This window comes from Bacillus rossius, chromosome 3 (assembly GCF_032445375.1).
Source record: "Bacillus rossius redtenbacheri isolate Brsri chromosome 3, Brsri_v3, whole genome shotgun sequence".
Classification (NCBI taxonomy): Eukaryota; Metazoa; Arthropoda; class Insecta; order Phasmatodea; family Bacillidae; genus Bacillus; species Bacillus rossius.
Window position 1 is genome coordinate 42,635,371 of NC_086332.1, and position 62,589 is coordinate 42,697,959.

General features: G+C 40.9%; 1 protein-coding gene across 2 annotated transcripts; it reads right to left on the reverse strand.

The window, feature by feature from the left end:
* Positions 1-26,459: 26,459 nt before the first annotated feature.
* Positions 26,460-56,026, reverse strand: LOC134531431 (venom carboxylesterase-6-like). 2 transcript variants are annotated; one of them, XM_063367134.1, is made up of 10 exons: positions 55,839-56,026; positions 49,831-49,980; positions 46,334-46,484; positions 44,862-45,047; positions 43,714-43,904; positions 42,156-42,321; positions 40,290-40,474; positions 36,148-36,298; positions 30,634-30,760; positions 26,460-26,732 (listed from the first exon to the last, which is right to left on the reverse strand). In XM_063367134.1, exons 1-10 carry the CDS (start codon positions 56,016-56,018, stop codon positions 26,543-26,545), a joined length of 1,677 nt encoding a protein of 558 aa, XP_063223204.1. In that variant the 5' UTR covers positions 56,019-56,026; the 3' UTR covers positions 26,460-26,542. The 2 variants fall into 2 exon arrangements, with proteins under 2 accessions (XP_063223204.1, XP_063223203.1); XM_063367133.1 differs by having other exon boundaries at positions 49,831-50,001.
* Between the last annotated feature and the right edge of the window lie 6,563 nt (positions 56,027-62,589).

Below are 62,589 nucleotides of genomic sequence, written 5' to 3' on the forward strand. Positions count from 1 at the left end.
TACCAGCTTTTTAATTTTATTATAATATAGGAAATGTTGACTTAACATTTTGAAGAGAAACTCTTAGGCCTAGCTTTCATCGACACTTAAAATTGTTTTGCTGCGGAAGCCGCCTTATTAGTCGAGGCAACAAAAGTAAAATAAATGAAAAAAATACTAATAGACCCATTGGTCGGTGGTGAATGGGAGGTGGTAGGGCTGTTTAAAGGTACAATTCATCGCTTTTGCTTAAGTATTTTCCAAACCATGGGTTTTAGCAACAAAAAAAAAACATTTTGATACAAAATTAAAAAGCATAAAATTTCCTACAAAAGAGATACGTTAAACCGCTTAAATAGCACCAATTTGCACCTTAAAATCAAATTTTTCCGGGGGAGGACCCCCGGACCCCCCACCTTAATAGGGGGTGATAGTGAACATACTTGGTTCCCCCACTTTGAAATTCACCCTTCGCCACTGAAAGAGATTATAACACACTATAGAACAGAACCAAAAGCGATAATAGCGGCGAGTTTATGGAGCGTCTCGCGACCGCGCCTAGCCTCGAAAGTGGCTCGCACGGGACTGGAGACCAGGACGCCGGGGCACTGCTCTCGCGCACACGGAGCGGAAGTGACGTCATTCCCAAAGCCGCGGTGTTGTGCGGACAGGGCTGTGATCCGGGCTTTAACCCAGAGGCACGGTGGTACGACGTCAAGCTGATTAAACAAATGAAAAATGAACTATAATAATAAATCGTATGCACAAAATTTGACCGCCATGTTTTCGAACCTACTGATTCACAATAGAGCATAGGGTGGTCATGTGCACGGTCATGTAGATAAGTCATTATCCGTCGACTTAGGGAAGCTCGCGGTGGCCTGAGAACTAACGGCGCAGTTGTATGTTCATTAACATTAGATTAAATGGGAGTTTCATATAAAAGTAGGTATATTTTAAGAAAAATGTTTCGTTTTAAACATAGGGCAAAGTTTTAGTTTAGGGTTTTTAATTTATTTGGAAGCTGTGAGGGTTTGAATACATAGCAATAATTTGTAACTTTGCCACAGTTGTCATTTTAAGTTTTAATCCAACAGAAATACTATTTAAGCAATATTTTATTCTTTATTTGTGAAGTCAATGGTATAGTATAGTGGAAAAATGTATGGACTGATAATACTGTGGGTTTGATACCCATTATGGTATTTTTTCTTCACTTTTTATTTTAATATTTCACGCAAAATTAAACTATAAAATACAGAAATTACGTATATTTGAACTTTTAAATTACATAATCAGGTGAGATTTCGAATAGACTAAACATTTACGAAAAATTCTAGCAAGTAATTATTTACTCTGATTTTTATTTATCAGAAGGTAACATTAACTTTTTCCGTTTTACAATAAAATAATGTTTTTTTTTTTAAAAACTGATTGAAGGTATTTTCTTTTTGTTGGCATTAATGGTGGGAGGTCAGTCTGCAAGTGGCTTCCATGAAGGAAGGATCCATCGCAATTTTTAATCGAATGAGTTCGTTGGGTTCAAGCCCAGAACTGTTTTATAATTTTTATTATATAATTATTTTTATAAATTTTAGAATATTTTCCATCAAACTTGGATAATAATTACGGATTTTCAAGTTTTTTTTCGTAACAAAAATTGCAACAGTGACGACCTACACAGCCAAGATGGTGACTGTAATGAAAAGTGCAGCATTCTAGGATCCAAGATCGTGGGTGTAACAAAAAGTGTAATGTTCTAGAATCCAAGATGGCTGGCTTAACAAAAATTGCAACCTTTGAAGTAAACAATTTTTTTTAAAAAATATTTGGAAAAATTTTGGAATTTTTTTGGTTGAAAATTAACAAATTTAAATTTTACAATCAGGGTCAAGGTTATGACATAGGCGGCGTAGTACGGCTATACGACATGGAATGTAAGCTAGTATGAGAATTTTTTCGTTTTTTCTAAGGCAAAAGTCTTTTGAGGCATTTCGAATTTCGAATTTTTTATTTTTGAGAAATAAAACGGGAGATATTCTCTCAAAACGGAAGTTTTCACTCGAAACAGCTATGTTATGAATTTTAATGTATTTTGTGTAATTTCTGAGGAATTTTGAGTCCAAGATAGCCACCATCATTTTGAGGTTGGCCTATCATTGACCACGCCTCATACATTCGACCTGGACCTAGTGCCCGGAAATCTTAATATATATAAATCTCGTGTCACAATGTTTGTCCTCAATGGACTCCTAAACCACTTAACCGATTATAATAAAATTCGCACACCATGTGCAGTTCGATCCAACTTGAGAGATAGGATAGTTTAAATCTCAAATTATAGTCGCAATTTTAATTTATTGCGATTTATAAAAGCGAAATACCACTCACTGACTCACTCATCACGGGATCTCTAAAACTATAAACCCAATTGACTTGAAATTTAGCATAATTATTCATTTTGTGATGTAGACGCTCACTAAGAACGGATTCTGCGGAAATCCGATCCCAAGGGGAGTTTCGGAGGGGGGAGGGGGGGGGGGGGTAATATATCAAAATTTCCATTTTTGGTAGGAAATCACCATGGCAACGGCTGTTGCTTTGTTGATGCTTCATTCGTCTCTATGACAACGACTATTTCATTGTTAGTGCAGTCCTCATCACCGTTGAAATTTAGCTGGTATCTAAATATCAAAAATTACCCTTTTTTTTTCAAGTATTTATATTTTACAGACTTGAAACTTCACAGTAATGTTCCTTATGTTACGCAGGATGACATTTTCCGAAAATTAGATCCCATGGGTGGTTAAAACAAGGCAACAGGATTTTGCATTGTTCATGCCTTCTGCGTCTCCATGGCAACGGGCATCGCGCGGCAGTGGCGTACCCACAAGGAGGGGCAAGTATAATGAGCGGCGCAAGCGTGATCTGCCTGTAGACTGCCGTAGCGAAGTACGGGTACATCAGTTGTACGTTGCGTGCACGAGTCGGGAAACCATCAGTGCTATTCATTTTCTCTCCGGTACATTATACAGCATTGTAATAAATTTTCACTGATTTTTTTATTATTTACCATTACTGTAAATGGGTGATGTGGCTTAATTTTTTTCCATTAGTATAGCCGAGCGAAGCCGGGTCGGGCAGCTAGTTGTATTATATACTACTAACTGAGCAAGGAAAAGCATAGATGTTAAATCAGGGAATAAAAAAAATACAATAAAATTACTAGAGCGAAATAACATTAGAAGCTATTAAACAAAGCGTGCGCATGTGTAACTCAATAGTTATACAAAATAAGCATCGAATACAACTGCTCATTTCCCAAATACAAAATAGTGAATAGGTAAACACCCTGTATGCATATTTTATTTAGTAACAAATATTGCAACTGTTTCAGAGTTTTGTTTAATTGATGAATTCCTGTTATCAAATTAAAACTTAAACATTTTGTGCGTCCAAAGGTGCGTCCTTTTTTGTGAATGTGCGTCGTTTTTGTTAAATGTTTTTATTCAAGTTTGTAGTCGGGACTGAATATCTAATGGAACAAAAACTCTTGGTCTTGTAGTAAGCGTAAAACATTTTTCAGATCTTCTTCCTAAAATCAGCGTAAAACAAGCTAGGTTTGCCTTTTTTTAGATTTTTTTTCTATATGATCGTTGTATTCATGTATCCTTGCAGTCTTGTAACCTCGTAACCAGTTTGTCAAGTTCAAATCCGATTGGTTAATCTTCAATGTATAGACAACTAGCTTATAACCCACGGATTCGCTTGTGACAACTTCAGTATATTGCTGATATTGCACTACTGTCGGACTTTTTGTGAATAATTACAATATTTTAACTATATGAGGTTGAAATTTGTAATGCTGTAAAAAGTACCTCGAGAATCGACACATCTGTAGTGTCCCGCCTGAGAAAGGGTCTACATAAATGGAATGGGGCTGAATTTATAGGAGTCGGCTGCCCTATACTAGGAAGAATGCATGAGGGGAGATGGGATGGGGTGTGAATTGTGCGGGAAACGGGAGAACCCCGAGAAAACCTACATGGCATCGTCCGCCACATTTCCCACTTTCGAAAATCCGGGTTCGACTCCGCCGGAAATCGAACCACAGGTCTTCTTTGAGGGGGGGGGGGGGGGAAGGGGGATTTTCTAACCACTTAACCATCACACCTCTTAATGTTGTGAAAAGTAATATTAATTTTAAATATGGTTTAAGTATGCTGATTTTATAATTCTTGTTTTAGTGTGTTCGGATATATATTTCTGTGATGATATCACACTTATATCTTTTTTTTTAATTTTATGAGATAAAATATTTAAAAATTTATGAAATACACGCGTATTTAACTTTAATTTTGCATCTCTGACATTTCCACTTTAATTTATTTAATTTGATTTATAAGCACAGCATGATTAAAAATTAACTTTCTCCTTGTCACTTCATTACAGACACATACCTGTACATTATTCTAAGATTTTTGAAACAATTGTATCTTAATTTGAAATGTATAATAAGTAGGGAGAGCGTGCCGACTCTGGAACATAGGCGAGGGGGGAGCGGGGTAATCCGGGGATTATCCCATTTTTATGGTTTTTTATGCATTTTTTATGGTTTTTTATGTGCAAATCCAGTTTTTTATGCGCTAATCCAGTGGCTAATCCGCTAATCCAGTGGCTAATCCGGAGATCCGCAAATTCGCAAATCCGCAAATTCACAAATCCGCAAATCCGCTAATCCGCAAATCTCAAATTCGCAAATCTCAAATTCGCAAATCTCAAATTCGCAAATCCGCCATTTTGTATTTCTAGAAATTTCCACCAACTTCGAATCGTGACGTCATGATTCTGTGTCGTCTGCTGGAGGCCGCCATCTTGATTTCTTCTGGCCGCCATCTTGTTTCGTCTGCTGGAGGCCGCCATCTTGATTTCTTCTGGCCGCCATCTTGTTTCGTCTGCTGGAGGCCGCCATCTTGATTTTTCCTGGTCGCCATCTTGTTTCGGCTGCTGGAGGCTGCCATCTTGTGTGACGTCATATAGTTCTGTTGGTCGCCACCAGGTAGCAGCAGGTATTATTTTATTTTAACTAAAATATTTTCAGTGCCGAGGCTGGGATTCGATCCATGGGACGTGAAAACGTCCAGGAGGTCGTGGTTACGAGGCGGATGCCTTGACCACTAGACCACGAGACCAATTGGAATATGGTGGAATAAATAATCTATATATGCTACGTACTGACGGCAAGTTTATGATAAATGGGGGAGGGTGTTTTTGCCTTCCTTAATGCATACCTAAGGCGCCACATTTGAAATTAAAATTATTATACAGCCGCCATCTTTAATTCCAGCACAGACTACCAGATGGCGCCAAATTCAAAAATTAGTTGCCAGAGGCGCCGCCATCTTGGTTCTCAAGTTGGCTGGTAGATGTCGCTAGTATCGCGCGCCAAATTCAAAAATTAGTTGTCAGAGGTGCCGCCATCTTGGTTCTCAAGTTGGCTGGTAGATGTCGCTAGTATCGCGCGCCAAATTCAAAAATTAGTTGTCAGAGGCGCCGCCATCTTGGTTCTCAAGTTGGCTGGTAGATGTCGCTAGTATCGCGCGGCAAATTCAAAAATTAGTTGTCAGAGGCGCCGCCATCTTGATTCTCAAGTTGGCTACCAGAGTGTGCCACCGTCGCCATCTTTATTTCATATTTCAGCTGCCAGGGCGCAGCACCATTCGATAGGTCGAATGCTAATCGATATATTTACTTTTATTTCATATTTCAGCTGCCAGGGCGCAGCACCATTCGATAGGTCGAAAGCTAATCGATATATTTACTTTTATTTCATATTTCAGCTGCCAGGGCGCAGCACCATTCGATAGGTAAAATGCTAATCGATATATTTAGTTACAAGTGTTGCTACCAGAGGGCGCGATATTTAAATTTAAAAAATATTACAACCTTTAAACAATTCTCCGCCATCTTGGATTCAACAGCCCCACCATCTTGGAAGCACATGATACACCCAAGGACTCGTTCCAATACATGCACAGAGTGCACCGAAAAGATTGTTCCCTTACATGCACAGAGTGCACCATATTGAATGATCATGATATGTGTTCCTTTATATGCATCAGAAGCAGGCATAAGAAATTTTTTCTTATAGGCATACTTTAGTGTTAGCTTTCCTGTAATGCATTTAATAATAGTGTAAGCTCATTATTATTATTTAGTGATAGTGAATTTATAACTATGATGTGTAGTCTCATTCTCTTCGTCTCGACGTGGCGGAAGATTCTCTGGAGTGTAAGCTGAAAATAAAAAAAACTTGTGTTTGAATTTATAGTGGTATGCTGCTTTCCACATCACCTTAGAGACTATGTCTCAGGAGGTACAGCATTAGATGCGTTAACTCCTTTTTTTTATACATGGCGAGTTTCCCCGAGAGGCCTATTTTCCATGTTTAACAAGGGCGCAAGCATTATGCTTCACCGTCACTCTCTCCGAAGCCGCTGTCCACTCCATCATCTGGCTCCACTTGCTCTTGAGCCTCCATTACAGCTTCAAAGCATGCTATAATACCGTTGTAAAGGTATGTTAGAAACTCGTATTCCTCTGGAAATGCAGCGAACAAATTGATCGTGGAGACCTCTAGATGGTGTACTATCGCATCTATATTCATGCCGATGCAAGCATGAAGCGCATATTCAATGCAATCGCGCATTTCCTCAAAAGCAGCCATGTTCATTATGGAATTGTCAGAGACAGAATGAAGACTATAGTTGACCTGGTCTTGACGGAAAGATGACATGCAACCCCGATGTCGCGCTACACATTCCAATGAGGCGCCCAGCGCGGGCTGACGTCACAGCTTGTTGATCCCAAGCTGCAGAGTGCTGGGTCGTGTTCAGGAAGTAGTCCACACATTATAAATACATTGCAGGAATAGAATCTCAACAACAGCCCACACAAACGATTCCATAGAATATGCTTCGATTGAGAACAAGCAATAAGGTAAAATAAAATGTGTATATGTAATCTTAAACTCCCATATCCTTTCTCTTTACCCATGTCCTCACGGTATCGGGAAACCCCTTCCAAGACACCTGGAATCTTTCACCACGCTTTCGATGAATTTTATTTACCAAGTATGTATTAGGGTATTTTGTAATTTGAATTTCTGAAGCATAAAAAACACCTTGTATTTTATTTCCATCCATATCACTCAAGTTATACACACGCGGAAAGCTGGACCTCATAGCTGTTACTTTAAACACTTCGTGAGACCAATTCGGTGTAAACCCCTTTTCAAAAACTTTCTTGTTTCGTGACACGCGTACATGATCCCCCACACGAGCCTTAGGTTTTCTAGGGTCAATTGTCTTTACATATTTGTAAACACTTTGTAGCAAAGAGTCATCCTTCACTTGATTCGGAGCCATGCCAATGGTGCGGTGGAATCTGTTATTGTAGACACGTAGAACTTGTGGTAAAATTTTAAGCCACTTATAATTTCCTTGAGCTGAAAACTCGCGAAAAAGCAGCGATTTTAGAGATCTATTAAACCGCTCTACCACACTTGCTTTAATCTCACTGTGAGTGGAATAATGATTAATATTTTTTCTTTTCATAAGAGCTCTGAAAGTTGAGTTATAAAATTCTGTTCCCGCATCACTTTGAATACTTTTAAAACTTCCTGCTTCTTTCAAAATACTTCTCATGGCAGCAGTAACCATCACACCTGTCTTTTGTTTAACTGGAACTGCATAAGCACGTTTGCTGTACACATCTATGGCAGTCAGGATGTACTTGTAACCACTGTTCACTTTACTGTATGGTATCATTTCTACCAAATCAATCTGTAGTAAATCATGGAGTCCATATGTTAAAACCCTTCTGCGAGGAAATATAATACGTTTGCCTCGGTGAAGCTCGTATGCAATCCCACGCTGTGCGTCGCTCATTTTGCAATGTATCCTGATTCTTGTAACTCTTCAAGTATCGAAAGGATTTCGTTATTGTGTCCGGTGTGGCCAGAAGCCTGCGAGGCCATTAACAACCTGAGTCGATCTACTATCTCATTCGGATCATTCCAATAAATGAACTCTCGTTTACGACCTAAATCCAATGTTTTATGTAACAATCCACTTCCTCGTTGCTGCGAACCAATATGTGGAAACAGTTGCTTAATGATATCAAATTTCGCATGTGACGTGCTTTTATAGAGATTTGTTGCAGGATCATTCTTTTTAAAATAAGCATTTGTAAGCTCTAGTAGATTACCATATTGTTTAAGGGCCGATTCCGAGTACGTATGCGGCTCTCTGCGAAATAAAAGTTCAAATAAACCAGGTTCATCTTTAACGCGAATCATATTGTTATCGTGAAAAAATACTTCCGTGTCCCCTAAAAACCAGCGGTTATGTCGTTTAGATACACCATAGGTTCCATCACCAGAGCGAAGGTTGTAGCTCTGCAAATAAGACTGCACTCCACCTAAAGAATCATCATATGGAACACCGTGATGTTTTAAAGGAATAGCGTTCGAGTCATCACTGTCGCTTGATTCTAAATATTGTTTCACAGTAGCTTCTTCCGCAGAATCCTGCTTCACAGTATCGATAGACTGTGCGAGCGATGTAGTAGGTCCAAGTTTATCCAAACGCGAATTAACAGACTTGAATATTTCTTCATTAATTGCATCCCTCTCCAAACGAGCTCGTTTGGCAAGTAGATACTTTGCACGAACATTTTCTATGACGCGCTCCAACTTACTAGCCTCAAGAGCCATGACTGCAGAGTTAGCGATAGCATATCACCCTTTTATATACAACTAACATCAATACGTGAGTGATCTAGGCATGTCTAGAGCTTGATGGTTTTGGAGGTGCTGGTTTTGGAGGTGCTGGTTTTGGAGGTGTTGGTTTTGGAGGTGCTGGTTTTGAAGATGCTGTTTTTGCAGGTGCTGGTTTTGGAGGTGAAGGTTTCTTAGACAACACACCGCGAGAATATTCATCAGGAGTAATCGTCAAAACACCAACAGTGCGATTCATTTGTGAAAGCTGTTGTACAATTCCAGCATTAATTTTCAATACCATCTCAACCATGTTAGCATTTAGTGCTTCATTTAGTTCCTCTATAAATGTTTGTGCGAATAAATCTAACCTGCTCTCCAACGAGGTGCACATATCACCCAACTTTGTCGACACACCTGAAAGACTTTCATTTAATTGAGCAATTAAATGCTGTTCTTTAGCCTCCATATTGCGCAAGAACTCCATAATCCCCACTTGCACATCTCTTGTTACAGTAAGTGATCTGTTGATATCTGTAACTTGTCGTGTCATACCATCAGTCATCGAATGCAAAGCATGTGTAAAAGCCCCGCTTACTGCGTCAACATACTTCTTATTAGCAGCATCACCATCTTGTTTAGGATCACCAACTCTCTTCAAATGTTTCCAGCTTAAGTCGCAGTCCCCTTCACGAGTAAACGTCATGCATGAGTCGTGCGATCGTTTAAGACCACCACCACCGAACTTTGACATCATGATTCATGAACCTATCACAATAAACTGATCAAAACCACATCTGTAACGCCCTTTATGTAGAGGAAAATCTTTAGCTATCACAATGAAACCATGCTCATTAGGACTGTTCCAACAGTGACCGCAAAGAGTTTTAAATCTCTCAAAGCTCATATCTGTACCGACATGGTTGGAAAACACATGTTTTAGATTAAGATCGTCCATTTTAAACAAAATTATTAGATTACAATTATCTCGCACTAATTGCTTTCGGGTTTGGGTATAAGTTTGTACCAAGTAGAAACAGTCGATCTTGTGGTGTCGCCCCATAGAATAATACTTTTGAACAATGCTTTGTTTATCACAAGCAACATCATCGAAGATTAGCACAGAGTTGGGGAGGGCTTGACTGGGGTCTAAAACATCAGCATTTTCTCGAAATTTAAAAAATTTCACTCCCCCGACATTTTCCAGCACATGGGCTAAACGTTGATATTTTGGTTGTTCTAGGGACTTGCTATATAAATACACATTCTCAAAACGTATCCCATTGGGGTGTTCTAGAAGTGAAAGAATAAGACAAGTTTTGCCAGAATTCGAAGGACCTGACACTATACACCGTATGGTATTTGGTAACAGAGATCCATGACGTTCTTCAGTTTTACTAAACACATCATCATCAATTAGTGAAATTGGTAAAGCGAGCTGTTGTTGAACAACCTCCATTCTTAATACTAAACCTAAACACTATAAAACAGTCATCCTTATAGTGAAACCACTCAGTGTCTTGATATGTCTTGTATGAGACGGAAGAGAGGTTCAGGCTTAGTTAATTCTGTTATAAATAAGCTACCATTCGAGGCACATCTTCCGGGCTACAATTTCTGTGGACCTGGCACGAGACTAGCCGAGAGACTAGCAAGAGGTGATCGTGGTGTGAATGCACTAGACGAGGCGTGTCGTCTTCACGATATTGCGTATGCGAATAGTAATAACTTGTCTGAAAGACATAAAGCGGATAAAATATTAGCTGACACGGCCGAGAAGATTAGAAAGTCTCCCGAAACTAAATTTGGACAGAGAGTATCCGCGTGGACCGTTAACAAGATTATGAGAGTGAAACGTAAGCTTGGTGCAGGTTTAAGATTTTCATCATCAAAGAAGAGAAACCGTAAATCTGTCAGGAAAGCCCTGGGGAAGAAGGGTGGTCTATTACCATTTATATTTCCAGCACTCGCTGCATTAGGCAGCTTAATTGGTGGAGCTGCGGGTGTTGCTAAAACTGTTTCCGATGTCCGGAGTCAGGCACGTATGCAAGCGATAGCACGTGCAGCAAAAAACGGTTCAGGACTTTATTTACGCCCCTATCCACAGTCGGGTGGTGGGGGAAAGCGAAGAGGAAGAAGAAGAAAGAAAAATCGCGGGAGCAGGAAGCGATAATCAAAAACTTACCAAAGCGAGCTCTTACAAACCTCGAGTTAATGAAGGCGATAAAAGAATTGAAAATACCATACTTTAGACAAATATACATGCGCGATTCGCTACCTAAGAAACCATTGCGTAATGAAAGTGCTATTTTGAATCTAGACTCATCCAAAGGACCGGGAACGCATTGGACTGCTTATGTCAAGACCGGTCCTAACGTTGAATATTACGATAGCTTCGGAGACTTGCCTCCACCAGTGGAACTGATACGATATTTAAACAAGTGCAACATAACCTATAATTATGACAGACAACAAAAGTTGCATTCATGGAATTGCGGTCACTTATGCTTAAGATTTTTAGTATCAATATATAAGAAGCATTAGTGTTATCATAAGCCACATATGCGACAGAGTGTTTATAGAGAGACCACACACAACGCGAGACGCAGTGTAAACTAGACAAAATGTCAATAACATTAATTTTAACTGGGAAGAGCTCGATTATGAGAACCTACTACTTCCCTCCCTTGCAATTGGATGGAGAGTGGACAATGGCATTGATCGATCTGACAACATATAACTCGATACCGAACATTGATGAAAATAATCAAGTTTTTCGATACATCGCAAACAATGAACATCATGAAATGAAATTACCAACAGGTGCATATGAAATAAGTGACATGGAAGCTTACATAAAACAGAACCTACCTGCAGATTCAACATTTCTATTACGAGGCAACCCCAACACCTTACAGTGCATAATGTTCAGCAACAATATACATGTGGATTTTAGTGGAAAAAATACATTAGGTGAAATGCTTGGATTTTCTTCTCAAGTATACAAAGCAGGTGAGCTGCATGAATCGACAAATCCTGTAAATATATTCCCCGTGAATGTTATACGAATTACAAGCAATGCTGTGGGACACACATACTTGAATGGTAAATTAAACAATACTATTCATGAATTTTCCCCCATAGTACCTCCGGGATATAAGATAAATGAACGACCTACCACGCTCATTTATGTCCCAGTTACCGTTCAATCGATATCGGAGCTCGACATTCAAATAGTCGATCAGGAAGGACGCTTAGTTAACCTAAGAAAGGAAGAAATAACTCTAAGACTGCATTTTAAAAAACAATGGGAGTGAAATATTTTTCTAAGCATAAATGGAGCGGTTCAGGTGTGTCCTTATCCAGTAGACGACGAGACATCAAGCGGCTAACATCTGTTAACGTGAGATTCCTTAAAAAACTTGGATTTAGAGTTTATCCTCATGGAGAACACCGTTCTTGAAGTCGAGCAAGCACCACAATTTGAGGATTCTATTTCAAAAACTGAACTGCATATTTACAAACCATACTTAAATGGACCCTATGCCCCCAACTCTGAAATCCATATAGTGATTCAAAATCATGATGCATACACAAACATCTCAAAATCCTTTTTGCGTATACGTGGAAAACTCGTAAAGGCAGACGGACGGAAACCGGACCATGCAAAGATTATAAACAATGGTGTATTACATATGATCAATCGGATAGGATTTGAACTGAACGGCGTTCTTATAGACCAGACCAGATCACTAGGAGTGGTATCTACAGTGAAGAATTATCTTTCACGAACTCGTGATGAATACGCCATCAGCAAAATGGAGGGATGGTGTCTCGAGGAAAACTATAGCTTGCCTCTAACAGCCGATGGTATTTTCGAAATCTGTGTTCCGCTAAGCCATCTCCTCGGCTTTGCTGAGGATTATCACCGTATACTTCTAAACTCCAAACAAGAGTTAATTATAGTTTTAGAAAATACGTACATTAACTCGATCGTAGATGCGAGTGCGCAGCCTCAAGCAGTTAATTTAACCATAAACTCTATCGATTGGGCCGTACCACACATCCAAGTGTCTCCAGCGGAACGCACGCGACTGCTTAAGCTTGTGGAGAAAAGCAGAAATATAGATATAGCATTTAGATCTTGGTCTGTTGAAACATATCCCAGCATGCCACAAGCACAAAATGTCAGCTGGTCAGTAAAGACAAGCTTCTCGATGGAAAAACCACGATACATAATAGTCGGCTTTCAATCGGCTAAACATAATGTAATGGCTGCCGATAAATCGAGGTTTGACCACTGCAACATAAAGAATATAAAACTATTCTTGAATTCAGAAAGTTATCCGTACACGGATTTGGACATAAACTTCGACAATGGATTTTACTTAATCGCATATGATATGTATTCAAATTTTCAAGAGTCTTACTATGGAAAGCAGAATGCACCTTTGCTTGACCCTCATCAGTTTAAGGAACTGGCTACGTTATTCATGTTTGATGTAAGCCGTCAAGCTGAGAAAATACCTTCGAATATCATAGATTGCAAGTTGGAGATCACAAGCTCAGACAACCTACCGATCTTAACACAAGCATTTGCAATAATATTGCACGACAGACTTATCTCCTATAATCCACGAGACAAAGCTGTTAAAATACTGAGTTAAGCATAGTAGAGGCTCAGTCGTGTCTCAGCCACCATGAAGTATGTTAATCTGCAAGGATTTTTCTCTCAGTATGGCTTTATTACCAAGGAACTTAGCATTGCTGACTCTGAGGGGAACATAATTACGCGAAAATTCAAACCGCCGTTTGAGTGGAGAGACATTAGTCGTAAATACCGGAGAAGTAATGCGTGGCTCACTAAAAATTTTCATAGTTTAAAATGGGAACACGGATTGTTTCCCTACAACAGTCTTTCCACCATCTTGACAACTCACTTGAGTGGAACTGTAATAGTTGCTGGAAGCGAACAGAAAAGATGGTTGGGTAAACACTGTCTCAAACACATGCACATAGTGGATGCACAAGAGGAATATGGCTGCCCGGCTTTCAAAAAATTAGACATAATGTATGCTCAAAATCGTGACAGCATAAGACCTGTATCGTCTCGCCGTAACGTCGCATTGCTTAGGGCTTGGATACTAGAACACAGCGATCCTGGAATGTTGGATGATGCGCTCGAAATGGAATCAACAACAAGCGAAGCAACGGTAAACATGTCTGGACTGGAGGCGCTATAAATTGAGGTCATCGTCCCGGGGTACGACAGTCAGCGTACAGTTCGCGGTCGTGCGGGCGTAGACTCACTATATATTCAAGAAAAATGACGTTCGATCCATCGGCACGCTACGCAGACGTGTCACCCGGCTTTCGTCGTGTGGCATACCTTACCGGAGATGGAGAGTTCCACCTCATAGTCTGCAACTTCAATCATCACTGGAGCACCGATTGCGATCTGGAGGCTCCGGACTTTATTGAGACGCCCTGCAATCAGGTAGATTGTGTTGTGCACTACTTGAGACCCGACAGTAAATTTCCTACTACCTTAGAAGAACTTAAGGCAGCAGCCGCTACTGAAACTATAACCTCAGAACCAGATTATTCTGCAGTAAGGTGTGATTTGAGACGCAGCACGAACCCAGAGACAGTTGTGCATTGGGAGGAGCAGTGTGACGGTCATGTTCACAACACAACTTATGAAAACAGTGTTTGCTACGAGACATGTAGTTTCCTTCAGTGTAAACTTTATCGATTCACCCCATTCGCTTAAGTTTGAGAGCTAAGACAATACCTATGTCAGTCATGTTATCACCGCGATTCCATGATATAACTCAAAGCCAAGAAGATGCCGTAATAGATGAATTGTGGGCACCGAGCATCTTAACATGGGATGAAGCGACAAGATATTTTAATTATCCTCCTGATCCACGATCTAAAGAAATGAAGCCTTCGACTTTGTTTGACAATACCGAAAATAGATATCTTTACAAACGTGCAAGTCTGAACTGTGTTGAATTTCATGTAGAGTTCTATGAATTTGATATTGGATTGAGTAGTCTTCGATACGTTTATTTCGAACTTTGTCGCGAAAATACTCATTTCCGACTGAGGTGACACGCTGATAGACCATACAAGTCCGTGACTCTCTTGACTGTTTTCGACTGTCAGCATAAAGACTGTGTAATAAATCTTAGTCATCCAATGGCAAAGTTTCCCTGTACTATTGATGAGCTCAAGACATCCCGTGACAGAGACTATGAAAGTACTTTCTCCGAATGGTGTACCGGAATTAAACACTATCGCCATAATCCCGCTACATGCATGTGGAACCCACCTCACGACACGCCTTGCAGTAATCATTTGTGTTCCTTGTCGAGAGGTCGTTTATTACGAGAAAACAAATTCTCGGTGTCGACGCATCTAAGCAAGCAACTATGGGGATATAGATAATGGACTGTTCTACGAGATGCTCTACTCTATGGAATTTCGTAATCAATTTATTCATTCGGATGGGCAATATATTTTTAAATAGGATCGCCGCTTCCTGGGTCGACAGTCGAGCTGAAACTGTGTCGGTGTGAGGATCTGTGCCAAGCAAGATGTCTAACTTTCATTCAAGCAAGAAATACGTGAGTGTAAATCCTGGTCTAGGCAGTGTTGATTACAGCGAGTGGAGTCAAGACAATTTAAAACACATATCGGAAAGCTGTGATCGCATGTTTCACTCGAAACAAATACTCGACCCAGGACCTCAAGACATGCCATTTGAATTAATTAACTGCTCGGGTTATGGACAATGTATTGTTAACATGCTTCGACACGATACAGTGCTGCCTGCCACGAGTGAAGACGTCTACGCACACGCATTCAACCAGACAGCTACCCAATCGGTTCAGGTTATCCCTGAATGCATTCAAATCAGCCCTGATTCGCCAACATCCATCATACCTGTAGCTGAGCCAATCACCGAGGCGACACCGAAGTCCACCAGACGACAGCGAAAGCCTGCTGCCTCTCGCAAGAGTCGAACCAGAGATCTCAGTCATTTAGGACCGGTGAGTCAAGATGTCGGAGTTCAAACAGAGTCTAGTGCTTCCATACAAAGAACTGACGAGATGGCCCGGGTAGCAGTGCGCTCATTACTTCTAGAATTATTAAGCAAAGTATAATTGAATTTTTGTCACTTTGTGTATGTAAATGTTTCAGCTGAATACGTAAATATAATATTCTTTGTGTGTAAGGAAATGTTCAAGTTAGCATTCAAATCTTTTTTTTATCGTCACTTTAATACTCTTTGTATGTAAATGTTCAGGTTTGTATGCAAACATTATGTGTGATTTTCTTGTAATATTTCAGTTTTGCATAAAGTTTTAAAATAAATTGTTAAAAGCATAATGCATATTTTATTACCGAAACTGTTTGCAACTTAAGTAAAGAACGTGTAGGTTACTGTATTTTTTATTAATACTCTTTTCAATTATATAATTTTCTGGTTTAGTATAATTTAAAAAAAAATGTATTCAAATTATCCATCAGTCTCTGCGCCCGCACGTTCACGAAATGTATGTTGACTACAATAAAACTAATGTGTAACCTCTGATTTATTGTTATGATTTAAGTATTCCTCTGATATAAAATAAAAGCTAGCATTGAAACGTCCTGCCTTCCTGGGCCGACCAGCGGGTTGACGTGCGAGAGCCCGTGGATGAAGCTCTCTATTTTCAGAGAAAGGAATTTGTTTTTCCAGACAACTGTCGTCGCACCTAAGAGGTGTCTATATGCTGTCACAGACTTGGTTGACAGTTTCTGCAATCGTTGTAATGCATTACAACGATTGCAGAAAAATGTTTTCAGTAAGCTATAATAAAAAAAACATTAATTAAATTTTAATTCTGAAAAAAGTGAATGGTAGAAAATCTACTTTCTAAAACAAAAAACATATAGTTTAACTAGTTTTCCATGATCACCATATTATTAAATGATTTTACCAAATATAATCTACTCAACTTTCTTAAATTAATAATTTTCAGTTTATAACTGTCATCTAAAGCCGACACACAGAGTAGGCGATTCCGCGAGAATTCAGGTCATCGCCCGACGCAGATTTATATATATATACACCTGCCACAGAGGTCGGAAACCTCATTTGATCGCAGCCAGCCCTCGTCAGCCCTCGATACCTCCTCCGCAGAGAGACGTTCTTCTCCAGATAAGGTATGTGTTCTGTCAGTTCTGACTGACAACACGAGATGGAGTACATTCGTTTCGTTAAAACACGTTCGCGCACTGTGTTTACAGTTCTTATTTAACAATATGTCCACTATTTTAAATAAATAAACACGTTAAAACGGTCGAATTAAGCAATAACTAAATCCATGTATTTATATTACTTAAATTGTGTATTATCACGGAAAAATTACTAAACTCTATTTTTTTTGTTGCGATTATATTACTTTGAATATTATTCCTGTTTTCGCTTATTTATTAATGATTGAGAATCAACTTGTTTTCATAATTATTTTTACAACGGGATGCGTGTATTTAATATTTCTTTAATACATCTTTCATTCTGTTACTGAACGCTATGCGCGATTTATAAAAACAACAACCATTCAGAGCTCGTTCTTTGCTTGCAAACAGTTAAATAAATTTTGTCAAACTTTAAACAATATTAAGCGTGATATGAAGTTGATATACATTTGTTTTAAATACAGTATGTTCCATGTAAATAATAATTCTCTACATTCTCAGAATATACCGACATATAATTAATTTCTTGCACATTGTTTACATGTCTTAAACATTTTATATTTCTACATTATTTACAACTTGAAATACTTCACAAATAAATATTACAAGAAGTTTTCTCATGACATACAATTATTTAATATTTACACTTATTTTTTCAATACAAATTTTTACACATATTATGGAAAATAATAAGTGCTGATACAGCTGTTGGTTTCAGTATATTAGAGCAAGCATCTTTTATTTATTTTTCAGGTTCTAACTTGTTGAGCGTATCCTTCTTTATTTTTTTTAAATTCCTTTTATAATAATGTCTTCTCCATACTCTAATAAGCGTGCTAGATTTGAGGAAAGCGAGCCTTCGATGTCTGAGCTCGATGAATCATCTATTGATTCATTGATTTCATCTTCATCATCATTTGAGTCAGTGATTTTATCGTCGGCTGATGATTCATCCAACCTAGAGATCGAAGACACGCCACCTCCCTCTTTGCCTAGCCTGAAGCCCGTCGCTTTAGATTCCACATTCCAGGGTCGACTTGTTGATTCCAGAATCGCGAATGATATTCCCCAGCCCGACCCCAACATTAATAGATTTCTCTCCAGGTGCAGGGAACCCTTTCTGGACGTAGTGGGTGGCGTTCTCCGCCCATTCAAAATTTATCTTACATTGGCCGCGGTATCCCTGTTTTGTTAAGTGAGGACCTAGCAGAAATTTTCAGTTTCACATTAGTTTCTGTGCTTATGGAGCATGTAAGTGAGTTTGCTTTGCGCGGGTCTGGATGGATGTTGAGTCACGTAAAACATCTCGACATGCATGTCTCTGCATACCGACCATTCACGGTGGGGGCCGCGCATACAAAGTTGCCTGCATTTTTGTCTAACCGCAAAGCTTGTGTAAACATCGAGACTGACCGTGAGATGTGCTTTCTGTATGCCGTTATGGCAGGTGTGACGCCGGCGGCTGGGATGGTTACTCGTACTGGATCGTATCCTAATCCTCTCGAGGTTTTTGATACGACCGGTATGACGTTCCCCATGACACTGAATCAGGTTAAGATCTTTGAGAGTCTCAATAATATTTCCGTGAACATTTATTCTTGCGTGAGTGATCAGGGAACGATTATTGACGAGGATTTTAACAAACCCACTGATGCAAGTATCCAGCCGATTTGCATTACCTCTATGCGATGTGATCGCCATGTGAATATTTTGGCTATTCGTGCGTCTGGTGCTCCCGCTCATCTCCATTTCGTGACTATTAAGAATTTGTCCCGCTTGCTTTCTTCTCAACTCTCGCGTGATCAACATACAAAGTGGGTTTGCGACCGCTGTCTTCAGTATTTCCATACTGCGGACAAGTTGAACTCCCACACTGATTTGTGCAGCCAACACACGGCCGTTCGGTCAGTATTCCCGACTGAGGAGACCAAATGGCTCGAGTTCACAAATGTATCCAAGAAGGAACGTATGGGCTTTGTCGCTTATTGCGATACAGAGACCTACTTGAAACCGATGTCCACCTGTTTACCGGAGACCGATGCCTCCAGCACCACGACGGTGAACGAGCACGTGCCTTATGCATGTAGCATTTTATTAGTTTGTTCGTACGATGCTTCGCTTACCAGATATGCGCACTTTGAAGGGGAGAATTGTGTTGCCGACATGGTCTCTACCTTGATTGATATGACTAAGTGGGTGTGCGCGATTTATGCTAAGACCGTTCCCATGAAAGCCCAGACTCCTGCTGTTGCTGCGCGGTTGGCGAGTCAGACACATTGCCATATATGTAATAAGACACTAGGTGACAAGTCAGTGTTGGACCATGACCACCTGACCGGTGAGATTCGTGGCTATGCGCATTCTAAGTGTAATCTTGCATTTAGACTGCAGAAGAACCAACTGGTGGCTATTTTCCACAATCTTCAGAATTATGACGCCCACTTTTTGATGAGACCATTAGTCTCACGTCATATTGCACAACCTGACGGTTCCTCCATTTTGGAGAACCCCGGGGAGGTCAGGGTTATAGGCACGTCTCTTGAAAGTTACAAGAGCATAACAAAGTACATACCAATTACCGGTAATGATGCGAGAGGAGGTACTCGAACAGTGCGTTTAAGATTCATTGACTCCCTTAACTTCCTAACTTCATCTCTGGATACTCTGGCAGGTAATCTCTCGCCTGCTCAGCTGAGCCTCACTCGTGTCCAGTTTCCAGAAGACGCACAGTTTGATCTAGCTCGTAGGAAAGGGGTGTTCCCATACGATTTCGTCACTAGTATGGCAGAACTGCAGACGACCTCACTACCCCCTAGGGAAGCATTTCATAATGCTCTTAGTGGGACTGACGTGAGTGACGGGGACTATGCTCACGCTAGATCTGCGTGGAATGTTTTCCGCTGTAAGACTTTGAACGATTACGCGTTGCAGTATTTGAAGGTGGATACGTGTTTGTTGGCTGACGTGTTCGAGAATTTCCGTTCAGTTTGTTGCCAGTCCTATGGCTTGGATCCGGCGCACTACATTACGGCCCCATCACTTGCGTGGGACGGTTTGTTGAGCAAGTCTGAGGTGTGTCTGGAATTAGTCACCGATCCAGATATCTATCTTTTCTTGGAGAATGCTGTTCGGGGTGGGATCACCAACGTTAGTCGGCGCTATGCGAAGGCTAACAATGTTTACATGAGCGATTATGACTCCAGCCTGCCGTCTTCCTACATCTGTTATTTCGATGTAAATTCTCTCTATGGTCATACGATGCTTGGTAAGCTTCCGGTGGGCAACTTCCAGTGGGTGCAGGAACTCGAATATGCAAACTGGAACTTTAGCACCATGGACACCGATGGTGACTGCTCATGTTTTATAGAGGTGGATCTATCCTTTCCGCGTGAATGTCATGACCGGCTATCAGACCTGCCGCTTGCACCCGTGAATGGCGTACCGGTGAACGGCAATATGTCAAAGCTCTTATTGTCACTTGAACCGCGAAAGAACTATGTTTTACACGCAAAAACACTGCAGCACTACCTTACGTACGGGGCTGTTCTTGACAATGTTCATCGTGTTTTGCGCTTTGAACAAAAATCCTGGATGGCGTCGTACGTACGGTATAATCTGAATTGCCGTGCTCAGGCAGCGAACCCCTTTGAGAAATCCTTCTATAAATTAATGAATAATTCCGTTTTTGGCAAATCTTTGCAGTCGCCGCGTAGGGAGCGTGACATACGTGTGGTTTCGCGGTACGATACCATATATGGTGCGGCAGAGTTGATAGGTCGTCCGTCATTTAAGGCAAGGCGGATCGTCGATGAGAATCTGGTCCTCATTGAGTTAGCCAAAGCTTCGGTAACCTTCAACAAACCCCTTTACACTGGTGTGGCCATCTTAGATTTATCCAAATTGCATCTCTATGATTTCCACTATAACTATATGCAGGTTAAGTTTCCCTTTCCATCTCTGCACCTGCTTTACTCAGATACCGATTCTCTTCTGTACCACATCGAGTGTCGCGATGTGTATTCTTCGATTCTCCCCGATTTGGCTTCTCGATTCGACACTTCGAATTATGCTCCAGATAATGCTCAAAGGTTTCCATCAGTCAACCACGGCATGACTGGTGTCATGAAGGATGAAGCCGCTGGACGCATCATTACTGAGTATGTTGGTCTTCGCCCCAAACTTTATGCATACAAGATGGACGACGGTGCTTTTACGCTTAAAGCCAAGGGTGTGAAGGCCAGTGTACTCAGCTCGCTACTTTTTGAGCAATATCTGGATTGCTTGCAAACAAATTCACGGGTTTGGGGGACTCAATATCATTTTCGTTCACGAAATCACATTGTTTGTACTGAACGCGTGACTAAGGTGGCGTTGTCATCAGGTGACGACAAGCGGAGCATTTCCGATGATGGAATTAGCACGCTTCCATGGGGACATTACCGTCTAGATCCCTGAACCTGAGTTCCCCACATAATAAGAGATTCTAACTTTTTTTTTTATTTTATAATTTTCCAGTTTATTTTTTTTTGTACTATCCTCATACCTTGGTACGCTCAATAAGCATTGCTGCTCCGAGTCGAGTTGTAGGAAAACAACAGCACTCCAAACTCCTCCTCCGCTCGGAGTGGTCAACTGGGTAGATGGCAACCAACTTCGATTCATTGCCTCCCCCATAAAACATTAAGAATGTTGGACAGAACTCATGCACTACTGTACTGCGCATGTGGAGATAAAACCATCGGTATGTTTAACATGTAGAGATTGCACTCATCTTATTTACACGGTTCAGATAGTGAATCTGATAGTTTTCTTTAAATGCTAGTCTGTTTAATAATTTAAAGTAAATTTCAGTCTATCCTGATTTTAAATGCTAATGTGGTTAAACTTTGTTGCATGTCATCTTTCCGTCAAGACCAGGTCAACTATAGTCTTCATTCTGTCTCTGACAATTCCATAATGAACATGGCTGCTTTTGAGGAAATGCGCGATTGCATTGAATATGCGCTTCATGCTTGCATCGGCATGAATATAGATGCGATAGTACACCATCTAGAGGTCTCCGCGATCAATTTGTTCGCTGCATTTCCAGAGGAATACGAGTTTCTAACATACCTTTACAACGGTATTATAGCATGCTTTGAAGCTGTAATGGAGGCTCAAGAGCAAGTGGAGCCAGATGATGGAGTGGACAGCGGCTTCGGAGAGAGTGACGGTGAAGCATAATGCTTGCGCCCTTGTTAAACATGGAAAATAGGCCTCTCGGGGAAACTCGCCATGTATAAAAAAAAGGAGTTAATGCATCTAATGCTGTACCTCCTGAGACATAGTCTCTAAGGTGATGTGGAAAGCAGCATACCACTATAAATTCAAACACAAGTTTTTTTTATTTTCAGCTTACACTCCAGAGAATCTTCCGCCACGTCGAGACGAAGAGAATGAGACTACACATCATAGTTATAAATTCACTATCACTAAATAATAATAATGAGCTTACACTATTATTAAATGCATTACAGGAAAGCTAACACTAAAGTATGCCTATAAGAAAATATTTATTATGCCTGCTTCTGATGCATATAAAGGAACACATATCATGATCATTCAATATGGTACACTCTGTGCATGTAAGGGAACAATCTTTTCGGTGCACTCTGTGCATGTATTGGAACGAGTCCTTGGGTGTATCATGTGCTTCCAAGATGGTGGGGCTGTTGGATCCAAGATGGCGGAGAATTGTTTAAAGGTTGTAATATTTTTTAAATTTAAATATCGCGCCCTCTGGTAGCAACACTTGTAACTAAATATATCGATTAGCATTTTACCTATCGAATGGTGCTGCGCCCTGGCAGCTGAAATATGAAATAAAAGTAAATATATCGATTAGCTTTCGACCTATCGAATGGTGCTGCGCCCTGGCAGCTGAAATATGAAATAAAAGTAAATATATCGATTAGCATTCGACCTATCGAATGGTGCTGCGCCCTGGCAGCTGAAATATGAAATAAAGATGGCGACGGTGGCACACTCTGGTAGCCAACTTGAGAATCAAGATGGCGGCGCCTCTGACAACTAATTTTTGAATTTGCCGCGCGATACTAGCGACATCTACCAGCCAACTTGAGAACCAAGATGGCGGCGCCTCTGACAACTAATTTTTGAATTTGGCGCGCGATACTAGCGACATCTACCAGCCAACTTGAGAACCAAGATGGCGGCGCCTCTGGAAACTAATTTTTGAATTTGGCGCCATCTGGTAGTCTGTGCTGGAATTAAAGATGGCGGCTGTATAATGATTTTTAATTTCAAATGTGGCGCCTTAGGTATGCATTAAGGAAGGCAAAAACACCCTCCCCCATTTATCATAAACTTGCCGTCAGTACGTAGCATATATAGATTATTTATTCCACCATATTCCAATTGGTCTCGTGGTCTAGTGGTCAAGGCGTCCGCCTCGTAACCACGACATCCTGGACGTTTTCACGTCCCATGGATCGAATCCCAGCCTCGGCACTGAAAATATTTTAGTTAAAATAAAATAATACCTGCTGCTACCTGGTGGCTACCAACAGAACTATATGACGTCACACAAGATGGCGGCCTCCAGCAGCCGAAACAAGATGGCGACCAGGAAAAATCAAGATGGCGGCCTCCAGCAGACGAAACAAGATGGCGACCAGGAAAAATCAAGATGGCGGCCTCCAGCAGACGAAACAAGATGGCGGCCAGAAGAAATCAAGATGGCGGCCTCCAGCAGACGACACAGAATCATGACGTCACGATTCGAAGTTGGTGGAAATTTCTAGAAATACAAAATGGCGGATTTGCGGATTTGCGGATTTGCGAATTTGCGGATTTGTGATTTTGAGATTTGCGGATTTGCGAATTTGCGGATTTGCGGATTTGCGGATTAGCGGATTAGCGGATTTGCGGATTTGCGGATTAGCCACTGGATTAGCGCATAAAAAACTGGATTTGCACATAAAAAACCATAAAAAATGGGATAATCCCCGGATTACCCCGCTCCCCCCCTCGCCTATGTTCCAGAACAAGATGGCGGCCAGAAGAAATCAAGGTGGCAGCCTCCAGCAGACGAAACAAGATGGCGACCAGGAAAAATCAAGATGGCGGATTTGCGGATTTGCGATTTGCGGATTTGCGGATTTGTGAATTTGCGGATTTGTGAATTTGCGGATTTGTGGATTTGCGGATTTGCGGATTTGCGGATTTGCGGATCTCCGGATTAGCAGATTTGCGAATTTACGAATTTGCGGATTTGCGGATTTGAGATTTGCGGATTTGAGATTTGCGGATTTGCGAATTTCAGATTTGCGAATTTGAGATTTGCGGATTTGCGGATTTGCGGATTAGCGGATTAGCCACTGGATTAGCGCATAAAAAACTGGATTTGCACATAAAAAACCATAAAAAATGCATAAAAAACCATAAAAAATGGGATAATCCCCGGATTACCCCGCTCCCCCCTCGTCTATGTTCCAGAGTCGGCACGCTCTCCCTACTATAATACAGGTATCAATTTTTCTTATTATAGTGTAAGTAGATTAATAGTTATGCTTAGTATTAACAGTCAAATTTCCCACTTGATTAGATTCGTTTATATGATATTTTTACAAACAAAAAATTTTTCACCCTCGTTTGAATGTTATTCTTTCTCCGTTCTACATTATTAGCCCTTGGTTTATTACAATCCACTTGATTTGCTTCTGAGTTTAGATTTTTTTTTATTAAACCAAATTTATTCGATTTAGTTGCAAAATGCAAAATGCGAAATTCAAAAATAAAAAATTAATAAAAAAACTTTTTTTCTCAAAATGAGTTCTTTTCGTATATTTATCAACCGCGGGATTATTTTAAATAATTATATGTTAAAATTTCGTATTATAAGTTTATTTGTAACACGAAAACACATGAATCCGCTCTTTACCTTGGTTTGATCATTTCACATCACTGACGAGTATTGAAAGAATCCCTTACATATTTTTTTTTCTTTATTTGCGGTATTTTATAATTGTATCTTACGTTACAACATTAGCAATTATCCAATTATATTCAGTCACAATGAAAACAATCGAGGGCCAATGGTCAACATTCAATGAATTTCGTAATCTCATAGTTTTTGTTTTTGCAAAGTTTTCACTGTTTTCAGTTCTAAGTGATATGTGTCGAAAAAAACCATTGCTACTACGGCCGGCCTTGTTGGGAAAATGATGGGGAAAGGGGGAGAGAGAGAATCAACCCCATACCCCCACACCATAATATAGGGAATCCGCAGTTTTCATTGCGAAGTCTCAAACATCACGCTGCATTCAAGCTTGATATAACATTAGATTTGAACATTAAGGCTAATACTTTCTTTCTGAAAGCTTGCAGAAGGCTTGAATCTGGCTGGTTGTCTGCATCTAGTTACAGTGAAAAGCTTTCTGGGGGATTGCCTTGGCAGACTTGCTGCAATAATTTCTCTTTGCTGTATGATTTTGATCCTTGTGATTTACTGTGCTTAAAATCAATACCGTATAAGTTATTTCATAAGTAGCAAGTTGTAATACTGTTAAAAGTGCCACAGCATGATAAATTATAAATATATCAAAATTTAAAATATATTTTACCCATACAAAAAAAATATATTCTTTTGTGTACAGTAACTTAAAACTGGGTTTGTTAAAATACAGAAAATATGTAAAAAGCATTAAAGTTTTCAGTGCTCAATATCACATTTAACAGGGTAATTGATAGATAATATTGCGTATTTGCTGTTTGATTATTCTATGGATTCGATGCTACCAAGAAGAGAAGAGAAGTAGAAGAAACTATAATTAAGAAATTTAAGCTAACATGAATCGTAGATGTCACGCTGGAGCACCATGGTCTCCATACAGCTTGCAACATTTTGGAATCATTTCAGAAATGTTTGAAAATATTGTCATGTTTATTGCGACGTCACACAAAATGCTTTGTTATTACAGTGTTTTTTACTCCGTCAAGTGCAGTGTAGTCACAGGTGTGGCTTAAAATGAAATTAAAGGGAACGTGTTTAGGTCAGTGGCGTAGCCAGGATTTGTGTATGGGGGGTGTTAAGAAGCATAAACAACCCCCCTCCCCCGTATTAAAGCGGGGGGTCCGGGGGTCCTCCCACGGGAAAATTTGGATTTTAAGGTGTAAAATAGTGCTATTTTAGCAGTTTTCGGTACTTAAATTTAAATATTGTAATGGTAAAATTTTTTATTAATTTTAATATGAAATTTGTTTGAGTGATGAATAAGAAATTAATTAAAGATTTGGTGCTAAGGGGGGGGGGGTTTGAACCCCTAACCCCCCGCCCCTGACTACGCCCCTGGTTTAGGTACACAAAATATGGCTCCTTTTTTTTTTTTTTTGATGGTGAACTGAATTTGGCAATACACTGTGTCCGTTATGTGTAATATTCAATATGTACAAGAAATGCATTTATTTGTATACAATGTTGAACACACGTCTGCGACGTGTTGAAAAGGAGGAGGAGGCCGGGAGCGCAGGTCAGAGCTCGTCCCCGCGCGGCGGCGGGGCGGTCCGGCGCTCCCGGAGGCCGAGCGACAGCCAGAAGGCGGCGCGGCCCAGGTCCGCGCTGTGGCGCTGCTCCACGCGGTGCGGGCCTGCGATGGCGAGGTAGCCCAGGCCCTCGGCGGCCGCGTCCACCGGCTCCCACGCGCCGTCCAGGCCCGGCCTCCTGCGACCCGCGCGACACACTCTCTCACGCGCCGACGCGACGGGTCATGTCAGGGCCGCAACTAGGGAGGGGGGGGGGGGGGGGCAAGCGGGACATACGCCCCGGGCGCAAAGCTGCGGGGGCAATCGCTTGCATTGTAATTCCTTCCTACTACAACTGGTAACTGGTAAAACGTTTTTTAACTTGCATGCCAGGAAAGTCTATAATCTGATTTACAATATAACGTCTCAACTAGAGCTGTAGCAAACCGTATGTATTCGTTACTGAGTAACGGGTGCGGCATCTAGTAACGAGTAACGAAACGTTACACACGAATGCATTTCGTTACTCGCATATTTCGTATGTTTCACGCATGCGCGCGCTTATTCGTTACAAAGAACGATGTTTGTTTATTAATAAAAGTATAATTTGGAAATTCGTTGTCCAAGTTTTTTACTGTTTATTAAAGGTATTGTGTGTGTAGACAAAGTTTTAGATTCGAACAGAAACAACGTAAGAAAGTATTTTTTACAAATTATAAATATGTATGTTTTTGTTTTTTATAATCGCGTATTTTCACGTTTTATGTTCTTATCTTAAAAGATATATTATAATAAAGCCGCTCTAATGAGAGTTAATTGTTTCTTGGTTAACAAAAGCTGTTCATTATCAAATATTTTTAATTGTTTATATTCGATTTATTTTTATTTACGCGACGTCATACTGTACGCGTACGAAATACGACTCGATTCGATGCTGTTACATAAGATAGCATGTGCCATGACATGCGGTATCAGAAGTAACGAGTAACGATACGAAAGTAACGAGTACTAATTGTTATAGTAACGAATACATACGGGTACACATTTTTTCGTTACTTTTACACCTCTAGTCTCAACATAGCACCATTTTTTTTTTCCGTGGGAGGGCCCCCGGACAGCCCCCCCCCCCCCCCCCCCCCCCCCGCTTTATTGGTGTGGTATGTGTAAAAAAAGAGGGGGGGGGCGGCGCATGAATACATTCATGCCCCGGGTGCCAGAGAGACTAGTTGCGGCCCTGGGTCATGTCTCCGACAGCCCGGCCACACCGAACTGTCGCAGCATCATAAGAGATACGTGCTCAATATACAGGATGTCCCAGTTTTAAAACAACATTTTAATTCAGACTACTTATTAAAAAGCATGCATCAAATTAAAGGTAAAATAACCTACTGTTATTTTTTCCTTACAAATATTCAATACTGTTACGAACGTGAGCAAGGCCGCGACACGTGCAGGTGCAGAGCTGGCTGGCGGCTGCCGCAACATGATAAGCGCCGCGCGCGCCTGGAAGATTACAAGGATTGTCGCGCTTTCCCCCCTCCTTCCCAAACACTCCCCGCCCGGCGCCTTGCCTTTGACACGTAACTGACACCTGACAGCTGCGGAGTTACGCGAGCCACCGACGCGTGTTTCGAGAGATTTCTGCCGTCGGGTCGGCGCGGAATGACGCGACTGGCTCCAGCCGCGCTCGGGAGTTCTGGAAGGTGTCTGGGCTGATATAAAAGCCGGGGTATGCCGGCCTCAGGGAGTTCAGAGAGAGAGTTAATTCGGGAGTTCTCCCGCGGCGGAGTTTCCGGGGCGATAGTGCCGCGGGTGCGGCAGAGTGGCGAAGTCCTTGGGCGAGGTTCCAGGGCAGGAGTTCAGTGAAGTCGGGAGTTTTCCCGCGGCGGAGTTTCCGGGGCGATAGTGCCGCGGGTGCGGCAGAGTGGCGAAGTCCTTGGACGAAGGTTCCAGGGTAGGGAGTGAGTGAGTGGAGTCGGGAGTTTTCCCGCAACAGAGTTTCCGGGCGATAGAGCGGCGAAGTCCCTGGACGAAGGTTCCAGGGCGAAGAGTTCAGTTCCGGGCGATAGTGTCGCGGGCGCGGCGGAGTCCCGAGCGAAGTTCCGAGCGAGGCATCGAGTGGGATCTCGGCGAAGGGGAAGTGCGACGGCGGCGGCGGCGGCGGCGGAGTGCGGCGACGGAGTCCTGCGACGGAGGACCACGAGGGGGTGCCGCGGCGAGAGTTGCACCAGAGGTGCGGCCCAGCGAGGTGTGTGGTGTGTAAAAACGAGTGACTGAGGAAGCAACATTTCTAAGTACAATTGATTAATTTGCATTTTTAGATTATTTGCTGGTAATGTAAATAGTGGCAATAAATAAAACTGTGTGTGTGATAAAAATCGTTAATTGGGCTATCCCTTTACTAACCCTGTAAATCGCAACAATATGTTCACCTTTAATTATACGGCACACATCCAACCTAAAGTCCAATCCTTCCCACACCTTGGTTAACACGTCCGCAGTAATGGAAGTAATAGCCTCTTCAACTCTGTGTCTCAGCTTGTTATGTAGCGGCGGAACGTAGACCCGAAGGACAAAAAAATCGCGTGGCGTTATGTCAGGTGAACATGGAGGCCAGCGAAAAAATAGCTCTGTCGTCTAGACCATTACGACCAATTCAAACGATATGGGACTTCGACGTTCAACAACTCCCGTGCAAAGATATTCCAATGGGGAACGCACGTTGAACTGAAACTGCAGATTCACTCTAGCAAATTTCAGAACACAAAACGCTTTACGCCCAGGAGTCGCCATTTTGTGTAGGTGGCGCTGCAAGCGAGAAGACAAAGCAGTACAGGATTAGCTTATATAAAACTGTTTAAGTTACTCTTTAATTGTGACCTTGAACCAACAATCTACAACGCTTACTGTTGATACTATTAAAATTTATAACTGGGAATTTTTTTATGAACAGACTGTATTGCATAGTAATTAGTACTATCAGAATCTCATATATTAATCGAATCCTAGATGGTAATAGGGAGCGAATTTCAACTATATATCTTCTCAACGACAGCTACACACTACACTCCTTTATTATCTATTGCATGCGCCCTTTTTTTTTTGTTTTGTTTAAATCCTTACAGGTATTTTTATAGCTATTAAAAATTCACAATCCCGAATTTTTAGTACAGTCTGTAATGGAATTAGGTATCTGTGTGATGTTATACATCTGCATGGAGCTAGGAGATATTTTTTATACTTTTTAATCCGTTTTAAAAATATAGTATATTAAAACATTTTTTTTGTGTCTGTGGGTGTGATATCTTGCAATCGATTTTAAAGATCTTAAAGATCAGGCTGTGAAATTTATGGTTAAATATGTTCGGGCAGTCGGTGATTTAGGCACCGCCTGTGGAGTGCTGTATTATGCATTCCGCAAAACTTTTCTGTTCTGCTCGTAGTCTAAATTTACGAATCCGGGGACAGAACAAACAAATTTTTACCGAACAGAAAAAGAAAAACAAAGAGACAGACAAGAGAGCGAGTTAATATTGCATTGTCACCCGGTTCTGAGCTTTGTTCAAAGTTTCAAGTCACAGATCATCAAGAAGTTAGTTTAAAATCGACTGCAAAATTTATACCAACCAGACAGACAATTTAATAAAAACTTGATAAAATCGACGCAGCGGCTGATAGACGGGGACGGTAATAATTTCGTTTTTCGGAAAATCCCTGAATTTTGATTTTTTTTCCTTCAAGGTTTTGCAAAAATACATGTTTTTATTGATTTATGAATTATATCATAAAAATGAAGAGTTAACGGCAAAGTCTACAAACGAACGTTTAATTGAAAACTGTAGCCTATACGGTACAATTTCATGTTGTCAATTCATTTTAGGACTGAAATATAATTAGTCTTTTAAATTTCTCAAAAAAACATTAAATTAACTAATTGAATTGATAAAAAAATTATAAGCTATCGACAGTGAATTTTAAAATTGGTTCGATTTAAATGAAAGCAATTTGATTGAGGAAGTCACCCCCGTTCGACACGTCACGTCACAGTCGCGAGAAACGGCGTTAGTTCGCCGCGTCGCCGTCGTGGCTGCGGCTCTCACCCGGTTCTGGCGAAGCTGACGAAAAAGTCCAGCAGCAGCTGCGTCATCTGCCTGTCGCCGGCGGTCTGCTCCGGGTCGCTGAAGAATACCTGCGTCACGAAGCCCATGTCGTCCGCGTGGCAGCAGCCTGCAGCAGCAACCGGACACACTTCAGACTGCATCTTCCCACGCCCATCCACTCGCTAGGGCGTTTTAACTAGACGTTAGGAAAAAAAATTAGGGTTTGAACTTTTTAAAAACAAAAAAAAATGTCATGCTATTCAGATGAGAAAAGGAGGTGAGGCGACGGTCCTAATTTATTATTAACATGGCAAAGATTGCATACACTACTACCAACTCTCGAACAGTGGTGGTCGCAAGGAATTTGGGAGTGACGATAGGGGAAATATATATAACCCCCACCCCCACCCTGAAGTTTTGAAAACAGTATGCGAAATTTTGGTAAAGGCAGTATGTTATTTTGTGTGATGCAAGGTGAGTTGTTAACAAAACACATGGAATCACAAACCAAAACGGCAGTGATGCAATGTTGAGAATAATAATGTAACTGATTAAAACTATTACTGTTGGCGTAAGTTTTTTAAATACAAAAATCGTATTTCTTTTTTGCATATACTCTACCAAAATAATTTCTTGTATCCGCCACTGCTCCATAACTTTTTACTTCCGCAATTAAAATGAAGATTTTTACATGCAGGAAACATGGCAGACGTTGTCGGTAGGATGCAAGTTTTCCCGGCGCGACCTTCTCCTGCTTCCCCTACGTTCACATTCCCCAACTTTACGTTGCAGGATCTATCAGCACGTCACTCGTCGCAGCGAAGGGTTCTCAATGACTCGCAAGATCAGTAGTTTGATCGCAGTCTCAATTTGCGGATGCTCAAGTTGTTCGAAGACTATTTATCTTGGATGTCCCTCTTTAGAGCGTATGACACCTTTCAGTTTATTTTATACATTAATAGTAAACACTTTTCAGTGTGTGGTCATCAGCGAAAGATGTTATACTTGTATTTCCATAGGTTTTGCATATTACCAATAATATTAAATTTTCTGGTGTAAACCGTCACTATGTTTACAGTTTTTCTTTTTCTTTCATTTTTTATGAGATTATGAGTGCAAAATTGATGTAATTTATTTAAAATGTTTTATTTTCAAATCAAAGTAAGAGGAAGCTGTGAATAGAGAGCCTCAAATCTAATTAATGATGCTATTGCAAAGCTATTTTATCTATGCATTTATAAAAACCATTACTTATTTTAGCGCGGTTTAAATTCTCGTTATTCCTACTTGCATAAGTCTGTGGATTTTCAATTCCAGCTTTGGTTAATTCATCTATGGTTGCTATAAACGGGTATTCGTTCGATAGTGGTTTTTCGAATATGGATGTGTAAAAAACAAAATAAGGAAAAATTATCTGGAGAGAAAAATACGTACTGAGTGAGGGTCGTACTTCTCCTTACATTTCCGTTCAGCTCAAAAGAAGAGACTACAGTGGAGTTCCGTTATTTTGATAGACGTCAAGTTGGGTTCATGAAATTCTGCATTAATTTGACAGAATTATGGATTTTCCGAACTTCAAGAATGAACTTACTCTTCTGTCGATATCTACATTCCTGACCATCCTGGGTTCGAATCTTCGTACTTTCCATTCCTGAAGGACGATGGTCGGTGCCGTCAGTCGCTGTCACAAGAATTCTGAGGCCTGAGTTTCCGACACAACCATGACGACCATACATCTAAGGTTCCATGTTGTCTACGTCGGCGAGATCTTTTCACATTAATTATAAAGATTTTTCAGGATCAGAGAAGGATGCTGGACTGCCGTCATCTAATTTACAACTAGAACAGTAGTATTCGTAGTTTTCAGCTGGTCAAAAACGTCCTTGTCTCTGGTTACCGCAATCCAGATGTCCAGTGCTGCAGAGTTTGAAGTGTCTCCGAACAACTGAACTAGACGTAAGGTTAAGTGAATCGTGACATTACTAGTATGAAATACCTTGACTTAGATTTTTGGCTCTCTAGGAATATATTTCCGCATACAGATAACTATCACTGATCTAGTATATATGTAATTGAGACTATTTGATCTCCTAAATAGAGGTCATTTATGTTTGCTTGTTATTTTAAGTCAAGATAAAAAACTAATATTTTGGAAGGTATAACTAGTTACGTCAAATTCCTAACCTTTGGCATTTCTTTTAAAATATACATTTGACAAATCGAATTCATAAATGAATATTTAGTTTATGATTCACGCTACACTTCCTTATTACACATTTTAGATACTTACATGTCTTGTAAGCGGAAACAAATTAACCAGGACCAAATGAGTGTAATAACTTGGATAAAGCAATATTAATAAGAGGAATCATAATCAATTGTTTATTTCTGGAGAAACATATATATATATATATACATATATACAATAAGGCGCCCAATTTCAATAAGTAAATATCCCAAGTTCTACACTGGTTATTATGATTTATGAATAAGGAATCCCGGAGTAGCCTACTTGCTGAAGGGCGTAGTAAAGGTACACTTTGCTTTTGACATGTGACCCTGGTCACCTAGTGCGCACTGGTCGTTAATTGTTATCAAATATCAAAGAGCATAATTTTACTTAGTCTTTTTAAGGTAGTAGTTTCTTTTAAGATTAATTTTGTTTTGTTATAATTATTTAATTAATTTAGTTTTTTACTTTTTAAAGTTTAAGTTAGAGTTAACTGATCTAAGCTGTTGATCGGTATTTTTTGTTAACGTATATTTTTCTTTAACAGTCAGTAAAATTTTAGTAAACATAAATTTAGTAAAGTGGTACGTAAATTTTAGATAGGGAAGATGAGTTCCTATTTTTTTTTTTTTTTTTTTTTTTGTATTTACGTCGGACTTGCTTGGCCGAGGCCCGTTGCGCAGCGCTAGTATGAAGTCAGCTGTTCGCCGCTAGAGGGCTGTGAGGAAAGGAGAGAGTGTGGGGAGACGTTCTGGGCGACAATTGTGCGTGGGAAAGTAACGACGGTACGCGGTACGCGGTAGTGACGTTGTTTCGTTCGGCGAGCGCCAGCTGGGCTGTGACGACAGAAAGCTGTGTGTGCGGCTGTGGAACGCTGGGTGAAACGTCCGCTGCGCGCGACTAAGCAATTCGCGTCGACCTGTTCAGACTAATCCCCGCTCAAGAATTTAAGTAATCAAGTTTCAGTTTGCATCGTCGTGGCTAAGCATTTTGGCACGTCATTGAAAATGCAAATGCGGCCGTTTAAATTAAGTACTTTACACCCCAGAAAAAGTATGGGACAACTATTTATGTCGAATCGTCACCTCTAGGAGGAAATGATGTGCAAAAAATTTAAATGTGATCTCTTTGTAAAATCAAGAACAACGGTCATGTGAATAAACTATATTTTATGTGTAGTAATAATTGTTTGAAACGAGAGATACGCATCCCATAAAAAAAATTTAATATTGGGTTTTACTGAACGTTTGAGTTACCGGTAGAAGACTGAAGTAGCCACAAGGCAGACTTAATTCGAAAAAGTGAAACTCAATTTTTTTTATCACCAAACCTTTTTTAATTACTGTATCATCTTTTTAGGGAGGCATGCCCGGATTATTAGCATTGTATTTAACTTTTTATATTAATTTTAGTATGTGTCATTGTGCATTTTTAACAAGTGGGCTCCCACAAGTTAATAGTGTGTGATAGTTTTAATATTATGATATGGCTATTAGGACTTTAAGATTGTTATAGCTTCCCAAATTATAAAGTTATTTTACTGTCTACCTCGTGTGTAAGAAAGATTTGTAAAGTTTATAATTTCCATAGTAAGCGTAAATAAAATTTTAAAATTATTTTCCTCTAACCATTATTTACGACTTCCTCAACTTTATAGTTTAAAGTTTAATTTGGTTTTGAAACAACTGATGCTCTCGGTGGAGTGTCGAAGTTGTGGTTTCTTACTGGTGAAGCTAGTAGTTTCCACATTCCTCACACTTAAATTACTGTGCACCAAAACGTATCCTTCCTCGAAAATAAAATCATGTTTACGCTCCTAGTTGTTAATTAAAGTAATATCACTAACTCCACCCATATATAAAATTACTTGAATGTTTACAAAGATAAAAAGTAATGATGTGAAAGACATTAATTTGGATTACTACCGTCTCTTCAAAATGATGATCAATATCACATTGAAACCAGTTAGGAAGGATGGTTATGAGTTGTTACTTTGATATATGAAGTTATTTGAAAAGTTATTTATAATAAATGATTGCTTGGACTTAAAATTGTTTTTATATTAAAATATGTTCGTTTAAACGAGTATGTAATGAATGTTGATCTATAACAATAATAAAACAGCAAAAACTGAATCACTGTAACTTGGTATTTTCTGTGAAAACTGAAGCATCGTCTATCGGTCGGCATCTTAAAGAAACTGAGGATTTCTGGTTGAAATACGAAAGTAATGTGCTACTTCTACTGTTAAAGATGTTACATTGTCCCTTTCCACCCATTTTCAACAACATTTAAACAAACTAAGCTTGCATTGCAATAATTATTTGTATGCACTAGACAACAGAGGAACATGGAAGAAAAAAACCATACAGGAGGCCAATATTATGCACACACAAAATAGGTTACTTAATTTCATTATGCTTTTTAAAGTCATAACATCCTGAAACCTTTCCTTCCTCGTAGCTACACAATTGATCCTTTCTAAGGACATGATTTTCCCCTAAAGTTTTCCTCCAGTAACCTCATTTGGCATGCGCAAGGCAAGCATAGTTGTGGTGAAAATAGAAGCCAACGTTAAATGAATGATTGAATGGGTTTAACATTATCGAGGTCGTAAGAGCTAATGGTCGATGATATGAAGATAGAGCATTGATAGAATTAATGGGTGGAGGAAACGAGAGTACCACGAAAAAAAAAATCTACCAGCTCACAGCAACGTCCGCCACGTTACCCAATCGCGAAATATCCCGAATTTACCCCGCCGGTAATCTAACCCGGATGACCTTGGTGAAAGGCAAATAATCCGACCACTCTACCACCGTGACACCGAGCTAGCATAGACTGTAGGTTGTGGTAAAAAAGATTGTCAGACTCACACTGATGGCATCATAAGACCCGTCTACAGCAGCCCGAACCTGCTTGGTGATCCGTGTCATCCTAATGTGAATGACGTCACATTGTATACTGCCCTGTATACTATTGCGATGTACGAATCTACTGATTTCAAAAGTAGTCACCAGAACGCAGTGAATATAGACCTCCAAGAATAAGTAATTTTTTTTCGGACACAATCAGGGACATTACTATTGTAGAAGGGTTTTTAAGCTGATTCACACACAAGTCTGCAAGCTGGTAGTAGCTTCAACAAGTTAACGAGGCCATAGCCTCATTCAAGCTCATTGCAGAGGAAGCCTGCGACTGCAAGACCTACTAGAATCGAGCTCGATGGCGGCAAGCTTCGCACGGAGTCTGACTCCAGTCACCTGGCAAGTGAAAAAACGTACCGTAGTCGACGCCGTCCCCCGTCATCCACTCGGACAGGCTGTCCTCCCCGCGGTAGCCGAACTGGTAGAAGAAGACAGGCGCCCGGTTGACGGAGGCCTGGAGACGGGCGGCTAGCACCGCGTCCACCACGAACAGGCGGTCCCCCACCATCTGCCGTACACACATCTCACACCACCTGCATCTTGCTCTGCACGAGCATTATCAGGATCCATAAGGAGGGTAGTACCTTGTGAAATAACATAACCCAAGAATTTAACAGACGTTTTTCCTAGTGTAACCTTCTTAGGGTTAACAGTGAGATTAGCCCCTCGTAAACGAGAAAGGACTTCAGTCAAGTGAGTAACGTGATCTTCAAAGGTGTTACCTACTATAAACAATGATGTCATCGACATAATTAAACACATAATCATACTTGACATCAGATAAGACATGATCGAGGATCCGGCTCATAGCCTGACTGCCAAAACTAACACCCATAGGCACACGATAGCCTTTCCTGACCGGGCCCGCATGCGCTACCGTCCGAAAAACCTATCGCTGTTACCAGAACCAGGATATCTGTACTTTGCCCGCACAGTCGTTTCTACGTACACGAGGCACGATGACAAAGGCAGGTGGCTCGCATCCGACGACGAAAATATCCTGCAACGGTATTCTTCAACCAATCGAGCGCAATGCATGTGAACTCAATGGCTAGTATACCTCAATACCATCAAGCATCATCATTTATTGCTCTGCCTGAGTCGATCTTCAACAAAAGAGCAGTAGTTAACTATCGGAATCTAAATTATCAGTCTTGTTTTAAATGGGGTATTTTGGCAATATTTGTAGAGGGAAGTCACCAAAATCTGTTGATAAGAGGTATTATGCTTTAGAGAATAAGTACGACTTCAGTAGTGTTTTTGAGAAAAATAATCCTGAAGTGTCAGTGAATGTGTATGCGCTAAATGAGGATAATAAGGTGTGCCCGACTCGTGTAAAAAAACAAAATATAAAAGATCATTTCGATCTGTTGCTTGTGACAAATGAAAGCAATTCTGCACACTGCTGTTAAATCAAAAACCTTTCCCGACTTGTGAGACCTCAGTTTACAAAACATCAGCGCAGGATTTATGTAAGATGTGCTTTAAGTATTTCGTAGAGCATCTTCAGAAATCGCGCCTTGCAGCTGTATAGAACTTTTACTGCACAAAATGAAATGTTGAAATAAATGTTGAACATAATTTGTTAAATAATCTAAGTATTCGTGCGATTGTTTGTGCTTGTTTTTTCTTTTAGAAATTATGTAATAAATTTTTATTTGAAATGTTGTTGATTCATTATTTGAACCTGTCACTTTTATGGTAATTTTAATAAAACTAGTAATTTTACCAGAATTAACTTTTCTGCACCAATCAAAAAGCGAACCAAGAATTTTACTTAAACGATCGAATCAATCAATATTTTAAAGATTTTTTTCTCGTATTTTTTGTAATTTACTTCGAATTTATAGCTTAATAATTACGGGTTTTCCAGATGGAGGCCATAAAGTAAAGTGCAATTATGACGTCATAATTCAAAAGTGGCAGTATCATGTTTTTATTGAAATTTATTTGATTATATTTATTAATTAAAAAATTTTCTCCAATTTTTTCCGAATATAAATATGGATTTTCAAGATGGCGGCCATAAAGAAAAGTGCTACATTAGGGAGTGGCGCTTCAACTACAAAATTTCAGACATGATGTCATAATTAAAAGTAGCGGACATGAAAATATCATTCAAAATGGCGGACATGATGTCATAATTCAAAATGGAGGAATCCAATGTGGGATCCAATATGGCCGCCGGGTAAAATTTTAAGGTCAAGTTCATCCAAGATGGCCGTCATAATGTCACAATCCACAATGGCGGATGGCACCACGGCATCACACCCTGAACCCTGTCCCATTTTCGGCTGCAGTACTCGGCGTTGTCCGGACTGACACTGGGTGGTAATGGATAGCGCTATATGACAGTGGGGTGGACATGGACAAAATTACACACAATTACTGTTTGTATGTCGATGACCTATGATTTTCTGTTTACCCATGGCGATCTGTTGAACGGTTTAGAAGCTGATGCGCTGCAGTGCCAGCTAGCGGCGAGTTACAAAATATGGATAGAATAAAAGCCTTCTTCATGAAAAAAACACTTCGATGTGCCAACTTTCATGGCGATCGGTCAAACGGTGTCCGAGTTTACCAACGTCATATATACATACCAACATTATATTATGTATATATACATAGATTGGCCAAGAGAACATGTTTTTGTAGGCACCGTAGGTGTTGGCCACAAACATTCGCTACTTTGCAGCTCCGACATCATGAATAGAACTGTCAAAAATGCGAGTGATGGAGGACGCAGAATTAAAAATCATATTACATTTATATATCCATATTCCACTACAATAAGTGCATTATATTTCATTACTATAGTACATTTAAATGATATGTGTGTCAAATTACTACTTAACATGCAATTTCTTTATTCTGAAGTAAAATAATTGTCGGTTTGTCCGGGTGTATAAGCTACGCAAGGGACGCAACGTCGCAACAACGCCACATGAAACAAGCGCAGAAAATCACGGTAGTCTATAAGAACGCAAGTTGCACGACATCACCCACCCTACAACTCAAAAATTAAAAATAGTATAATACAAATATCTTTCTCCACGCTTCTTAATTTCTTTCCCCATAAAAACACCAGTAACTGTCAATAATTTAATTTTAATATGTTATTTTCTTTCACTGTATGAAATTTTAACAAGTAAAAACACGATGTATACAATAAAAATAATATCGGGGGGATTCTATATGTACATAACGTGTGCATCTTTAAAAGTTTTCGGAACACTTATCTTCAAATAAGGCATTCGGACGCATGCCAAAACACAAGAAAGTCGGAAATCAAACAGCGCGTGCATTGCGTTTTTGCCCCTTGCGTAGTTTATAAATCAGTACTCCAAAACTTTGTTGCTGAAAATTGTGCATCTTGCATTCTTTGCTGGTTTGTATAAACTAGGTCCTAAGAATAACGATTTTAAAACAAACACGCATGAAATGGTTTACACAAGCTGAATTCGCCCGTTCTGTTGGTCCACTATGTGGAAATTTGGCCCATTTGGATTTTTTTGAGAAAAAAGAAACGGGAAATTTTTTCGTTAAACACCAGAAATTTTCCTTCGAAACAGGGAAATTTTGAGCAATTTTGAGGAAGTTTGACACGAAGTTGGCCAGCGTATAACGTCAATATCCAAGATAAAGTAGCTTGGCTTCTGGGCTGTAGCCGTGTCTTTGGTGGAAAAATTCTCCGACGTTTCGGTCGACATTGCAGTCGCCATCATCAGGGAGCAGGTAACGGCTACAACCCAGAAGCCAAGCTACTTCAGACAATGGCCGTGAAAGCCTGCGAACATTATTAATATCCAAGATGGCTGACCATCTTCTTGGCTCTTGGACGTGAACCAGTTTCAGGACCTACTCTTCTATGCTACTAAGTACGTATTTTAATTATTGACGTGACAACGTCTAATTAATCTATGAACGCTGGCTGCATGCACGAAAAAGTGTCCCGTAATGCACATTGTCCAGTTACGCTGTGTCCCGTTACGCTCATTGTACGCTTACGCCGCATCTATCTCTCTTCCACTCGATTGGAACAACCATCGATTTGACTTTTTCGAGGCACATTAAACTTGAAACACTCCCATTCGTTTCCTACTTTTCCTATCATCGTCCTATCCTTAACAGAATAACACAGATTGCAAGAAGTTAAATAGCAAACATGTATAAAAGTTAAAGTTAAAATAATATATTCGTTAAAGTATTAAACATATTTGAATTAATGAGTGCAAATAAAAGTAAATGTATCAATTAAATTGTAGATTTAATTTCACTCCTTCTTTGTATCCATACAAAATAGTGATAATTCAATAAAAATGATTCAATTTTATGCATAAAAGTGTGCAATCATTTCATCAATGTATTGTTATGACGTCACGTTAAACTATCGTCCGTAAACCGACTTCACAGACAACCAATTTTTTTTTTTTTTTTTTTAACTGTGCAGAAATGTTGACGCTGCGCGAGGAGGAGGAGAGCCCGGAGGAGAGCCTCACCTCCACCACGGCGGGCATGGTCTCGCGGCTGATAGGGCGCGCGCCCAGGTAGGCCGCCCTCACGCGGCGAGACACCTCGCGCAGCCGCGCCGCGGGCACCGTGTGGTTGAAGTCCAGCAGGTGCGGCGCCAGCTCCTCGAACCGGCGGTCCAGCTCGCGTATGTGCGCGTCGTCGCGCAGCAGGTCTGCCAACACAACAACACGACAGGCTTGGCAGTTGGCGAGCCTGACCCCTGCGCCCGCGACAGCTAACAGTCATTTCAGCTGACATCACAGTTCGAAAAAAAAAATAATAATAACGGTAACTGTTACCTTCAGGGGCGCAACAACAAGGGGGGGGGGGCAAGGGTATTTTGCCCCCCCCCCCCCCCCTTCTGAAACCTTGAAGTGGGAGCAAACGGGGGTGAAGAAAGTGCTGTGTAATCAATTTTTAGATAATAAAACTGCTTAAATAGCACCATTTTCCACCTTGAAATACAAATTTTCCCGGGCGGGACCCCCCCGCTACAATAGGGGGGTAACCATGATTCTTTATAAAAGGGTATATTGCCCCCCCTCCCTCCTTTTGGAAATTTAGTTGTTGCGCCCCTGGTTACCGTGCGCACAAGATTTAACCGTCATGTATTTCGAACCTACTGTGATCCACAATAGCGCATAGGAGAGAGTTCGTGTGCATTAGTAGGTAAGTAAATATATTTTATTTCTGTTGCGAACGTATGGCACAACAGCCAATGATAGTAGAGTAGGATGCAATTTCGGCGGGAAAAGAGTACTGTTTATAATTATCAATTATACTAATTGTCGAGGCATTACAATACGTAATTGTTTTATCCAGCAATATACTCGTAATTTTCGTCCTACCACCAGGATGAACTCAAGCAGCATATATATATATACATATACATATATATATATATGTATATGTATATGTATACTTATACATGTAAACCCAACCCTTGTGCCCGGCCCGAGGGTTGTGCTCCCTCTGCCCCACCCTCTCGATGCCCCTTGCTCAGTGGCGGACCCATTATAATTTTTGGGGAGGGCGAACCATATCGGAGGGTTGTAGGTGACATGGAAAGCTTCCCATTTAAATGTAGAGTCCACAATAGTATTAATAGCATTTCCGACGTCTTTGAAAGTCGTCAAAACTATGGTTTTTATGTGATTCAAGTTTGTTAAAGATTTAAAACATACACACACACACAGATAGAAACACGAAAAGAGTGGATTTGTTTTATATCACTCTTTTTTTTGACGTGACGTCTAATAAGTCGATGAACGCCGGCTGCACGAACGAAAAAATGTCCCGTTACGCACATTGTCCCTTTACGCTGTGTCCCGTTACGCTCATTGTACGCTTGCGCCGCATCTATCTCTCTTCCACTCTATTGGAACAACCATCGATTTGACTTTTTCGAGGCACATTAAACTTGAGACACTCCCATTCGTTTCCTACTTTTCCTACCATCGTCCTATCCTTAACAGACTAATACAGATTGGAAGAAGTTAAATAGCAAACATGTATAGAAGTTATAAGTTAAAATATTCTGTTCGTTAAAGTAATAAACATATTTGAATTAATGAGTGCAAATAAAAGTAAATTTATCAATTAGGCCTAAATTGTAGATTTCATTTCACTCTTTCTTTGTATCCATACAAAATAGTGATAATTCAATAAAAATGATTCAATTATTGTATTCATAAAAGTATGCAATCATTTCATCAATGTTTTGTTATGACGATGTCACGTTAAAACATCGTCCGTAAACCGACTTTACAGACAACCGATGATTTTTTTTTTTGTTGTAGTTGTAGAAGTTGTTCCCCGCCGCCCCTGCAGTTGGGGTATGTGGCGACACCCACCCGCGGCGGGGTACAGCCCCTCGTGCGTGGTGACGCTGGTGACCCAGGGCAGGTCCCGCGCCTGCCCGGAGCCCAGCACGTCCACCGGGTGGCGGGGGAGGAAGGCGCGCGCCCCGCCGGCCTCCACCGTCGGCCCGAACGGCGAGAAGGGGTTGTACAGGAACTCCTGCGCGCACAACGGGCCACCCCTCGCCGTCAGCAGACGGCCTGCTGAAAAAGTCGCTCTTTTTTTCCACCTCATATCGCCCTGAACATTGCGGAAATGGTGTTCGACCACGTCTGGTGATGATTTGTCACTAAATGGTGGGGCAAAAGGTATGTATCGGTTTTGAAGGCTTATTAAAAAAAAAAAAAAAAAGCAACTTACAGAATTGAGGTTTATTGTATTGGAATCAATTTTTTTTTTTTTTTTTTTTTTTTTTTTTTCAAGTTCTGAAGATCGCATCAGGAATATGATGGCCGTCAGCAGCAGCGATGCATTGACGAAAGGCGATTTCGAAACTCTTCCGACCGCTTTTCGGCCCATTTCGAGGGGTATAGTGATTTCCTCCAGAATTCGCGTCTTCAGTTCTTCCAAGGTGTGAGGACGATGTTTGAAAACCTTTTCCTTTTAGGTGATCCCACGGGAAAGAGTCACAAACGCTTAAATACTTGGGCAGGGGGAGGAAGGTGACTGCCACGCCGCGGCTACTAAAAGCGGGGCCAGTGAATTATGTTCAAGCATTTTGCAATCATAATAATTCTGATGATTTCAAAAGACCATGTAAAATTAAATACTTTTTTTTTTCTTAAATAAACTAAACCATATCACATAGCACCCACTAAAATTCACTTTAAACCTAAAATGTTACAGTTCTATATTCTACTTCATTCTCCTTATCCATACTGCAAAAAAAAGGTTAAAAATGCAACTTTGCCAGCTAATTATGCAAAAATTACGCGTTACATATATATATTTTTCAACTCAACTCATAAAGTCGGTAAGTAGAACCGTGTGGAACGTAAGTATAAAATAATGACCTGGAACGGGTACTACAATGAAATAAAGCACTTTAAAACTGTTTCCGCGACGCAAACACTACAGTCCGTCCAACGTCCTGGGTGTCGCGCAGACCATCAGCTGGGCAAGAAGCAGCTCCGCGCAATGCCCGTGCAGTAAGTAATGCCCGCATGGCCTCCGCCTCGTCTCTGACGAGCTGAGCACGGTGGTTCGCTGTCATCAGTCCAGGACCTCTTGCTGCAGCCTCTTCTTTTTGTATCATCGTACATGTACACTGTTAATAATGATCACCTTCAATTTAAGAAGAAAGCTGGTTACAAATAATTATCCAGGGATCTTAAATCACGGCTATCTGCGTGAATTAACGGACACTGGGTTCAGACGTGTGTACGCGTGTATTGGTTTTCAACACTCATACTTTTCGGCTATACAGTTTGCAATTTTTAAAACAAAAGATAAAGCTCTGTAACGTAGTGTTTTGGTTGTTACTTATTACACATAAACAAGTGGTCGCTGGTTGTTCCTCGGAGCAGGTGCTGTGACTGAGAGGGCAGTTACCTGGAACTTGCTCGTCAGCCCCACCACCTTCCTCGCCGGCCGGGACGACAGGCAGTCGACCACGTGGCGAGAGCTGGCGACGCTGCAGCCCAGAGCGGCCGCCATGAGCTCTGCCTTGGCGCGGAGGGACTCGGCCAGCACCCAGGGGCACAGCGCCGTGCCGCTCACGGAGATGCCCCTGTGGAACAGTCCTGTCGACCCCGGCCCAGGGGCACCGTCAGTGGGGACTGTGGGAAGCCTACAACTCACGTAGTTTCGGTTCCCTGCAAGAATTTCCGAAGATTTCCGAAGTTTTGCGTTTTGGTATTAACGCCACTTCAGCCGCTAAATCAGAAGTTTCCAATGAAAACAAGCATGTTGTGACTGACCTAACCTAACCTAACCCTTCGATTTTTTTAATTTTAATTTTTGAGAGAAATCCGAAGTTGCACGAACGTGGTAGGGAACCGAAACTAGGTGAGTTGTAGGCTTCCGGGGAACTGGACTCGCTGCGCGGTGCGGCTACGAGAAGGTGAATGAACACGTATGTCGTGATGCGAATTCCTAGATGTTAGGAAAACAAATGTGAGCGAGTCCTTCAGTACTCGCCAGAGACGTGTAACATTATCATCTCGGTGACGAGCAAATTCAGTGTGTTCTCGTGTCGGAAATACACTTTAGCCCAGTCATATTAGGTAAAATAAAAGGGGTCAACCTCGGAATGAAAGATAATAAGCTGTAAACTGGTATAAACCTTTATTTTTTCGTTTTAAATGTTGTCTCAAAAGTCACAAATGTTATTGTGTCCGCGCCTTAAGATATTGAAGATCAAAAGTCATAAAAATCGGTTTTTCGCGAATATCTCGCTTTCTATTGCTTAAATGAGATTTGCACCTATCATAAAAGTTGTAGAGTATAACATTCTCTACAACATTTGTTTGAACGTTTTTTTCATACGATCAACCGTTTTTGCGATAACATTTGTGACTTTTGAGACAACATTTAGAACGACAAAACAAAGGTTTATACCAATTTACAGCTTATTATCTTTCATTCCGAGGTAAAACCCCTAATATGACTGGTCTACTTGTCACAAGAACCTCTGACCCGAAAATTAATGTAGAATTTTTTTAAAATAACGCAGAGCGTGATAAATGACGAAAACTCGCCTCGGGAAAGCGGGGACAGGTAGTGCAGGTGGACGCTAGCCCCGCCGGCGGACATGCCCATCAGGGTCACGCTGCCCGCGTCTCCCCCGAACACTGCGATGTTCCTCTGCACCCACCGCAGAGCCAGCACCTGGTCCTTGAGGCCGTTGTTGCCCGGAGCCACCTCGTCCTCCGTGCTGAGGAAGCCTGCGTGCACACGTCGCACGCCGTACCACCAGCCAACTCTCACAGTCTCAGGACAGCCTAGTTCGCTATGTCGGAGGGAAGCATGCCGTGGGGTTCGGGTGATGATTCCGACGATGGCAATATTCTGCCGGCTCTCACAGTGTGTGAACGTAAAAAAAAAGGGGGTGTGTGTTGTCTGTAAAGTCGGTTTACGGACGATAATTTTAAGTCATAACGTCATAAGAAAACGTTGATGAAAAATTGCATACTTTTATGAATTGAATTGTATTATCATCACTGAATTATCATTATTTTGTATAATACAAAGACGGAGTTAATTGAAAATTATAATTTTTTTTCATTGAATACTAAATAAAAGCAGTTGACTTTTTATACGATCGTTTATATGAGATAATAATTTTTTAGTCCAAATTGTAACATAACCTATTATTACTGAACTGGCCGACCGATGCTACTTTATTTTAATAATCAAAGAACCAATAGGTATATGAGATTATATCGCTAATCAAATGCTTAAAATGCAAGAATTAATTACCTTTTTTGCCGCAATTGTTGTAATAAACAATGGAAACCACATTAACTTTGGACACTTGTTGAAGCCAACGTTCATAGCTTCGGGTGAATATTACATTATCGGCAATCGGCCGTATTAAATAATCAGTTGTTCCCAGCGGCCGGCACAGGGTGGGGATAGGGTGTAATTAACCCCCCCCCCCGAAGTTATTAATAAAAATATATTCCAGAACTCATAGAAGGCAGTTCGTTATTGTACGTGATACAAGGTGGGCTGTTAGAATACCTGGAATCACAAACCATAAACACAATTTTATGCATGTTGAGAATGATAATGTACTGTCCAAAAGCCTGGTTATTAACGTAATTTTTTTAATATATTTTGTTTTTTTCAAATTGTCTCCAGAAATAAGTTTCTGTATCTGCTACTAGCTGTTCCCAGCAGTTACAAGCCAGGGACTTATTTATTGATACTAAATTATAATAACGGCAATTTTTGATATTATTCGCCATTCCAGTAATTCAGATCAGTAGCGGATCCAGAGGGGGGGCTAAGGGGCTCAAGCCCCCTCCAAAAGCATCTGGGTCCACTATTGTTTTAGTGTTTGCCTTGATAAAGCCTAGCCTCAGCTGGGTCAAGCCCCTCCCAAACCAAAATTCTGGATCCACCACTGATTCAGATCGTTATCTTAAAATTGAAGTTTTGGCAAAAGAGAACAAATACCAAATGGCAGGATGAGATACCCCTTCAGCCAGCCTCTCCGAGGACTCACCTAGTATACCGAGGCGGTAGTTGAAGGTGACGAACACCACGTCGCGGTCCATGAAGTACCTGGGACCGAACGTGTCTCCGCTGCCGAACATGAACGCGCCCCCGTGGATGAAGACGATCACGTCCAGGGCAGGGTTCGTGCCGTTCGGCAGCTGGAAAACACGTCCGCCTAATGCTAGATGTTGGAGCAACTTTTCTGATGTGAAACTTCTCAGCTCTCGGTACACTTCATTTGGTGAGAGTAATTTCGTTAATGGAACGGAAGTCGCGTGGAATGGAAAAAGTGTAAAAACGGTGCTGCCATCTGTGGCGGGTGGCACGAACCAAAGCTCAAAAAGGCAAAAAGAAACTTTAGAGTATAAACTTTTCAATAAATTTTAACAAGATGGGCAGTATTTAAATAAAATTCACTGTCGGAAATCAGGTACAAAGCCGGAGTTAAGGTTTTCTTCAAGTCTTTTTTCGCTTTTACCAGAGCCATTTCATTACATATAGTTTAAATTTTGGTATGCAAATCAAAAGATACAATAGTAGACGTATCTGCTGCGACAGCGAATTCTAGTGGTTGGTGCGAAAACTAAGTGTGATTCGTGTCTAGAAATGTAGTTGAAAACACAATTTGCGTATATTTATCACGCTAGGGATTATTTTAAAGCACTCTACCTTAAATTTCGTGTCCGAGTTTCGAAATATAGGTGTATTTGCAACATGAGAATTCTCGTTACCGAGGCGAGTACTGAAAGACTCGCTCAAATTTTTAGTTCCTGTGCAACTCAAATAGGCAACAGCAAGAGGTAGTAGTCATGACCTATGTTTATGCACATAGGATGCGACACGGCCGAATGTTTCGTCCGTCCCTGTAGGGGCCTCACCCTGAACATTATCCGACCAAACCACGATACACGACCCCCAGATCAGATTGTGGAGCGTAGTGCTTTTAAAATGGCTTCAAAATCACACAAGCATATAAAATGTATATATTTCCAGTAAATAGCCGTAAGCTTCATTTCTTCTGCCGCAGTGGGAAAAGTTGCCGTTTGCACATCCCAAAGACACGCGTATTGTTTCCAACACCCAAGTAGCTCCACATTAAATATATTATTTCCCTCCGATACTTAGAACACATTAAGGTCCCCGCCTACCCGGGTATAGGTATATAGTTTGTGCCTACCCGGGTATAGGTATATAGTTTGTGAATAGCTTCAGACATAAACCACGCGATTTGAAAACTGCTCGATGAGTTGTGTTTACGAAAATCATTTAAAAATACGCCCAGATTTCGTTTTCAAACTGTATTTATAGAATAGTGAATATAGCTTAAAGGTGTGTTTCAGAATAATTTTTAGGCATGAAACTCCCGGTACAGATTCTTGAAATCACTCAAGGGACCTGCACTACACCTTTATCTTTAATTTCTCCACCATGTAATGTTATAGTTATCGCTCGGATCTTATTAGTTGCCCTATCCACGAAGAGAAGACTGTGTGACAGTTATCAGCCTTGCGCTTAGGGGCGATACCGTGCTAGAAGCACCTGCGAGCGTCGCATTTATCATCCCGCCTAACTAACACAAATACACCATTGGATAGGTGGGCCCCTTAACTATTAACAAATTTCACAGCGGGAAAATGACAAATGACACATGACGTGTGGTCAGCGTGCAAGTCGGACAAAATAAATGCTAGAAATGCTACGATCTGACAGACATTTTGGTGGGCTGCGAATCATAAATGGTTACCGAACCTGAGAGTCGGCTAAAAGTAAATGCAAGATAGCGCCATACGAGGTTCACTTTATGACTATATTATATTTACACAAAGTGCCAGTATCTTGCTACTACACGAATGTCATGTTTCAGAGCATGTAATATGCGATATACGTGCTAAATTAAGCTCTTAAGACATTTTTCCATTGTCGTTCTAAGCTTTCAATGTTTGCAGCATGTAGTTAATTTACTGTCGATTGTTCTTAACTGAATAGAATGCTGTTCCAAATGGACAATTTTTAACAATCACAAATTCTGTCACGTATTGTTTCAGTGGTCTGCCACTTTTTCTGTGCCCTAAATATTAAGCAAAGTTTATATTTGCTTGGTTTATCCTGTTGATTAGCAACAAGAAGCACTTATTTTTTATTAAATTACCATCCTTCAACAAGATTTTCGTTATCCAGGCAAATCTCTAATAAACAATAGCCTGAATAAAATAAGTATTATATTGTATTTAAGCACGATGATCTTTGTCGCTTCATCGAAAGCTTTTGCTGTGATTCTAAAGTTAGACCGAACCAAATTATTATATATCTTATGTTGAGCCAGAAAACCCCACGGAATTTTCTGTGTACGTGGTCATACCCCAGGAAACCAGCAAATGAAAGTATTCCAGGTCTACCCCTGTCGTGAAGGCGTGGACGAAATACTATTACTTTGCACGGCTCTTTCCTGCCAGACTTTGTTTGTCCTCCATGTACTGCGTGACGCGATTTTAGTGTTGCAACAAGTTGGAGAAATGCTCGTCATAATGCATTTTTCAACTTTTCGCATTAACTTTTCTTTCAAAATAATTTCATTTATTTTATTTCAGGGTGAGACCCAATGTTAGAGACTTTAAATACGAGGGTGATTCGAAATAAAACACTCCCTTTGCACTTGTGGGAGAAATGGGCAGAATCAGCAACGTCATCCTTGCTACGCTGTGAGCAGCTGTGTTCAGGAGGTATTGAGGAATGGATTATAAGACTGCGTTGAAGATGCACTCGTCAGCTACATCAGTTGAAAATGAACTCGGTCGTAGAAAATCCCGCCAGATGTGTAGTACCCATATTTGGCACCGAGTTATTAACACCTCTTCAGGCACGTGAAATGATGACAATGTACTTCGAGTTGCTGTTAAAGAGGGGAGGGGGTGAGGGAATATATATAATTTCCCCCACACACACCCCCCCCCCTCTCCGGAAAGTCTAACAATTCTAGCAAAATCTATCATTCCCACTAACAAATTAAAGTATTATTGTGAAGCAAACAGCGGGCAAAGTGGACCTATTCCTCTTCCCCTCCCCCCAGCCAAATGAAATTCTGCGTACGCTCCTGTACAGAATGGTATATTTCCCAGGTGGAAGATTTATTTAAAGAAGGCATATCGAAACTTATTAAACGTTATGATAAAATAGCGTTGACTCTTAATCCTTGCAAAACATGCAGAAGAATCTGGGGACCGTGCACTGCACGCCTTATATCTGCTAGTTTGGACGTCCCAGCAGGGAGTAGCGTACAGCTGTCTGTTTCTGGACCAGACGTGCTTGAGTTGGTGGAAGAGCCACCTAAGTCTCGGTGGCACACGCGCCATGTTGATAATTATTTCGTTTTCTTGCCATTTATATTAATTAAGAGTTTTTGGCTTGCAAGTTTTATTCAAAAAGTATTCGCTAAACGTCATTTTCAAGGTGTAAAAGTCGACGCAAGACTACCAGCTGCAGTAGCCGGGGCGGATGGAGCCTCACCTGGGGCGTGAACACGTTGACGAAGAGGCAGTCCTCGGAGCCGCGGACCCTCTGCTCGTGGTCGCCGTGAGTGTGCATGTACTGCAGGCACTCGCTGCCCGGCTCATCGGCGGGCCACACGCCGTCCCACGCCTCCGCCGGCTCCGCCTCCTGCCGCACACGGGCACCGGCCTTCTCCGTGCTCATCGCCGGCTTCAACCAAACATCGCTAGACCACGATATGGGCAACTCCGGCCAGTCACCACTTCACTTCACTCCACGCCGCTAGATGCCACTACTCTCACGCACTTAAAACCAGGGCCGGTGCAAGGTAAATTGGCGCCCTAGGCGAAAAACCTTAATGCCCCCCCACCTCGCCGGACACCCCCAAAAATTTTTTTTTGCCTCAATATACATCACGTAAGCCTAAGATTTTGTCAACAATCAAATGTAAGCAGGCTTGTGTTTTTTTTCTTTTTTACTTATTACAAATCATAAACAGGTCACCGTGGAATTTAAATAATTACTTATATCAATATAAAGATTCCAAACTGTTACAAAAATCCATTTTCATCTAGTTTCAATAATCGTTAAACATATTGTATCAGCTGTTATGTGTCGTGCTGCGCCGCCCCCAGCTACTTGGCGCCCTAGGCGGTTGCCTAGTTCGCCTATATAGACGCGCCGGCCCTGCTTAAAACACATTGTAAAAGAACGTAGCTACACTCCAAGCCACCAGGTTCTCTGACATCACTTGTCTCGCGTATTTATTAACAGTGAGTTTCCTTTATTGTCCAAAACACATTTTTTGCTTTAACCTCCGCGGAGTTTCACGAGAACTGTGTGTGGGCCAGGCCTTCGGTGCATTTCACATTTAGACGACTGTTCGGAGAGAGAGAGAGAGAGAGAGAGAGAGGGGACAATTTGACCTTTTTTTTGGGGGGGGGAGGAGGATCGACGGTGCCACACCCCACACCTTTGAATTAAGAAGCCCCTCATTGAGGAGGCTTGCAAAATCGTGTCTGTGAAACTGGGTTGATAATCGTAAACTATTTGTTTTATGGAACATTTTCTGTATATTTTAAAGATTTATGCTTATTTGCTTGCATAAGGGCCAAAATATGGGCAGTATACAACATACAAGCACACTAACCAGAGATTACTTGCATCGGTTGAAACCCACGTGCAAAACTCTAAGGCTGCGGGGGTCCCTCTGCGAATTTCCGCGGGCCCTCCTCGCGGATACTACAGATATACGCCCCTGATAATAAAAATGAAACCTGAACAGAAATAACATTACTTATTGAAAATATTGGTTACAAAATTTCTACCTACAGCTTCTTGCACCATATCACCCCCCCCCCCCCCCCCCCCCCAAGTAATACATTTCCTCCAATGTAAGAAGTAATCAGAAGTGGAAAGGCAGAAAGGGTGGGAGGTCCCTCAGTTCCTCAAGCCTTCTTTCTTGGACACGCCTCTGATCACGATAAGGATTGACGGCTCCGACTTCAAGAAACTATAATGTTTGTCATGTAACATATCTGAAATCTCAAATTGATAGATATTGCACTTTTAATTTTTGTTCTGTCAAAGTTATTTGTAAACAACTTAATGGGATTATCCACGTGTTGCTTTGCAAATGATATTTGAAAAATGGGTAACCCTGATACCACTTTTAGAACGGTCATCAAAATCTTCGCTTCATAAAAATACCTATAGCTATAGTTCTAAAAAAATTTAAAACAACAATAGTTTAAAAACTGGTTCACGTTAGTATTTATTATGTTAGGAGACCGGATCTGTAAGTTTTTAAGGACAAAAACCCCAAAACTATGCAAATCCGAAAATTTTGAACAAAATAAATTTACACCAAGTATTTTAATTTAAAAATGTTACTAATTCCAATTCTTAAAAAAATAAATCAATATATTCTAAATCAAATGTTTAAAATAAAGCCTTAATGGTTGAGTGAATCCAACACCGAAAAAAAAATGTTTTGTCAATGGTATCAAATGAATATACCTATACCTACATGATATACCATTGTTTTATTAGCTTATTTCAATGCGTAGATAGGTTATAACAAGACGTTTTTTAATGTATCTGATTGATCCAACCGATCAACATGTATGCATTTTTCAGTGTGTTCGAATTAATTTACCTTACGTTACAGACACACAGAGAAAGAATTTAGATGGTTAAGGTACTTTCTGAGTCGCTTGATATCAAAAACAAAGGCGTCGTCCCGGAGACTGTACAAATGCTTCATGTACGCAGAAGTATTGTCACCGAGCAATGCCACCAAGAACCAGCACAAACAAGCAAGTGGCGTGGTGAAGGACCCAGCACAGAACAAAAGAGTGGTGTAGTGAAGAACCCAGCACAGACAAACTAGTGGTGTGGCGAAGGACCCAGCACAGACAATCTAGTGGTGTGGCAATGGACCCAGCTCAGAAAAAAAGACCGGTGTGGTGAAGAACCCAGCACAGACAAACTAGTGATGTGACGAAGGACCCAACATAGACAAACGAGTGGTGTGGCGAAAAACCCAGGACAGACAAACTAGTGGTTTGTCGAAGGACCCAGCACAGAGAGATAAATGAGTGTTGTGGCTAGCCACAGTCCATAGTTCTAGCTAACACAAAATTACATACAAGTACGTGACCTCCTGGCTTTTTCGACCACGGGGTGTTGCTGATAACGATAAACACAACATTTATGGATCGAAGAACCGCTGATAAGGCAAGCACTTCGTACTACTTGTAGATCCATAATGTACGATGGGATATAATTATTAGTTACTTTGGAATTTTCACAATATCGGTGCAATGAACTGTTCCGTAGGAAATGGCTGTGTAAATCTGGTGGAAAGGTATAAATATATTATTTACGTCATTTTATGATTGAATAATATTTTCGAAAATAGAGAAGAAGAAAATACGACAGCCAAAATTGTTCCAAGACGAAGCAGGTTATCTTTGGAATTGGTTCTTCTTCTATCTACATCCAAACAAAATCTAGGAATCAATTACAATTATTTTCCCTTTGCGTTAAAATTGAAGATAAAAATACGTATTTTTTTACATGAAATGATGCGTATGTGAGTTTTAAACAGAATATTTATAATAATATCAATAACTAATAAAAATTAAATAAATTAAATATTAAAATATTGAAAAAAATTATATTATATAATATGTATATTCTTTTTTTTTAATTACCTACACCTAAACGTCACATCTGGTTTATATATATTTTGTAGTCAAGCATTCCGCAACAATGTAGTCACACAGCAATAAAAACTGTGCACTGATAAATGAAACACTGACATAATTTAATTATTTTATTTTATTAAAACGTGTTACAACACCGAGTGCGAAATAAATGAAATTAAAGATTTTAACTCACTAATGGTTGTCTCCGCTTACCAATAACATTAAGCACAAAAAAAAAACCTTGTGTGATGTAAAAAAACATTCTACTCCAAGCCGCAAGTGAACTTTAAAGTTGGATCAATTAAAAATATTTGTAAACTAGTATTATTTTTGTTCTTTTAGTGCGACTGGCTAATTTAACTTTTGTTAACATAAGTAATAATTGCGTTATTTATGTGTTTAAACGGGCTATTTATTATTCAAAATTTCAACCCTCCTTCCCCTTTTACCGGAAGGTAATCTATACATCCCAAAATCCTGCTGTCATCAGTGTCCTTCAAAAATTTAAGTCGGGTACGCCACTGATATGAACTAGTCGACAATGAAATTTTAATTACTGTTTCAGATTGCGGGAAAGTTGTTCTGGATGTAAGTATTATATATACATTCATATATACACATGTGAAGCTATAACTCTTAAAACATTTCGGGGAAACCAAGTGTACAAAAATATAATCCGTTGACAATAGTAACTTTGTCATTTAAGCTGTAATTTTTTACCCACGTTTCAATACATCATCCAAAATGACGCCTTTTTCGTTTCAAAAAACGGTAGCCACCATTTTTATACTCTAGTACGAAGATCACTTAAACGTTTTCGGGAGATGTTTACTGAGCACCTGTACTTAAGCTACACGCAAGTCCATGATGCCTGTGGTCAAGGAGTCCATTCCATTTCAAAGGCGGCCGGCGAACATCCATGCAGAGTTAAAGAAACTGGCGCAGCGTTACGGAAAGTGCTTGGAACTGAATGGTGACTATGTAAAAAATATGAAGTGTATATATGGTAAAATAAAATTGTCAATAAAATCTTTTTCTAACGAGTTTATTATTTATTTATTTTTAATAACCAAACGGAACTTTCTTTACGGACGTCCCGCAAAAAGGATTATTCTATTGAATGACGAACAGTTAATCACGTGACAGGTGATAGGGTGTTAGAAGGGCTGGCGCGGCTTGCCTGGCCTTAGAGCCGCCTGTGGCTAGATCTGCCGCGTGAAGACCGCTGCCTTTATCGCTGCCAGACCCCGGACTCCTCCCGCTGGCGAGGCAGCAAGTGCCGCTCTGTGGACCAGCAGCTAGCGCGACCAGCTTCTGTTGGCCATTTTGTTAATGCTGTATGTCATACACACACAGACATCAGTTTTGAATAATTGTGATTACCTTCGTCATTTCCTTCGTACTTTGTCGTTTGTATAAAAGGTATTTATCTTGTTCCGAACCATGCCCAAATACTAAATCTTCGTAACGAAAAGATTTGTTATCAGATGGTATATCAAAAAGAATGAACAAATCAAAACATCCCCTTCCCAAAACTGCTGTCAGGGTTCCGCCCCCTGACTTAAAAACTCTGATTGGTTTGATAATATTGTATATAATTGTGTTTCCATTAGTGTTAAATGTATTTCAATATAATAGTTGACATCAATATTCAAAATAGTTTATTTCTAGTATTATTATATCTACCTGCAAATGCGATTCTTTCACGCAGCAACGGGGCAAAGGATCGACATATTTTTTTTTTATGCATACAGATAGTTTATGAGCCGGAAAATGATATAGACTATATATAATTATGAAATTCCATACCTAAAGGAGTTTAAAAAATATATAAATTCAGTTTTATAATTTAAAAAATTATTTATGAGGTAGGGCATAGACACTCGAACAGTGACTTTGTGTCATATCTCTATGTCTGCCACACGGTAATTTAGTAAGATGTGGCACATTCTTATCCTTCTCCTTGGCGAAACCCATCCCCTTAGTGAAACTCGTGGCTGCTAGCGAACTAAAGGTGCTAATAACAGTTTAGTTTAGGACTTCATCAATAGATGGCTTTACCTTGAATTTGTAACGGACTACCTTTTGGTGCGTCCTTCACGTCTTGTCTACGGGTTACCTGGCTTCCAACAAAATGAAGCTGAAGATTGGCGTCCCGGTTTTGCTGATGCGTAGTATTGATGGGTCGTTACCACAACGCCGAAATACCACAACGCCGAACGTACAATAACGCCGAATGCCAAATTGACCGTAACGCCAACAGCTAGAAAACTGCTGTGTACCACAACGCCGAAATACAGTAACGCCGAAAAATGTTGCTGCGGGGGGGGGGGGGGGGGGGGGGCGGCACAGGAGCAAAATTAAAAACAACTGAATGAATTTGTGTGTGTTTCTTAAATGTATCTTAACGCCGAAATACCACAACCTAACCTAACCTAGGCTAACCTAACCTAGCCTAACCTAACCTTACCTAACCTAACCTTTGTGGCAGTCCTTCAATGATATTTTTCGGCGTTAATGTATTTCGGCGTTGTGGTACACAGCAGTTTTCTAGCTGTCGGCGTTGTAGTCAATTTGGCATTCGGCGTTATGGTTTTCGGCGTTATTGTACGTTCGGCGTTGTGGTATTTCGGCGTTGTGGTGCGTCCCCGTATTGATGCACCGAGATTGTGCAATATTAACGGGACTTTAAAACCAAAGTTTCCCCGTGTTTCAAGCGTGTGTCCTACAAGACTTGAAACTCGGTGGTGGCGAGGTGTTCAGCAACAGCAAACGCCGGGCACCTGGGCTAGTTATCGAGCAGGGATCGCTCACCTGGAAGCGGGCCCTCGCCCGGGCGTAGGGCATGCCCTGGAAGGCCGCGTACCGCCGGCCCTTGGCGGACCGCAAAAAGCTGCCTGCCGCGGCGCCCTGCTCCACGCGCACGACGGGGCGGTCCTGATAGGAGGCGGCGGCCCCCGCCACGCACACGGCCAGAAGCAGCAGCGTCCTCATCGCGCGGACCCCGCGAGCCGACTGCGCCCGTCCGCCCCGATAAGGCCTTCCCCGCGCTGGGGTCCAGCCTCCACAGTACCGGCAGTTCCCGTCGGTTCTTTCATGGCTCGACGTCGACAACATTAAAATATCGATACTTTCATTGGTTACTCCACTTTGGAGAGGCGCACGTAGCGAGAGGGTGAGGGGAGTGTATGCCGCGCTGGGCGGGCGCTCCTCAGTTGCCAGTCGGTGTTCGAACTGCTATGTGTGAGCCTGTGTTTGATGCGCCAGTGTTCTGTAAATAACGATATTTTGTATTCTGTCATTTCGCATGCGTTAAAACGATTATTTGTTTAAATGTTTATTTTTTTCCCCAAAGTTAATGTTTGAGAGTAATGTTGAGAATAAAGTGATTGGTTGTAATAAAAAATTGTAACACTAATATTGATTTTTTTACTTTTGGTCACTATAACTTATTTAATCGTTCATAACTAACTTTTACTACTTCAATCACCGACTTATGCACCATTAATAATAATAAAAACAATGCCTGGTACCGTGAGTACCAGGAATTCTTGGTTCCGCTGAAGACTAGTACCGAAATTCTCTGTTCTGAAAATCGGTTGAGGTTCCGAATACCACAATACATACTTGTTTTACGTGAGTTTACCCGGAATCGCTCCGGGCAGAATGCTACAGGCCATGTCCGACTCATTTCCTCAACATCCTGGTACATGTCGTGTGTTACCATCTCGTCTGACCTCATATATTCTTCATACATTCATTTTGTAACGGATGTGACCATTCAGGAGGTTGCAAATGAATCCAAGAAGGATATCACTGCCAATATAGTGATGCAAATAGTTTTAAATGGTTGGCCGGAAACCAAACTGCCATAAGTTTTTAAACCATATCAGAATAAGAGATAAGAATTGACTGTAGATAGAGATAGTTTAATGTGGGGCCATAAGTTGGCGATTTCAAGCAAACTTCGCGGAGTTTTATGAACGCTGGCCATATGGGCCTTAACGTCGAGACGTTAAGGTATGGGCGTAACCAGGACTTGACGAAGCGGGGGGCTGAATGCAGCTACAAAGATACGTTTCTGATAGGGTTTCTTTTTCTGGTATTCTGAAAGTGTGGTGGTATGGAATTCCCCCCCCCCTCCCAAAGACTGAACGGATTAGATGGTATGTCTACAAAGAAGCCCAATAAGTTTTAGATAAAGATTAGGGATTTTTACTATAAATTATCATGTATTTGATATTAACTCTATTAAAAATGTATGCCTTTTGTCTTAATATTTTCTTAAACCTTGGTCCAAAGCAAATTTTTATACGACCATGCAAAGGATTAAATATAGTGTTTGAAGGTCAAACATTTTGCATAACTACCTTAGTAGGCATAATATAAAAAAATCGTTCTAAGCAATTCAATGCTAGATTCATTGAATTAAAAACATACAAAATATTTTAGATGCATGGCATATGAGAAAATGTTTAATCGAACATTTTGGAATATTGGAGAACATATAGCATGTTATGTACATTAAGTTCTCAAAATGCTCCAGGAGTTTATAGAAGTTTCCAAATCATTTCCAAAAGAAATAGGTACTCTGAAATCTGCCTACGACTGTAGGCTGTGCCGAAAGGGATTTTTTATTTTTATTGGGGGTCAGATAGTCAACCAAGAATATTACAAAAGTGTCCTTGTCGTTTGTGTGAAAATGTTTTGAAGAAAAGGCGTGCACTCTGGGGAGACAAGATTAGAGTCCTCCACAATGACAATGATTGGGTCGAGCAGTGATCTCGATCACAGAATTTCTTTATAAATTCCAAAGTCCTGTGCATCCGGGACAGTGCCGACTTCTTTCTGTTTTCTAATTTAAAATTTATGTAGTATGTAAACATATTTTGCACGATTGAAGATAATCAGGCAAATACGGAGAGAGTATCTAAATGTATGTCCGGGTGCAGGGTCCAGTGTCCTAATAGTTTATTGTTGACCGCCATCTTGGATTGTGACGTCTCGCGGCCATCTTGGTGTCAAAATTCCTCAAAATGACAAAGATGCCTCGAAAAAACTTTTAGAAATTTTCCTATTTCAGGGGAAAAAATTCCCGTTTTGAGGGGAAATTTTCTGATTTTCCTCCCAAAAAATGCCATAGGCTTGAAATGTCCCCAAAGCGGCTTAAATTCCCCATGAACAAGCTGCCATAAGCAGCTGGTGGGGAGCTTTGACCTTGGCCTTGACCTCAACCACCATCGTTGCAATTTGCGCTATGGCCGCCATCTTGAAAATCTGTAATTATTATCCTATTTTAATGGGGAAAAACTTGTTTGCTTGATATCAGTTGCCTTAAATTTTCTGCAACTAATGTCTAATCGTTAGGACAGATTATTATGAAAATGAAACAAGAGAGCACCCCATGCTTATTTTCACTACAATTAATTGTTTTGTTTATCAATTGATCTTAGTTTTAGCTTATTGAAAGTTTTCGTTATTCAGAATTGTAGTTAATTTTGTCACTGTTAAACAAATTACTTAAATTTAAAGTTTTTTTTTACGTTTTAGTTCATACAACAGTTAAAGTGTGTTTTTATTATATTTTTAAGTATAATTTTATTTAAACTGCAGCTTTCTTTCTCATAAGTTTTAGTGTAAATCACTACTACAGACGAAAATGGCACCATAAAAACTATCGCAAATACTGCAAAACTGGAAAGAAGTCAATGTTGAAGTGTTCACCATGACGTCTTTTAATTTAATGCAGAACAAATTGCTTTGCAAATCAAGGTACTACTAAATATATTAAGATGAAATATTTACAAAATAATTTCCTTGAAGTCATTTAGCAGCATTATGTCACAGATTTTTTTCTATGCCCTCAAATAAAAGCACAAATAAAATAAAATAACCTCCTCTATTGTTGATAATTTTGTAAAAAAAAAAAAATACAATTTTTAGGTTTCGACTTATTAAGTATGCTACTACCCTTAACTTAATTGCTGGGTCGAATGAGTCAGTTGATTTAAAGTTAAAGAATGTGTTTCAGATTTTCTTGCAGCGTGGGTTACCATTGATATTTAAGATTTGCTTTTGTCCGTGAATTAGGGATACCAACAAATTTGTTGACCAAATAAGTAAGTTGTTTCCTAGATAAAAGTTTTAAAAAGTTCAACATAGTTTTCAGAAATCAAGTAAGCTGGCTATGAACACTAGGTAAATTGTGAGAGATTATTGATTAATTTATTGGCTATTGTAACAATACAAATAGTATTTTTTAAATTTTTCTGAAGTTCTTTCAGATAGTACCACAACTACGACTGGAGGTTAAAGAAAATCGAAACTGGGAAATATATTAAAATTACATAGTTAATTTGTAGAGTAGTAATTATTAAAAACAACTAAATATATTGTCATTATTCCTTATGGCCGCCTCGCCAGGGTATGTGCATGGCAGCACACATAACCAGGACACACATAGTGCAACATCATGGGCGCGACAAACAAACTTCACCATCGATTGATCAATTGTTGCCCACGTGTGATAGTATTTGTACTTAGTAATACTTCCGTGTAATAATCACAAGAGACAACTTGCCAGCCAGTTTTTAAATACGATTTACCATACTGTATACCATTAACATTAGTTTCATCAATGTGGCCTTGAACTAATCAAAAGTTAACACATGTCTCCTGCCAAACACACCTTCTGGTGGAGGTCTCTCTCGCTTGAGGGCAGCAGTTTTTACTCAGCTTGTTCCGAGGTTGAACCTGTACCACACCATGGAGACCATCACCATTGTCTCATCTGAGCCAACTTCATCCTTAGCATGAGTAATAACCCTAATTTATTTAGCCCCGCGGCCAGTTCCACACAGCATGTTTCATATACAGTCCACTTCAATAATATTTTTGTGTACTTGTGCATTTTGAACGCATATGCTTGAAACTGTGTCTGAACACGAATAGTGCCCCAGGTCCAAACCTAACTGACATATTCTTCGAGACTTTCTTCTGCTTCGCCTACACAAGGTCGCTATTTACAGGTACAGTTTACTTATCATTATTAAAGTGCCGAGGACTATCATTGCCAACATTTAACTGAACCACTTCGTACATAGCATAAATTTTCGCCTAGATTGCCTTCAGTTCTTCTGTTTATATGGTAACCTCCAAGGCAAACAACCTCTAGTGTTTTATTTCTAACTTGTAAAATACAAGATCGCATAGTGTACACACGATGAAGTTGCTTTCTGTACGTGTTGCCGGTGAAATAAGTAAGTAGTCAAGACTACCAACATCTCCTTGTGGTGGTGCACGCAATTCTTAGTGTAATTTCTATACCAGATGGCCTCCAGTGTAAAACAGTTTAATTGTGAACTGTAATGTGTCAGATCATGTAGCATCCATCCTAACAGGTTGCCTTCTGTACCTATATGATGTGTGTAACCAAAGCGACACATCAGTGCCAGTTTCCCACCAGCAAGCCGGTTAGATGGACGAATATCCACAGTCATGTGTAAATATGAGCCCCAGTTCTTACAATAGGTCCAGACCATGTCAATGAGTAGGGACTGTATGATGAACTCTTTTGTAATAAACCATGCACACTGCATATTATTAACTAAATATTTATAACCCTTATATAATACATATAATGAATAATTAGTGCTAGAGTTCCATTGCAGCAAAGGCACAATGATTATTTAGTCTGTTTATTCATAAATCTTTTGTCGCCATCTATGGGCGCTTGCTGCATTAACGTCCCATAGAGGTGCCAGGTAGGAGATATGTATAATGTCTTTCAGACATGGGTCTGTTCCTAAAAGGGGCGGGTTTACTGGCCGAGGTCAGAATAAGGGATAAGACAATTCGCCCCTCTCCCTCTGTGGCCTCGGCCGGTACTTTTGGAAACGTTGCACTTGCCTGGAGTCAGCACGCTGGGCTTCAGTCCCAGGCTTGACTCCTCTACACTGGCCACTGCACTACACTTAGGACAGTCGATAACGTGCCGGTCTCACCAGGTGGTTTCGGGATCGTAGCCTTCTGTCTGGGCTGGTTTTCCTCCCTGGAGTGAGACTGGTTGTATGCTGGGCGCCCTGAGGTCCTGCTCTTGATGGTTCCGGGTAGGGGATGGTGGTGGTTGGTTCTAGATCCCGATCTGCATTCCCGGTGGAACCCCCTTGTCAGGCTCTTCGTAGTTCCTTTTGGTGTACCTTGGCGGTCTTCTGGCCATTCAGCCTTCAGGTGGTGAACTTGGCCCTGTTTCCCTACTATTGGGCATGGCCCCTGCCAAGTAGGTGCGAGGCTAGCACAGAAGTTATCGAGCGAAGTGGGACGACAGCGGGTGGGTTCGCCATTAGACTTGGTCCCCAACTTCGATTGCGGAGGTTAGAGCCTTCGTAGGAGTTGTGGGTTGGGTTCTTTGGTGATATTTGGCCTGGTTGGTCCTAGCAACTTGGTGCCTGACCTCTGCCTGGAGTTCTGGATTGGTTACTGGGATTTCTTTCTGGTGTTGGATTTGGGTCGCAGGTATTTCCCAGTCTTCAGGTCGTGGGATCTTGTGTCCCAGTAGTAACTGACTGGGACTACAGCCCAGTGGTTCATTATACCTGTTCCGCAGCGAGTACAATATGGCTGGGAGGTGAGAGTCCCATTGCCGGTGGTCCTCACGGAGCCTTAGGCACAGTCCTTTCTTGATTTCCTGGTTCCTTCTCTCTGTGTGGTTTCCTTAGGGGTGGTACAGAGCAGTGGTCCATTTTTGGGCTTGCCATCGCTTACAGGCTTCGTCCCACTGTTCTCCAGAAAATTGTTTCCCATTATCCGTAAGGATTTATCTGGGGTACCCCCAGTGGGGGAAGACTTCATTTTCCAGGGTTGTTATTAGTTTTGGCGCCTTGGAAGTTCTTAATGGAAAAGCTTCCACCCATCGAGAGAACAGGTCAGTAATTACCAGCAGGATCCGGTTCCCTCGAGCACATTTAGGGTATGGTCCCATGAGGTCGGCCGCGACTGTTTCCCAGATTCGTCTTGGTTGGCGTGGTTGTAGGCGGCTGGGCCCTGCTGGGCGGTGGGCCTTGGTGGTGTTGCACAGGTGGCACTGCCCACATATTATTCTACATCCTTTTTAATCCCCTCCCAGGTATATCCCATTTGTATAGCTCTCCGGGTTTCGGCCATGCCTGGGTGGCCCGCGAGATCTGCATCATGGTATTCCCTTAACACTTTTTGCCTTAAGGCCTGGGGGACGAGTAGCTGTGGATTGGCCCCGTTCTCCGGCCACCTTACTAAGCCGCTTGGGTGGAGGCGATGGGTTCTGACGAACTGATGATCGGCAGGTGATCTCTCGGCCGGTAGCCGGTTGCATCGGAATGGACCTTTGTGGCATCGGGACGGCGGTTACGTGCGGTGGCGAGGTCATTCCGGCGTTGGGAGGTGTCTCCGACACGAGGCGGGTTCTGGACGGCATTGCAGACTGCGACGTGACAGTCGTCATCGTGGCTTCGGCGAGTCAAGCATTATCACAGTCGGGATAAGTAGCGTCAGGTCGACAAAACGTGATCTTGCTGGTGATGGTGTATTC

Coding starts and splice junctions, on each gene's coding strand:
- LOC134531431 (XM_063367133.1), bottom strand. CDS start 56,018: ATGAGGACGCTGCTGCTTCTGGCCGTGTGCGTGGCGGGGGCCGCCGCC. Junction 43,905..44,861: donor CCTGTCCCCGCTTTCCCGAG/GCGAGTTTTCGT, acceptor CGGGGTCGACAG/GACTGTTCCACAGGGGCATC. Junction 26,733..30,633: donor GTCAGCTTCGCCAGAACCGG/GTGAGAGCCGCA, acceptor CGCGGGTCGCAG/GAGGCCGGGCCTGGACGGCG.